The following is a 72,089-nucleotide window of genomic DNA, read 5'->3' as shown; positions in this document are numbered from 1 at the left end:
TGATGTTGGGCTAATTACTAAAATTGGGTAATTGGGCTTTGTACCATAATTGGGGTTTGGACAAAAGAACGACACTTGTGGAAATTAGACTATGGGCTATTAATGGGTTTTATATTAACTAAACAATACCTTGTTAATTTAATATACAAACTTATAATTCGACGTATTTATACATAACCACATACGCTTGACTGGGTACGGTGGGCGGGATATCTATAAATACCAATAATTATTCATTTTACCGGATACGGAACTGGATTAATAGTTAATAGACTTGTTGAAACAGGGGTGAACTACATTCAAGGGTAATTGGTGTAATTGTTAACAAAGTAGTAAAACCTTGGTTTACACGCAGTCGATAACCTGGTGTATTCATTAAACAAAGTATTAAAACCTTGTTACAATTCGAATCCCCAATTAGTTGGAATATTTAACTTCGGGAATAAGAATAATTTGACGAAGGCTTTCGCTCTTTATATTTATGACTGATGGACTATTATGGACAAATCCGTATGGACATATTAAATAATCCAGGACAAAGGACAATTAACCCATGGGCATAAAACTAAAATCAACACGTCAAACATCATGATTACGGAAGTTTAAATAAGCATAATTCTTTTATTTCATATTTAATTTCCTTTATTTTATATTTAATTGCACTTCTAATTATCGCATTTTTATTGTTATTGTATTTAATTGTACTTTTAATTATCGTACTTTTTAATTATCGCAAGTTTATTTTATCGCACTTTTATTATTCGCAATTTCATTATTGTTATTTACTTTAAGCTTTAATTTAAGTCTTGTATTTATATTTATTATTTTACATTTGGTTTTAACTGCGACTAAAGTTTTAGAAATCGACAAACCGGTCATTAAACGGTAAAAACCCCCCTTTATAATAATAATATTACTTATATATATATTTGTATTTTTATAAAAGTAAACTAATATAGCGTTAAGCTTTGTTTAAAAAGATTCCCTGTGGAACGAACCGGACTTACTAAAAACTACACTACTATACGATTAGGTACACTGCCTATAAGTGTTGTAGCAAGGTTTAAGTATATCCATTCTCTAAATAAATAAATATCTTGTGTAAAATTGTATCGTATTTAATAGTTTTTCCTGTAAAAATATAAGCTATTTTATATACACCTCGCGAAACATCAAGTTATTTTTGGCGCCGCTGCCGGGGAACTCTTTTTCGCCGGAAGCGCAACGCTAATATAAAAAAAAATAAAAAATTTAGTTTACTTTTATTAAAATTCGTTTTTATAAAAATACGTTTTTGTAAAAAAATTTACGTTTTTTTTTTAAATATTCGAAAATATAAAAAGAAAAACAAAAATATAAGTATTTTTAAGATTTTGATAAATATTTAAGTTTTATAAAGTTTCTTTAGTTGTAAAAATATAAGTTTTATTTAATTTATTTTATAAATATATTTCATAAATATAAAAAAACCGAAAAAAAAAATATTTTTATATATATAAATCTATTTTTAAGATATTTTTAAATTTATAAAGAAGTTCTATTTTTATTTAAGTTTTTAAATATAAGTTTTTTTTTTATACAAATATTTTGATATAAACATAAATTATAAAACAGAAAATTATAAATAAAAAAAAAACGCGTCAAATTTTTAACCTGTCAGTTGAATTTTGAAACCCCGCGACTCGCGGGGTTTGCTGCTTTAAATACCGCAACTCGCGGAGCTTTTCTGACACGCGACAGAACCCTAATTCAGCATTAATTACGGGTATTTATTAATTATTATTATTATAAACCCTAATTATCTATTATTATTATAATTAAGTTTTATTTTAAAGTTTCTTTTTATTTAATTTGTTTTATTTAGTTAAATTAGTTTAATTAAATTGTAAAATTAATAGTTTTATTAAATAAATAATATAAAAATAATATTTTTATAAAAATTGTACTTTTTACAACGTTTTGTATATTTTTATATTTTGTCCCTTTTTAATTGTTTTAGCGTAATATTTGTATTTTTCGCTCATATTTAGTTTTAAACTTAGTTTTTGCCATAGTTATTGTTATTTCTAGATTTTTAGGCTTTGCCGTAAAATCCCTTAAGTGCTTTTTCTTTAGACTAAGATTTAGGTACTTTAGAATTTTGCGACGCCTTTTTAAGTTTTAGTTTCTTTTTAAAGTTATTTCCATTTGGGATTTAGTTTTTTCTGTAAGCTTTAATATTTTTAGACGACTTTTACCTATGTATCAATTATCATTTAAATTAGTAATCTCAATTTGCGATTATAATTTTAAGTTAGTTGTAGTAATAAGGTTAGGTTAGTCAAGTGTTTTAAGTTTTATAAGTTTCTTTTATTTTTCCGTCACCTTTTATTTTTCAACCATTTTTCTTTTTCGACCTTTTTCGACACGCTCTTTTTCTTTCTTATTTCTCGCTATTCTAGTTTTTAGGACATAGATTTTTATTCTACTTCTTATCTAAATTTCTTAAAATTACGAAAATTTATTTTAAGTAGTTAAATTAATAGACATCAAAATTTTCTGGTTCGTAGTAATAGTTGGATTTGTACGTGGACCGGGTTATTGGAGCCAAACAGTCCTCAATTATATTGAGACCAAACGAATCCTGCCCCTCTGCTGCATCTTTTGGCTATTCGAAACGTGGGCAAAATCAAAAAAGTCTATTGATTGGATAACTTATTATAATTTTTCTTTCCTTTTTAAAACTAATAGGATATTCAGTGAATGCACCGAGCAAGACGTTCACCACCTTTTGTACGTTCACTACCTGTAACTAGATCAAGACATTTAGCAAATATTACTGCCGTTGAGTTTTCTTTAGAATCGTCATCCAGTCGACCAAGTACTTCAGTTCAAATTTCCGATAATCCATTTTTTGAACCCGACCTCACAATTGAGAATCCGGAGAATATTCAGGAACGATTCGTAGATCCTGAACCACTAAACTTTCCTCCGGAACCACCAATCATTCAAACAGAGATTGTTGAGGAACGAACCATAAAATCAGAATCCTCTAGTGATTCCGATTCAACAAGTTCAATTATGGAGAATCTGGAACCTTTAAGTATGGAAGACCGAATGAGAGCTAAACGCACTGGCCAAGGTCACGTAATTACTCATCCAGACATTAATGCGCCAGATTATGAAATCAAAGGACAAATTCTACACATGGTGACTAATCAATGCCAATTTAGTGGTGCGCCGAAGGAAGATCCAAATGAACATTTACGTACCTTTAATAGGATATGCACACTATTTAAAATCCGAGAAGTGGAGGATGAACAGATATATCTCATGTTATTTCCCTGGACTTTAAAGGGAGAAGCCAAAGATTGGTTGGAATCATTACCAGAAGGGGCGATTGAGACATGGGATGTTTTAGTTGAAAAATTTCTTAAACAATTCTTTCCTGCATCTAAAGCCGTAAGACTTCAAGCAGAAATTGTTACGTTTACACAGAAGCCGAATGAAACTCTATATGAGGCGTGGACTAGATATGGAAAGTTATTAAGAGGATGTCCGCAACATGGTTTAGACACCTGTCAAATAGTACAAATATTCTACCAAGGATGCGACATCACTACAAGGAAAGACATAGATATAGCAGCTGGTGGTTCTATTATGAAGAAAACCGAAACTGATGCTTACAAAATTATTGATAACACTGCTTCCCACTCACACGAGTGGCACCAAGAAAAAGATATCGTTATATCATCTAAAGCAGCTAGAGCCGATTCTAGCCATGACTTAGATTCCATTTCCGCAAAGATAAATGCTGTGGAGAGACGAATGGAAAAGATGACTAAAGATATTTACTCAATACGAATTAGTTGTGAGCAGTGTGGAGGACCACATTTGACAAAAGATTGTCTCAGTATTGAATTAACAATGGAACAAAGAGAGAATATTTCATACATAAACCAAAGGCCTGGAAATAATTATCAGAATAATTATCAACCGCCAAGACCGATTTACAATCAAAACCAGAATTATAACCGAAATATTCCATACAACAACCAACAAGGTCCTAGCAATCAACAAGTATCCAATAATACTTACAATCAGCAAAGACCTAATTTTCAAAACAAACCACCACAACAAACCGATGATAAAAAGCCGAATTTAGAAGATATGATGACGAAGCTAGTTGAAACTCAAACGCAGTTTTTCACATCTCAAAAACAAACCAATGAACAAAATGCTCAAGCATTTAGAAATCAACAAGCTTCCATTCAAAATCTGGAACAAGAAGTAAGTAACCTAGCAAGGTTAATAGGTGAAAGAAAACCGGGAAGTCTACCTAGTGATACAAATGTTAACCCCCGGAATGAAACAGCTAAAGCTATTACCACAAGAAGTGGTACAACACTTAAACCACCTGAAATACCTGTAACTTCTGATGAAGCTATTCCTACTCCACAAGAACCACAACCTGATCAAGATAAGGAAAAAGAACCGGTAGTTGAAAAGGTTAATGATGATAACACAGTTAAGGCTAAACCTTATGTTAAACCATACCAACCACCACTTCCTTACCCGAGTAAAATTAAGAAAGAGAAACTTGAAGCCGAGCAATCTAAATTTTTGGATATGTTTAAACAGATAAATGTAAATCTTCCTTTCATTGATGTGATTTTAGGAATGCGTAGATATGCTAAATTCTTGAAAGATCTAATTTCAAATAGAAAGAAAATGGAAGAACTCTCGGCTGTTACTATGAACGCTAATTGTTCAGCAGTTCTGTTGAATAAGATACCAGAAAAACTATCTGATCCAGGAAGTTTCACAATTCCATGTTTTCTGGGTAGTCTTAGTTCAATAGAAGCATTGGCAGACTTAGGTGCTAGTATAAATCTAATGCCGTATTCACTATACGCTAAACTAGACCTTGGAGAATTGAAACCAACCAGAATAAGCATACAACTAGCCGATAGATCAATAAAATATCCTAGAGGGATAATGGAGAACATGCTAGTTAAAGTTGGTACTTTAGTATTTCCAGTAGATTTTGTTGTTCTGGACATGGAAGAAGATTCTCAAGTTCCTCTCATATTAGGAAGACCATTCTTAAACACGGCTAAAGCAATGATAGACGTGTTCGGTAAGAAACTGACCCTAAGTATAGAGGATGAGAGTGTTACCTTTTCAGTTGATAGAGCAATGCAACAACCGCAATCTGCAGATGATACATGTTATTATATTCAAACTATAGATGCACATGCAGATTATTAGAAGAATTTCCAGAATTACAAGGAACAGGAGAATGTTTGTTAGGAGAAGGTAATGAACCAATTGATGAAGCTGAAATGTTAGCTACACTTATAGCTAATGGATATGAACCAACAACAGAAGAAATTCAAATGCTAAAAGAAGAAGACAGATATCGATACAAATCATTGATAGAAGAACCTCCGAAATTAGAGTTAAAGCCACTTTCAAACCATTTGGAATACGCTTATTTACATGGTGAATCTGAATTACCTGTAATAATATCGTCTTCTCTTACTGAAAATGAGAAATCACAACTCATTTCTGTGTTGAAAGCTCATAAACCAGCCATTGCATGGAAGATTCATGATATTAAAGGAATAAGTCCTTCGTATTGCACACATAAAATCCTTATGGAAGAAGGTCATAAAACGTATGTGCAACGCCAACGAAGACTAAATCCTAATATGCAAGATGTAGTTAAGAAAGAGATTATTAAACTGCTAGACGCAGGTCTAATTTATCCAATCTCTGATAGTCCATGGGTAAGCCCAGTTCAATGCGTGCCTAAGAAGGGTGGCATGACTGTCATTACAAATGAGAAAAATGAACTTATTCCTACTAGGACTGTAACAGGATGGCGTGTGTGTATTGATTATAGAAAATTAAATGACGCCACCAGAAAAGATCACTTTCCCTTACCTTTCATAGATCAAATGTTGGAAAGATTATCCGGAAATAGTTACTATTGTTTCCTAGATGGATTTTCCGGATATTTTCAAATTCCAATAGCACCCGAAGATCAAGAGAAAACCACATTCACGTGCCCTTATGGTACTTTTGCTTACAAACGCATGCCATTTGGACTTTGCAACGCCCCTGAAACCTTTCAAAGGTGTATGATGGCGATTTTTCACGACATGATAGAAGAATGCATGGAAGTTTTCATGGATGACTTTTTAGTCTTCGGTGATACATTTGAATCATGTCTAGTTAATCTTGAACGAATGCTTATTAAATGCGAACAATCAAATCTAGTACTTAATTGGGAGAAATGTCATTTCATGGTTAAAGAAGGCATCGTTCTTGGACATAAAATTTCAAAAGAAGGAATTCAAGTAGATAGAGCTAAAGTAGATGTAATTGCTAAACTTCCACATCCCACCAATGTTAGAGGAGTTAGGAGTTTTCTAGGGCATGCCGGTTTTTACCGACGTTTCATAAAAGATTTTTCTAAAATTGCCACTCCTATGAATAAACTCCTAGAAAAGGATGCTCCATTCATCTTTTCAGATGAATGTATCAAATCTTTTAATATTCTTAAAGAAAAACTCACTAATGCGCCGATCATGATAACACCAAATTAGAATCTACCATTTGAACTAATGTGCGATGCAAGTGATTTTGCAATGGGAACCGTTTTAGGACAAAGGATTGAAAAACGATTTCAACCTATATATTATGCTAGTAAGACATTACAAGGAGCACAAACGAACTATACAACTACTGAAAAAGAACTCCTTGCTATTGTCTTTGCTTTTGACAAATTTCAATCATATCTCGTTCTAGCAAAAACGGTGGTCTATACCGACCATTCTGCTCTTAGATACCTATTTTCAAAACAAGATGCTAAACCAAGATTAATCTGTTGGATCTTACTCTTACAAGAGTTTGATATTGAAATCCGAGATAAAAGAGGAGCAGAAAATCTCGCCGCTGATCATCTTTCTCGTCTTGAAAATCCCGAATTAGAAGTTCTAAATGAATCGGCCATACAAGACAACTTTCCTGATGAATATCTATTGAAGATAGATTATAATGAAATTCCATGGTTTGCAGACTATGCAAACTACTTAGTTTGTGGATTCCTTGAAAAAGGATTATCGTACCAAAGACGAAAGAAATTCTTCAGTGATATAAAACACTATTTTTGGGAAGATCCACATCTGTTTAAAAGTTGTCCCGATGGAATAATACGCCGATGTGTATTTGGAGATGAAGCTAGTAAAATATTAAACCATTGTCACACAGGACCAACAGGAGGGCATTATGGGCCTCAACTAACAGCAAGAAAAGTTTATGATGCTGGATTCTATTGGCCTACAATTTACAAAGACTCACACCTTCTTTGCAAATCCTGTGATGCTTGTTAAAGGGCCGGAAAAATAAGTCAACGTGATGAAATGCCACAAAATGTCATCTAAGTATGTGAAGTATTTGACATTTGGGGTATTGACTTTATGGGTCCATTTTCAAAATCTCATAATAATCTATATATACTCGTAGCCATTGATTATGTATCTAAATGGGCGGAAGCACAAGCTCTCCCAACTAACGATGCACGAGTTGTAGTCAACTTTTTAGAACGTCTTTTTGCAAGATTTGGAACACCGAAAGCTTTAATAAGTGATCGGGGTACTCATTTTTGTAATAATCAACTTGAGAAAGTTCTTAAAAGATATGGAGTAACTCATAAAATCTCCACCACATATCATCCACAAACAAGTGGACAAGTTGAAAATACCAACCGAGCTTTAAAACGTATTCTAGAGAAAACCGTAGGATCAAATCCGAAGGAATGGTCCATTAAATTGGAGGATGCACTCTGGGCTTTTAGAACAGCCTACAAAACTCCAATTGGAACCACACCTTTTAGACTTGTTTATGGAAAAGCATGTCATCTTCCAGTAGAAATTGAACACAAAGCATTTTGGGCTTTGAAGACATGTAATCTTGATTTACATGAAGCCGGACGTCTACGATTAAGTCAACTAAACGAATTAGAAGAATTAAGACATGAAGCATACGATAATTCGTTAATCTATAAAGAAAGAACGAAGAAATGGCATGATAAAAGAATCAGAAGTTCAAAAGAATTTAAAGAAGGAGACAAAGTTCTTCTTTTCAATTCACGATTCAAGCTATTTCCTGGAAAATTGAAATCAAGATGGTCTGGACCATTCATAGTCAAAAGAGTTTTCCCATACGGAACGATAGAATTAATAAATTCAAATGGGATTGAATTTAAAGTTAATGGTCACAGAGTTAAACACTACATACATAGTCCGATGGAAGTCGACAACGAAGTTAATCACAATTTCGACACCACAGCTAACTAAGTGTGGGGAGAATCAATGGGTTTATGTATTTCTGTTAGAGTTAGATTGTCTGTTTTCGTGTAGTTCTCGAAAATGGAACCCGAATGGTCTTTCCCTAGCAGACCCTAAAGAACTAGTCTTCTCCCCCCATTCTGAATTTTTATTTTTTTTTAGGTTTTTACAAAATGAAGACTGCCTGTGAACTAAACCATGGTCTAATGCTACACGCTTTGATCACTAAACGTAATAATGACACACTACTGAGTGAAATAGTATCAGTAATCAGAGAAAGAATGGACAGAGTTAGAAAAGAATCCAGATGCGAAGATAATAAGTTACAATTTGGTAAAGGAAAATCAAAATCCGCAGCGAAAAGAAGAGCACGACACCTAGAACGATGTCACAAATGCGGAAAATGGTCACATGGAGGTAAATGTTCAAATAATCAAACCTATTCAAACACCGAATTTGTTACTTTATGCAGAGACGGACCGTTCATATGTTTAGAAGAAAAGACACTGAATGCTCGAGGTTACGCCTATGTAGCTATGGAAAACCAATTAAACCGACTATCTTATGAATGGGATAGATCATATAACTAAGAAATCTATTTCACAGGTATGTCTGTACAGTTTTTATTTTATTTTTTCTTATTTTTAACCTTTTGATAATAAACGCTAATTTGTTCGCTATAAAGTATTAAATTGGTATTGAATAAAATTAGGTTTGGCGACCGAAATTATTGATATCATTCAAAAATTTATTACATCACTGCGAAATTTAACGTTTATTCTTAAGGTATAAATATCTTTAATCAATCAACCTAAAATATTTTAAAAATTCGTCATGAGTTAAATTAGGTCTTGGAACCGAAATTACTTTACCGAAAAGAGGGGCGCATATTTTTGATAATATTTGATTGATTAAAGTGGGATAAAAAGCCAAAAAGATTTTTAATTTTATTTTTACCATGTTTTTAAAATTAATATATAAATCTTAAATTAATATTGTAAACTTTGTAAAAACAATATATTTAAAATTGTAAATATTTGAAAAATTAATATAAGTTTGGTGTGAATTTATAATATGAATTTTTAAATTAAGTTTGATATGAATTTTTAATTTCTAAAATATGAATTTTTAATTTTATGCTTTTCAAATTTTAAGTTTGGTGTGAATTTTTAATATTAATTTTGAATTTTATATTTAAATTGTGTGAATTTAAAAATAAAAATTTACTTTATCTCATTAAGTTAAAAATATGATTTTTAAAATTCATCGTAAGTTGAAGACTAGGTCTTTGAACCGAAATTGCTTTACCCGAGGGAGGGACGAGAACTTTTATTATCATTATTTTTAATCTTATTGAATTAAAGTATGCCAAAAACATTAAAAAAACCCAAAAATCTTAGCTTTTAAAACAATCGCTACAAAAAGACAAATTTTAAAATTTTGTCGAAGGACGGAATAGGACATCGATCCGAAACGACCTCGTCCTAAATAACAAGGGAAACAAAATTTTAAAATTAATTACTTAATTGTTTTAATTAGTATAAGTTATATAAAAAAAAATACCAAACTCCGCGACTCGCGGAGTTTGAAGGGTAATTCACCGTGAGTCGCGGGAGGACCAAAATACAGGAAAAAAAAATAAAAACGCAGAACAGCTCAGTTCACAACCCACAACACAAAACACAGCGAAAAAACTGCCGAAAAAACCCACAAAAACACCCCCAAAATCACAATTTTTAACCGTTAATCATCAAATCTTTTACTAAAATCATGTTGAGAAGGATGCTATCAAGGAATTACTCAAGAAAAACGGTAAATTTCTATACCTAAACACCATTTAATCCGAAAATTAGTGTTCTTGAGCAAATTTGGGGCTTTTGATATAAACAGGTTATGGCCGATTTTTGTCATGAATTGTTGCTAAATTAAGTAGTGTAACATGTTTAGGTAGTTAAATGATCCAAACTTTGAGCCTAAACATGATTTTGAGAATTAAAGTGGACTTTTTCAAGTCTAAAATTCATGAACTTGATTTTTGAGAGATAATGCCATTTGAAACTTGTTTAATTGCTAGTAATGATTATTTTGACATGTTATTTGAGTTGAATGCTTATGAACTTGGCGAACATTTTCGTATATGCTTATTTGAAAAAGTGTAGATTTGATAAAAATGTGAAAATGAGCTTAAGTTTGATATAAATTGATCATGTCATTGTAATTATTTTGATTGATGATTTTGCTGACACTAATGCATATTTGGATGCACAAAAATTGTGTTTGATGTGTTTTGCAGACTGAAAGGGGTGAATCTTCATCCCAAGCCCGAAATGCTCCTGCTGAGAATGCGGAACAACAGGAGGTGGATAACTACTACAAGCAGGATATACCTCATCCAGTCATGACATTTTCTGATATGCACTTGGAAGATTTGCATCCGAACCTGAGATTTGACAGACTTTGGATAGATTATCCAAAGTATCAAAGGGGGTTACATACGCTTCATTCTAAAGTTGTTGAGGTACCTAGGGTCATAGAATGGGGACCATTAGAAGCTGTAGAATTGGCCGGGCCAATTAGGGAGTTACTTGTACAGAGGTATGGTAATTCTACTTTTAATGACTGGGTACGTTTATTCACCATGCGTAGACCTGTATATAAAGTATGGTGTGAAGAATTGTTGTGTAGTATAGAATTAAATGATCGGGTAGCTAGTTTAACCAATCGATCTTTTATTAGATTTTTGTTAGGAGGTTCGATGCGCCACATGTCTTTACTAGACATGGCTCAGGCTTTACGTATATATACGCCTGAGGAGTTAGCATCTGCTGATTGTAGAAGGTTGATACTAAACGGTAGAAAGATAGATGAAAATTTTGATACACACGGTGTGTGGAGTCAAATGACAAGCCATCACCGTTTCAAAGGGGGAAATTACTCTTATTTGGATATAGATAGAGCCGAATTAAGAGTGATTCATAGGTTTTTAGCTAATTCGATTACACAAAGAGGTAAGAACAAGGAAAAGGTAAATGAACAGGATTTGTTTTACCATTTGTGTATTCGAGACCCACAAAGCGCTGTAAGTATACCGTATTGTGTGGGTTATTATTTATCAGCTATGGTTAGGGGGATGAGACCGCATAGCATAATAGGAGGTGGTATTTTTATTACTTTGATTGCTGAATATCTCGGTGTGGATATAAGTCAGGGGGGATTATTAGTAGAAGAACCAGAACCCCGCGATACTATAGGTTTAAATGTATACCATGGTGCGAAAGTTTTGAAGAGGCGAAATAACGCCGCAGGTAGACATCCACAGGTTGAGAGAAACCAACAGCAAGGTAATGTAGGAGGGGGAAATGAAATGCAAGAAATGCAAAGGTTTATAGCTTCACAGGAGTACGAAAATGCTAGACAGGGAGCATTTGAAGATTGGCAAGTTCATCAGAACCAAATCATAGCTCATTGCCAACATATAGGTAGAAACTATATTCCTACACCAAAACCCATATTCCCTCCCTGGTCTATAGAGATGCAGCCACCGTATCCTACGTATAACCCTGCCGAAGCATTTTATAGCACCTATGGTTATGCTTGGAACCCCTATTGGTACCAGTATCATCCCTAGTCTACTTAGTTTTATTTATTTTGTAATTTGTAATATTGATACGTTTAAAACTTATGTTAATATTGTAATAGTTTTTATAATTTTCTAACTTTTATTCTTATATTTTAATAATTTTTGAATGTGGGGTAATATACCAAACTTCAAAAATATGTATATATGTTTGCAGTTTATCTTATGTACACAACAGGGTAAAACAACGCATTTTCAAAGACTGGCATTAAGTTCAGCAAAAGCAACTAATTTTGACGACAAGATGCAAAATATATGTGAAATAACAACAAAGACGGAATGAACAAATGATGTGCACCATTTATCATTCAGCAAACAAACGCCAATATGTTTGGAAATTTGGTAAAATTTAATCAATTTCACACAAATCACCCTCAATAATTTAAATTGTTACTGATTTGTTGCAAATGAGGGCATTGCAAGATCTTAAGTGTGGAAAAGGGTTAAATTCTTTCTGATTTTAAATTTTTTTTTACTTTATACACTTGATTACCAATAAAAATACTAGTAAAGCAGTAGTTGTATTAGAATCTAGTGCTCTCTGATAATAAAGAACAGCCCTAGTCTTATATACTGACTACCCAATTCTAGTAAAATTTTTAAAAAAAATTTCAATTAAATGAACTCAAAATCATGTTTATACATATTTATGAACGATAAAACTAGGTTTTAACACCGAAATTATTGTAACCTCGGAAAGGACATAAATTGAGAAACAAACCAAAATGTTAAAATTCATTTAAAATGGAATAGAGGACGATAAAAAGGAAAATAAAAGCCAAGTGTGGGAAAATTTACCAAGTTATCTTAAACATATGTCACATATATCTGTAACAAATAACTAAAAATACTTTTGCTTTGGACTAAACTAAACTGCTTTACCCGATGAAAGAAAAGAAGAGATGGATCTACACGATGAATCGATTCCATCATTAAAAGGAAGTAAAATCTTCCGAAAAAGACACGCGCTTCTTGATTTAGGTCATGAAGTTGTCGTCCAGACCAGCTGTAGGTTGACGAAAAATCTAGAAAAGTCATCACTAAAATCAGCAGGAAATCCACGGACCTCAGCATTAAACAGGGTCGCCAAGTGGTCAGATTTATCCTAACCATGAGAAGGATTTATCTCGTAAAATGGGGGGGCACCATGCAAATTAGCTGGATAAGACTAATGAATCAGATCCCCAGAAAGGATAATCTCCTTAAAAGATCAAAAATCAGCTTTTAAGCCTGATATTACTCAATCCTTGAGATTGACCTTAAAGATTGAGAATTACAAACTCATGGAATTCAATGATATCTAAACTCGAGCTTGAACGAGAAAATATTTTGATCAAAATTACAAACCGATTTGTTTTCTGAAAATCCTATTTTCAATGCGTTCATTACCATTGAGCGTAAAATCCTAGGAATTCACCTGGAATTCATTAGGTCACCTGAACTAAATCGGGTGTCAACCGTAAGAACGGTGGTTGCATAGCATGGTCAAAGACAGGACCTTGTGCCAGACCGAAAAATTATAAGGGTGAGCTTTACTATTGCTCCTACAAAGGATAGTAATTGCGTCCGACACGTTATAGACCATAATTAAAAGCATGTCAGGGGACATTGCCTTAACAGTTGCTTGTTCAACGCTTTCCTTTACAACCGGACGGTAGTTTACCAAAAGGTAATATACGGGACAAGTAAACTGGACGTGTTGCTTTCCAAATACAAGGTTAGCAAGTGGGTGACACAAAACCATAAGTTTTGAGCTAAAATTTTCAAATCTGAAACCCACCAAACCCACAAAAATATTTTGCAAACACCGGTAAAGGGTTATTCTGGAAAACTTATCTAGGGTAAAAACTAGATTTAATTTTCAAAAGATCAAATGTTTTCATAAAGATCCAATTTCCTTAATGGGTCTAAATTTTTATAGTCATGTGGGACTGTAAACCATATCGTTACTACCATTGTTTATACCGCCATATAGAAATCACTGATGTACAAAGTGTGAAGAATAAATAAGTGATTCTAGTATTTCAAGACGATATTGCTTGAGGACATGCAACGCTCAAGTGTGGGAATATTTGATAATGCTAAAAACGAACATATATTTCATAGCATTATTCCTCAAGAAAGACAAGCTTTTAGTTGCAATTGTTCTATTTACAAGTGATATTCATTTAAATAATAAAAGGTGAAGACAAAAGACAGATTCGACGAATTGAAGACGCAAACGACCAAAAAGCTCAAAAGTACAAAAGACAATCAAAAAGGTTCCAATTATTGATAAGAAACGTCTCGAAATTACAAGAGTACAAGATTCAAAACGCAAAGTACAAGATATTAAATTGTACGCATGGACGTTCGAAAATCCAGAACCGGGACATGAGTCAACTCTCAACGCTCGACGCAACGGACTAAAAATTACAAGTTAACTATGTATATAAATATAATATAATATATAATTAATTATATTAATTATATATATATTATATTTATAAATTAATCGTCGGCAAGAAAGACTCCAAAAGAATGTGAGCTGTATTTTCAATCTCCGCGACTCGCGGAGTTTGAAGGCAAAAATGCCGCGAGTCGCGGAGCCCCAAACTTTGAAACTTCCTATAAAGCCAACCGAATTCTGAGCATTTTTCATCATCCTTTTTCTTCTTCTCTCATAAACGTATTATATATATATATATATATATATATATATATATATATATATATATATATATATATATATATATATATATATATATATATATATATATATTATAATTTTTATTTTAATTTTAATTTTAATTCTAATAATAAGGGTATGTTAGCGAATGTTGTAAGGGTGTAAGTCGAAATTCTGTCCGTGTAACGCTACGCTATTTTTAATCATTGTAAGTTATGTTCAACCTTTTTAATTTAATGTCTCGTAGCTAAGTTATTATTATGCTTATTTAATCCGAAGTAATCATGATGTTGGGCTAATTACTAAAATTGGGTAATTGGGTTTTGTACCATAATTGGGGTTTGGACAAAAGAACGACACTTGTGAAAATTAGACTATGGGCTATTAATGGGTTTTATATTAACTAAACAATACCTTGTTAATTTAATATACAAACTTATAATTCGACGTATTTATATATAACCACATACGCTTGACTGGGTACGGTGGGCGGGATATCTATAAATACCAATAATTATTCATTTTACCGGATACGGAACTGGATTAATAGTTAATAGACTTGTTGAAACAGGGGTGAACTACATTCAAGGGTAATTGGTGTAATTGTTAACAAAGTAGTAAAACCTTGGTTTACACGCAGTCGATAACCTGGTGTATTCATTAAACAAAGTATTAAAACCCTGTTACAATTCGAATCCCCAATTAGTTGGAATATTTAACTTCGGGAATAAGAATAATTTGACGAAGGCTTTCGCTCTTTATATTTATGACTGATGGACTATTATGGACAAATCCGTATGGACATATTAAATAATCCAGGACAAAGGACAATTAACCCATGGGCATAAAACTAAAATCAACACGTCAAACATCATGATTACGGAAGTTTAAATAAGCATAATTCTTTTATTTCATATTTAATTTCCTTTATTTTATATTTAATTGCAGTTCTAATTATCGCATTTTTATTGTTATTGTATTTAATTGTACTTTTAATTATCGTACTTTTTAATTATCGCAAGTTTATTTTATCGCACTTTTATTATTCGCAATTTCATTATTGTTATTTACTTTACGCTTTAATTTAAGTCTTGTATTTATATTTATTATTTTACATTTGGTTTTAACTGCGACTAAAGTTTTAAAAATCGACAAACCGGTCATTAAACGGTAAAAACCCCCCTTTATAATAATAATATTACTTATATATATATTTGTATTTTTATAAAAGTAAACTAATATAGCGTTAAGCTTTGTTTAAAAAGATTCCCTGTGGAACGAACCGGACTTACTAAAAACTACACTACTGTACGATTAGGTACACTGCCTATAAGTGTTGTAGCAAGGTTTAAGTATATCCATTCTCTAAATAAATAAATATCTTGTGTAAAATTGTATCGTATTTAATAGTTTTTCCTGTAAAAATATAAGCTATTTTATATACACCTCGCGAAACATCACCTACAAAGAATTCACTGCCTGCAAACCTTTGGAATTTGATGGAACCGAAGGACCAACTGGATTGAAACGGTGGACCGAGAAAGTCGAATTGGTGTTTGCCATAAGTAAGTGTACTGAAGAAGACAAAGTTAAGTACGCTACGCAAACCTTCACAGGTACGGCATTAACATGGTGGAATACCTATCTCGAACAGGTAGGACAAGATGCTGCTTATGCACTACCATGGTCAGCATTCAAGCAATTGATGAACGGGCAGTATCGTCCCATAAACGAGGTCAATAAGCTCAAGGTAGAGCTTAGAGGATTACGAATGCAAGGTTTTGATATCACCACGTACGAACGACAATTCACAGAATTGTGCCTATTGTGTCCCAGAACGTTCGAAGACGAAGAAGTGAAGATCGACGCATTTGTAAAAGGGTTACCGGAAAGAATTCAAGAAGATGTGAGTTCACACGAGCCCTCCTCCATACAAAAGGCAAGTCTAATGGCTCACAAATTAGCGAACCAGATCGAAGGAAGGATTAAAGAGCAGGCGACCGAAGAGGCTAACATGAAACAAGTCAAGAGAAAGTAGGAAGAAACCAATGACAAGAGTCACCAATACAACAACAACAATCACAACCACAATCGCAATAACTATCCCAATAACCGCAACATTAATCGCAACAACAACTTCAACAAACGTCCCAACAACAACTACAATAACCGTCCCAACAACAATAACAACAACAACAACAACAGCAACAATAACAATCCCAATAACAACAATGGCAACAAAAACCAAAACAACCATGCCAAAGATGTGAAGAGCATCACCTAGGGTTCTGCACGACATTTTGCAACAGGTGTAAAATAATTGGTCATAGCGCGAAGAAGTGCGAAATCTACGGACCAATGCATGACAGAACTAAAGGAACAAATAATGTCGGAACCAATAACACCGCCATAGTTTGTTTTGGATGTGGAAAACCGGGCCACTTTAGTAGAAATTGCCCGAATCAGGGAAATACTAATGGACAGGGCCGCGGAAGATTTTTCATTATTAATACGGCAGAAGCGCTGGAAGACCCGGAGCTTGTTACGGGTACGTTTCTCATTGACAATAAATCTGCTTATGTTTTATTTGATTCGGGTGCAGATAGAAGCTATATGAGTAGAGATTTTTGTGCTAAACTAAGTTGTTCACCGACGCCCTTGGATAATAAATTTTTACTCGAATTAGAAAACGGTAAATTAATTACAGCAGATAATATATGTCGGAATCGAGAAATTAAACTGGTTAGCGAAACATTTAAGATTGACTTGATACCAGTAGAGTTAGGGAGTTTTGATGTGATAATCGGTATGGACTAGTTAAAAGAAGTGAAAGCAGAGATCGTTTGTTACAAAAATGCAATTCGCATTATACGAGAAAAAGGGAAACCCTTAATGGTGTACCGAGAAAAGAGCAACGCGAAGTTAAATCTTATTAGTAACCTGAAGGCACAAAAACTAATAAGAAAAGGTTGCTATGCTGTGCTAGCACACTTCGAGAAAATCAATTCCGAAGAAAAGAATATCAATGATGTTCTCGTCGCAAAAGAATTTCTCGATGTATTTCCGAAAGAATTATCGGGACTACCTCCACACCGATCCTTTGAATTTCAAATAGATCTTGTACCGGGAGCTGCACCAATAGCTCGTGCTCCATACAGACATGCACCCAGTGAAATGAAGGAACTTCAGAGCCAATTACAAGAACTTTTAGAGCGTGGTTTCATTCGACGAAGTACATCACCATGGGGAGCTCCTATTTTGTTTGTCAAGAAGAAAGATGGTACATTTAGGTTGTGTATCGACTACCGAGAGTTGAACAAACTTACCGTCAAGAACCGCTACCCACTACCGAGAATCGAAGACTTATTTGATCAACTACAAGGCTCGTCAGTTTATTCGAAGATTGATTTACGTTCTGGGTATCATCAATTGCGGGTGAAGGAGGATGATATTCCAAAGACTGCTTTTAGGACGCGTTATGGTCATTACGAGTTTATGGTTATGCCGTTTAGGTTGACTAACGCACCAGCTGTGTTCATGGACCTCATGAACCGAGTGTGTGGACCATACCTTGACAAGTTTGCCATTGTTTTCATCGATGACATACTTATTTACTCAAAGAATGACCAAGAGCATGAAGAACATTTGAGAAAAGTGCTAGAGTTATTAAGAAAGGAAAAACTGTACGCTAAATTTTCAAAGTGTGCATTTTGGTTGGAAGAAGTTCAATTCCTCGGTCACATAGTAAACAAAGAAGGTATTCAGGTGGATCCAGCAAAGATTGAAACCGTTGAAAAGTAGGAAACCCCAAAAACTCCGAAACACATACGCCAATTTTTAGGGCTAGCTGGTTATTACAGGAGATTCATCCAAGATTTTTTCAAAATAGCAAAACCCTTGACTGCATTAACGCATAAAGGGAGGAAATTTGAATGGAAGGATGAACAAGAAAAAGCATTTCAATTGTTGAAGAAAAAGTTAACTACGGCACCTATATTGTCATTACCTGAAGGGAATGATGATTTTGTGATATATTGTGACGCCTCAAAGCAAGGTCTCGGTTGTGTATTAATGCAATGAACAAAAGTAATTGCTTATGCATATAGACAATTGAAGATTCACGAGCAGAATTATACGACGCATGATTTGGAATTAGGCGCGGTTGTTTTTACATTAAAGACTTGGAGGCACTACTTATATGGGGTCAAAAGTATTATATATACCGACCACAAAAGTCTTCAACACATATTTAATCAGAAACAACTGAACATAAGGCAGCGCAGATGGATTGAATTGTTGAATGATTACGACTTTGAGATTCGTTATCACCCGGGGAAGGCAAATGTGGTAGCCGACGCCTTGAGGAGAAAGGACAGAGAACCCATTCGAGTAAAAGCTATGAATATAATGATTCACACTAACCTTACTACTCAAATAAAGGAGGCGCAACAAGGAGTTTTAAAAGAGGAAAATTTAAAGGATGAAATACCCAAAGGATCGGAGAAGCATCTTAATATTCGGGAAGACGGAACCCGGTATAGGGCTGAAAGGATTTGGGTACCAAAATTTGGAGATATGAGAGAAATGATACTTAGAGAAGCTCATAAAACCAGATACTCAATACATCCTGGAACGGGGAAGATGTACAAGGATCTCAAAAAACATTTTTGGTGGCCCGGTATGAAAGCCGATATTGCTAAATACGTAGGAGAATGTTTGACGTGTTCTAAGGTCAAAGTTGAGCATCAGAAACTGATGTGGTAGCATGGGGGTACGTGATAGTACTATATTTTACTACGAAATACGTTACAAATTACACAAGTTTTAATTATTTATTTACAAATGGGATATACCTAAACCTTGCTACAACACTATAGGCAGTGTACCTAATCGTACAGTAGTATAGTTTTTAGTAAGTCCGGTTCGTTCCACAGGGAGCTGGCTTATTTCACACTATATTTTAATTAACTATATTTGTACAAAATATATATAATTATATATAATAATATATAAAAGGGGGGTTTACCGTTTAATGACCGGTTTGTCGATTTTATATTTTAAGATAAGCGTAAAGTAAATGACGATATTTAACTAACAATATAAAATAAATAACAATAATTAAAATGACAATAAATAAAAGTACGAGGAAATATGAAATAAAATATATTATGCTTATTTAAACTTCCGTAACCATGATGTTTGACGTTTTGATTTTAATTTATTGTCCTGGGTTAATTGTCCTTTGTCCTGGATGTATTTGAAACCTATCTGGTTTTTGTCCATAATAGTTCATCGGTCATAATTATAAACTGCTCGGCAAATTTAACCTTATACCCGAAGTCAAATATTCCAACTAACTGGGGATTCGAACTGTAACAAGGTCTTAATACTTTGTTTAATGAATACACCAGGTTATCGACTGTGTGTAATCCAAGGTTTTAATACTTTGTTAACAATTACACCAATTACCCTTGAATGTAATCCACCCCTGTTTTAATGAGTCCATTGACTATTAATCCATCCCCGTGTCCGGTCAAATGAACAATAATTTGTACTTATAAATATCCCGCCCATCGTGTCCGATTAAGCGTATGTGGTTATATATAGATACGTCAAATCATAACCTTTATATTAAATTAACGATGTATCGTTAATTTAATATAAAGCCCATTAATAGCCCATAGTCTAATTTCCACAAGTGTCGTTCTTTTGTCCAAACCCCAATTATGGTACAAAACCCAATAACCCAATTTTAATATTTTTAGCCCAACATCATGATTACTTCGGTATTAAATAAGCATAATAATAACTTAGTTACGAGACATTAATTTAAAAAGGAGAACATAACTTACATTGAGTATTTATCGCGTAGTGTTACACGGACAGAATTTCGACTTCAAAAACCCGTAAAATAACCTTTACATAACCCGAATTAATCTAATATAAAACTACCCTATACTATATATATTATATATATATATATATATCTATTTATTTATTACAGAGTATTATTATTATTATTTATATATATTTATTTATATATATATATATATATATATATATATATATATATATATATATATATATATATTTTTAAAACTGCTGAAGCTCGTAGCCTTTTATAGGCATTTTGGAATCTGGCTGCTCCGCGAGTCGTGGAGTTTTTGGCCTTCAAACTCTGCGAGTCGTGGAGTTTGATTTTTCAGCTCACAATTTTTTGGATCTTAGCTTGTCGACATAATTTATATATAAATATAAAATATAAATAATTAATATAATTATTTATATATTATATTATATTCTTGTGCATAGTAGACTTGTAATTTTTAGTCCGTTGCGTCGGGCGTTGATAGTTGACTCATGTCCCGGTTCCGGATTTTCGAACGTCCTTTCGTATAATTTAATATCTTGTACTTTGCGTTCCGTAACTTGTACTTTTGTCATTTTTAGACGTTTCTTATCAATAAATTGAACCACTTGGATTGTATCTTGTACATTTGAGCTTTTTGGTCATTTGCGTCTTCAAATCGTCGTTTTCGCCTTTTGTCTTCGCGCTTATTTAATATAAACGATTACAACTTAAAATAGGACAATTACAACTAAATAATTTACATGTTGGGAGGATATTGCTACTAAATATATGTTCATTTGGAGCACTATCAAATATCCCCACACTTGAACGTTGCTTGTCCTCAAGCAATACAGAACTTGAAATATAATACATCACACGAATCACTTCTTTATTCTTCACACTTTATACATTAGTGATTTTGAGATGGCGGTATGAACAATGGTAGTAACGATAGAACCATGGTTAAAGGTGGGTGTGTCATCCACAGTTGCCTCGGGTTTAGGTCAACGACACTTGCAATCAAATAGCCGATTTACTTTCGGTTTCCAAAGCAAAGTGCACATTTGAAAGGTGGTTTACAGTCCCACATGACTATGAAAATTTAGATCCGTTAGGAAATTGGATCTTTATGAAAACATTTGATCTTTTGAAAATTCAAGCTAGATTTTATCCTAGACAAGTTTTCCGGAATAACCCTTCACCGGTGTTTGCAAAATATTTTTGTGGGTTTTGTGGGTTTCAGATTTGAAAATTTTAGCTCAAAACTTATGGTTTTGTGTCACCCACTTGCTAACCTTGTATTAGGAAAACAACACGTCCAGTTTACTTGTCCCGTATATTACCTTTCGGCAAACTACCGTCCGGTTGTAAAGAAAAGCGTTGAACAAGCAACTGTTAAGGCAATGTCCCATGACATGCTTATGATTATGGTCTATAACGTGTCGGATGCTAGTACTATCCTTTGTAGGAGCAATAGTAAAGATCATCCTATGATTTTTCGGTCTGGCACAAGGTCCTGTCTCTGACCATGCTATGCAACCACCGTTCTTACGGTTGACACCCGATTTGGTTCAGGTGACCTAATGAATTCTAGGTGAATTCCTAGGATTTTACGTTCAATGGTAATGAACGCATTGAAAATAGGTTTTCAGAAAACAAATCGGTTTGTAATTTTTGATCAAAATATTTTCTCGTTCAAGCTCGAGTTTAGATATCATCAAATTTCATGAGTTTGTAATTCTCAATCTTTAAAGTCAATCTCAAGGATTGAGTAATATCAGGCTTAAATGCTGATTTTTAATCTTTAAGGAGATTATCCTTTCTGGGGTCTGATTCATTAGTCTTATCAAGCTAATTTTCACGGCGCCCTCCCCATTTTACGAGATAGATCCTCTCATGGTTAGGATAAGTCTGACCACTTGGCGACCCTATTTTATGCTGAGGTCCGTGGATTTCCTGTTGATTTTAGTGTTGACTTTTCTAGATTTTTCGTCAACCTACAGCTGGTCTGGACGTCAACTTCTTGACCTAAATCAATAAGCGCGTTTCTTTTTTTGGAAGACTTTACTTCCTTTAAATGATGGAATTGATTCATCGTGTAGATCCATCTTTCATTACAGTAAATCGGGTAAAACAGTTAATTTAGTCCAAAACAAAAGCACCTGCAATAAACTTTACAGAAACATGTGATAGATAGTTTTTAATTGAATAACTTGGTACATTCTCCCCACACTTAGTTTCTTTCTTTGCCTTTTTATTCTCATTTATTCCATTTTAAATGAATTCAAGCGTTTTAGGGTGTTTCTCAATTTATGTCCTTTCCGAGGTAACGATAATTTCGGTATTAACACCTAGTTTTTACCGTTCATAAATATATATAAACATGATTTTAAATTCATTTAGTTGAAAATTTTTCAAATTTTCATAAAATTTGGCAAATAAACCAAGTATAAACCCGAGAGAATTTATAACCCTTCCCCACACTTGAGATCATGCAATGCCCTCATTTACATGAAATCAGACTATAATTATAAATTCATGAGGGTGATTAGTGTAGAAAAGTAATTAAAAATACCCAGTTTGTAATTACAAAGCTCGTCGAATGATAGATGGCGCGCCTCATCGTTCATTCCTTCTTTTGTTATTTCACACATGTTTTTCTTCAAAAACGGTTGCTTTTCTGAACTGTTTGCTAATATTTGAAAATGCGTCTTTTACCCTAATTGTGCATTTTTATTAACGAGTTATGCACTAACCCGAACCCCTAATTTAACGTTAAGTGGTTTAGACTTCCCCACACTTAGCTGACGACATGTGAAGTCGGTAGAATAAGTTTCACGAATTAAAATAGTGATCCACTTATTTACATCTCGGGTGGTATAAAATATATCAATGGGTTTAAAGTTTAGACCCACCCGAATATCACTACTTAATTCTTTTTTAAGTGTAGCTTTTAGTAAATGGATATGTCTCTTTTCTGGTTCTTGGTCAAATGGATCGATATACACCGACATACATATTTCTATAGGGTGGATAATTCCTAACATTTCCTTTCGTTTATTCTTGGGATCAAAGTTTTCACCTCTATTACCCAATTGGGTGAAATCTGAGGTGTCATTATCTATTACAGCTCGTAGTTCATCTTTGGTAGATGACTCGTCTATTGAGAATATTGGGTTGGAAGGTTGTGGAATGGTGAATTTTGGGATCAAAGCAAATTCTTCTTCATTAATCGGTCCCACCATTTTGGTCTCGGGGGTAAAATTTTCAACGTTATCGTTTTTCCAAGAGTACCAATTCGTCACCCTTACTTCTTCTTCATTCACTGATTGGTCGATGATTTCGTCGGTAGAGGCTAATGTGTCGATATGTTGTGAAATTGGTAAAGCTGAATAAAAAGTATCATTGGGATAATTGGTGATTTCGGAGCTCTCGAATTCATCAAAATTCGATGATATGAGATTTTCTTGCACGCGACTCCTCAGATCAACAGGTGTGTAATCTGATAGAGTTTCAGCTTGCCTATTTACAAACTCTCTCATTTGTTCATTTTGAGCATCAAGTTCTTCGAGTTTGATTTTCATATTGTCTAATAAATTTTTAGACACGTAATTTTCCTCGTCTTCTGGTTGTTGAGTTTGGATATATTCTTGGGAATAATTCCAATTAGAATTGTGTTCCTCATAATCATTCCATTCAGGTTCTATGGGTTCATAATTTTCATAGGAACGTAATAATAACATTCCCATGTTGAGTGATAATCTCTACAGATTTCACAATCAGTTATTGTTTCGTCATTCGTGATCCAAGATTGACTGAACGAATTACCATCAAAACCCGTTTGAGAGTATTGATGAAATTGATTTCGGATGTCATAAAGAGTTTCCAAAATATTCTCGAGATTTTCCATAATGCGCTTATTACCAAATTTTAGCTACAATGTGGTGCATTTACTTAATTATCCTATTAGTTATAAAAATAAAAATTATATAAGTTATCAAATTAATAGACTTTTATGCTTTTGCCCACGTTTCGAATAGCCAAAAGATGCAGCAGGAAGCCAGAACCCTTTAAATCGGAAGCTCACAACTCAGCCACTAACAAATCCAACTATTACTACGAAGCAGAAAATTATCAACGTCCATTAATTTAACCACTTAAATAATTTTTCTTTCCGTTTGAGATATTAGATAAGAAATAGAGAAAATTTCTAAGTCCTAAAAACTAAAGCGTTGAGAAATAAGAAAGAAAAAGAATGCGCGTCGAAAAACGTCGAAAGATAAAAATAAGAAAGAAAAATGTCAAAACTTAAAAGTTTAAAAATTATATCTAAAAAGTTGTGCCTAAAGGTCTAAAGGTAAATGCAATTTTATTCATAAAACGGCAATTACTTAAAGGCACTAAAATCTATTTAAAACTAAAGCGAAAAACGGCGTCGCAAAATTCCAAAGCGCCTAAATCTTAATCTAAAGAAAAAGCACTTAAGGGATTTTACGGCAAATCCTAAAAATATAGAAATAAAAATAAGCTACGGCAAAATACTAAATTTAAAACTAGCTACGAACAATAAAAATACAAATATTATGCTAAAAATAAATAAAAATAAACAAAAAAATAAAAATAAACTTAAAGTTGTAAAAAGTACAATTTTTATAAAAATATTATTTTTATCTTTATTATTTTATAAAAGTATTAATTTTTATTTATAATAAAACTAATTAAAATACAAAATACAAATTAATTTAAAAATTAAAACTAAATATTAATAATAATGAATTAAATAGGGTTTATAAATAATAATAATTAATAATATTCCGTAATTAATGCGAAATAGGGTTTCTGGTCTGGCTGGTCAGGGCGGCTCCGCGAGTCGTGGAGTTTTAAGCCTGCAAACTCCGCGAGTCGTGGAGTTTGAAAAACATTTTTTTTTAATTTTATATTGTTTTTCTAAAATGATATATAAATATATTTATACAAAAATAAATTAAAAATATAGCGTTTCGTCGAGTCTCCGGCAGCGGCGCCAAAAACTTGATGTGGTAGCGTGGGGGTACGTGATAGTACTATATTTTACTACGAAATACGTTACAAATTACACAAGTTTTAATTATTTATTTACAAATGGGATATACCTAAACCTTGCTACAACACTATAGGCAGTGTACCTAATCGTACAGTAGTGTAGTTTTTAGTAAGTCCGGTTCGTTCCACAGGGAGCTGGCTTATTTCACACTATATTTTAATTAACTATATTTGTACAAAATATATATAATTATATATAATAATATATAAAAGGGGGGTTTACCGTTTAATGACCGGTTTGTCGATTTTATATTTTAAGCGAAGCGTAAAGTAAATGACGATATTTAACTAACAATATAAAATAAATAACAATAATTAAAATGACAATAAATAAAAGTACGAGGAAATATGAAATAAAATATATTATGCTTATTTAAACTTCCATAACCATGATGTTTGACGTTTTGATTTTAATTTATTGTCCTGGGTTAATTGTCCTTTGTCCTGGATGTATTTGAAACCTATCTGGTTTTTGTCCATAATAGTTCATCGATCATAATTATAAACTGCTCGGCAAATTTAACCTTATACCCGAAGTCAAATATTCCAACTAACTGGGGATTCGAACTGTAACAAGGTCTTAATACTTTGTTTAATGAATACACAAGGTTATCGACTGTGTGTAATCCAGGGTTTTAATACTTTGTTAACAATTACACCAATTACCCTTGAATGTAATCCACCCCTGTTTTAATGAGTCCATTGACTATTAATCCATCCCCGTGTCCGGTCAAATGAACAATAATTTGTACTTATAAATATCCCGCCCATCGTGTCCGATTAAGCGTATGTGGTTATATATAGATACGTCAAATCATAACCTTTATATTAAATTAACGATGTATCGTTAATTTAATATAAAGCCCATTAATAGCCCATAGTCTAATTTCCACAAGTGTCGTTCTTTTATCCAAACCCCAATTATGGTACAAAACCCAATAACCCAATTTTAATATTTTTAGCCCAACATCATGATTACTTCGGTATTAAATAAGCATAATAATAACTTAGTTACGAGACATTAATTTAAAAAGGAGAACATAACTTACATTGAGTATTTATCGCGTAGTGTTACACGGACAGAATTTCGACTTCAAAAACCCGTAAAATAACCTTTACATAACCCGAACTAATCTAATATAAAACTACCCTATACTATATATATTATATATATATTTATTTATTTATTTATTACAGAGTATTATTATTATTATTTATATATATATATATATATATATATATATATATATATATATATATATATATATATATATATATATATATATATATATATATATATATATATTTTAAAACTGCAGAAGCTCGTAGCCTTTTATAGGCATTTTGGAATCTGGCTGCTCCGCGAGTCGTGGAGTTTTTGGCCTTCAAACTCCGCGAGTCGTGGAGTTTGATTTTTCAGCTCACAATTTTTTGGATCTTAGCTTGTCGACATAATTTATATATAAATATAAAATATAAATAATTAATATAATTATTTATATATTATATTATATTCTTGTGCATAGTAGACTTGTAATTTTTAGTCCGTTGCGTCGGGCGTTGATGGTTGACTCATGTCCCGGTTCCGAATTTTCGAACGTCCTTTCGTATAATTTAATATCTTGTACTTTGCGTTCCGTAACTTGTACTTTTGTCATTTTTAGACGTTTCTTATCAATAAATTGAACCACTTGGATTGTATCTTGTACATTTGAGCTTTTTGGTCATTTGCGTCTTCAAATCGTCGTTTTCGCCTTTTGTCTTCGCGCTTATTTAATATAAACGATTACAACTTAAAATAGGACAATTACAACTAAATAATTTACATGTTGGGAGGATATTGCTACTAAATATATGTTCATTTGGAGCACTATCAGAAACCATCAGGTCTACTTCAACAACCCGAAATCCCAGAATGGAAATGGGAAAACATTACTATGGATTTCATCTCTAAATTGCCAAGGACTACAAGTGGTTTTGATACTATTTGGGTAATAGTTGATCATCTCACCAAATCAGCACACTTCCTGCCAATAAGAGAAGATGACAAGATGGAGAAGTTAGCACGACTGTATTTGAAGGAAGTAGTCTCCAGACATGGAATACCAATCTCTATTATCTCTGATAGGGATGGCAGATTTATTTCAAGATTCTGGCAGACATTATAGCAAGCATTAGGAACTCGTCTAGACATGAGTACTGCTTATCATCAACAAACCGATGGACAGAGCGAAAGAACAATAAAAACGCTTGAAGACATGATACGAGCATGTGTTATTGATTTCCGAAACAGTTGGGATCGACACCTTCCGTCAGCAGAATTTTCCTACAACAACAGCTACCATTCAAGCATTGAGATGGCGCCATTTGAAGCACTTTATGGTAGAAAGTGCAGATCTCCAATTTGTTGGAGTGAAGTAGGGGATAGAAAGATTACGGGTCCGGAGATAATACAAAAAACTACCGAGAAGATCATCCAAATTCAACAACAATTGAAAACCGCCCAAAGTCGACAAAAGAGCTACGCTGACATTAAAAGAAAAGATATAGAATTTGAAATTGGAGAGATGGTCATGCTTAAAGTTACACCTTGGAAAGGCGTTGTTCGATTTGGTAAATGGGGAAAATTAAATCCAAGGTATATTGGACCATTCAAAATTATTGATCGTGTCGGACCAGTTGCTTACCGACTTGAATTACCACAACAACTCGCGGCTGTACATAACACTTTCCACGTCTCAAATTTAAAGAAATTTTTTGCTAAAGAAGATCTCACTATTCTGTTAGACGAAATCCAAATCAACGAAAAACTTTAATTCATCGAAGAACCCGTCGAAATAATGGATCGTGAGGTTAAAAGACTTAAGCAAAACAAGATACCAATTGTTAAGGTTCGATGGAATGCTCGTAGAGGACCCGAGTTCACCTGGGAACGAGAAGATCAGATGAAGAAGAAGTACCCACACTTATTTCCAGAAGATACGTCAACACCTCCAACTGCTTAAAATTTCGGGACGAAATTTATTTAACGAGTAGGTACTGTAGTGACCCGAACTTTTCCATGTTTATATATATTAAATGAAATTGATATTTACATAATTAAGTGTTTCCAACATGTTAAGCAATCAAACTTGTTAAGACTTGATTAATTGAAATAGGTTTCATATAGACAATTGACCACCCAAGTTGACCGGTGATTCACGAACGTTAAAACTTGTAAGAACTATATGATGACATATATATGGATATATATATATATATATATATATATATATATATATATATATATATATATATATATATATATATATATATATATATATATATATATAGTTAACATGATATTATGATAAGTATGTATCTCATTAAGTATTTTAACAATGAGTTATATGCATAAAAATGAGACTATTGAGGTAAGAAACTCGAAAACGATATATATAACGATTATCGCTATATCAACGTCTTAATAATTACATATGTATCATTTTAAGATATTGATACACTATATATAAACATGATAAATGATAAGTAAACATATCATTAAGTATATTAACAATGAACTACATATGTAAAAATAAGACTACTAACTTAAGGATTTCGAAACGAGACATATATGTAACGATTATCGTTGTAACAACATTTAACTGTATATATATCATACTAAGATATATTAATATATCATAATGTCATGATAATGTAATAATTTAACATCTCTTTAGATATAATAAATAATGGGTTAACAACATTTAAGAAGATCGTTAACCTAAAGGTTTCAAAACAACATTTACATGTAACGACTAACGATGACTTAACGACTCAGTTAAAATGTATATACATGTAGTGTTTTAATATGTATTCATACACTTTTGAAAGACTTCAAGACACTTATCAAAATACTTCTACTTAACAAAAATGCTTACAATTACATCCTCGTTCAGTTTCATCAACAATTCTACTCGTATGCACCCATATTCGTACTCGTACAATACACCGCTTTTAGATGTATGTATTATTGGTATATACACTCCAATGATCAGCTCTTAGTAGCCCATATGAGTCACCTAACACATGTGGGAACCATCATTTGGCAACTAGCATGAAATATCTCATAAAATTATAAAAATATTAGTAATCATTCATGACTTATTTACATGTAAACAAAATTACACATCCTTTATATCTAATCCATATACCAACGACCAAAAACACCTACAAACACTTTCATTCTTCAATTTTCTTCATCTAATTGATCTCTCTCAAGTTCTATCTTCAAGTTCTAAGTGTTCTTCATAAATTCTATAAGTTCTAGTTTCATAAAATCAAGAATACTTCCAAGTTTGCTAGCTTACTTCCAATCTTGTAAAGTGATCATACAACCTCAAAAAATCTTTCTTATTTACAGTAAGATATATTTCTAATACAAGGTAATACTCATATTCAAACTTTGATTCAATTTCTATAACTATAACAATCTTATTTCGAGTGGAAATCTTACTTGAACTTGTTTTCGTGTCATGATTCTGCTTTAAGAACTTTCAAGCCATCCAAGGATCCTTTGAAGCTAGATCTATTTTTTTCATTTCTAGTAGGTTTATCCACAAAACCTGAGGTAGTAATGATGTTCATAACATCATTCGATTCATATATATAAAACTACCTTATTCGAAGGTTTAAACTTGAAATCACTAGAACATAGTTTAGTTAATTCTAAACTTGTTCGCAAACAAAAGTTAATCCTTCTAACTTGACTTTTAAAATCAACTAAACACATGTTCTATATCTATATGATATGCTAACTTAATGATTTAAAACCTGAAAACACGAAAAACACCGTAAAACCGGACATACGCCGTCGTAGTAACACCGCGGGCTGTTTTGGGTTAGTTGATTAAAAACTATGATAAACTTTGATTTAAAAATTTTTCTTCTGAGAAAATGATTTTTATTATGAACATGAAACTATATCCAAAAATCTTGGTTAAACTCAAAGTGGAAGTATGTTTTCCAAAATGGTCATCTAGACGTCGTTCTTTCGACTGAAATGACTACCTTTACAAAAACAACTTGTAATCTGTATTTCCGACTATAAACTTATATTTTTCCTGTTTAGATTCATAAACTTAAGTTCAATATGAAACCATAGCAACTTGAATCACTCAAAACGAATTTAAAACGAATAAGTTATGGGTAAAACAACATTGGATATTTTTACTTGTTGTAGCTACGTGAAAATTGGTAACAAATCTATATTAATCATATCCTAGCTAACTTATATTGTATTATACATGTATTCTAATATATTATGTAATCTTGGGATACCATAGACACGTATGCAAATGTTTTGACATATCATATCTACCCATCTATATATATTATTTGGAACAACCATAGACACTCTATATGCAGTAATGTTGGAGTTAGCTATACAGGGTTGAGGTTGATTCTAAAAATATATATACTTTGAGTTGTGATCTAGCCTGAGACGTGTATACACTGGGTCGTGGATTGGGTCAAGATAATATATATCAATTTATTTTTTGTACATCTAACTATGGACAATTAGTTGTAGGTTACTAACGAGAACAGCTGACTTAATAAACTTAAATCATTAAGACGTATTAAAAATGTTGTAAATATATTTTGAACATACTTTGATATATATGTACATATTTGTTATAGGTTCGTGAATAGACCAGTGGCCAAGTCTTACTTCCCGACGAAGTAAAAATCTGTGAAAGTGAGTTATAGTCCCACTTTTAAAAACTAATATTTTTGGGATGAGAATACATGCAGTTTTATAAATGTTTTACAAAATAGACACAAGTACATGAAACTACTTTCTATGGTTGAACGATCGAAGCCGAATATGCCCCTTTTACTTGGTAACCTAAGAATTAGTAAACCAGTCTACTAATTGACGCGAATCCTAAAGATAGATCTATTGGGCCCAACAAACCCCATCCGTTGTAGCGGATGCTTTAGTACTTCGATGTTGTTTTATCATGTCCGATGGATATCCTGGAATGATAGGGGATATTCTTATATGCATCTTGTTAATGTCGGTTACCAGGTGTTCAAACCATATGAATGAATTTTATCTCTATGTATGGGATGTATATTGAAATATGAAATCTTGTGGTCTATTATTATGATTTGATAATATATAGGTTAAACCTATAACTCACCAATATTTTTGTTGACGTTTTAAGCATGTTTATTCTCAGGTGATTATTAAGAGCTTCCGTTGTTGCATACTAAAATAAGAACAAGATTTGGAGTCCATGCTTGTATGATATTGTGTAAAAACTGCATTCAAGAAACTTTTTTTTATGTAATATATTCTTATTGTAAACCATTATGTAATGGTCATGTGTAAACGGTATATTTTAGATTATCATTATTTGATAATCTACGTAATGCTTTTAAACCTTTATCGATAAAATAAAGGTTATGGTTGTTTTAAAAATGAATGCAATCTTTGAAAAATAAATATTTTTCGTGCAAGCAAAATAAATATTTTTCGTGCACCAAAATTGATAGTCATATATTCGATATGTATTCGGTTAAAAGGCTTTCTCTTTTGTATCGTTACTCTGCTAACAATCTATTAAACCATTTTCTGCCATATTAAACAAGTTGGATGAAGCACTTCAATTGTCCGATGAAATTATTCAGACATGACAACGATCATTAATTTTAAAATTTAACAAATTAATCTGTGTGATTGTGAAAATGAGGCATTATTCTACTTCTTTTTCACTTTACATGCAAGTGTTTCTTAAGGGATATTACTCGATATACATATACATATACATACAATATACATATGAATTGTTATTCCCATTTCAAACAAATGAAATATGTCTTTGCACTATTAGGCACTACATTCAAGCAAGGTCTTCCAACAGATTTGACCAACTATAACACCTTTTAGACGGGTTTGTTGTGGATGACAAAGTTCCTGAAGATGTTGATACATTTTGGAAGATGATTAAGTATAAAATTGAGCTTGGTCTGTTTATTTTTGGTACGTTGATAGATGGGCTGTGTAGAATTGGTGGCATTGAAAACACTATCTTTGATCGACTACTTAGAAGCAAAAAGCTTAAGTAAACCCACAACGGAAATATACAATTCAATCATTGATAGTTTATGCAAAGACCACATGGTTGATCGGGTATTATAAGTTTTTACCAGCATAAACCGAAAAAATGTTCCTCCTAATATCATCTTTTGGCATTGCCTTGATTCATGGTCTATGTAACTTTGGTGCGGTCTTTGGTTGGTAAGAGATGATGCTAGCCTTTTTGGTTTATGTTGGTAAAAACTTGTAATGCCCGAATAATTTTGCAGTCTTTGCACAACTATCAATTATTGGATTGTATATTTCTGCCATGGGTCTACATAAGCTTTTTGCTTTCATGTAGTCGATCAAAGAGTGTTTTCAACGCCACAGATTCTGCGCAACCCATTTATCAATGTACCAAAAGTAAACCAGATGGGATCAATTTTGTGCTCGAGTATCTTTCAGAATGTATCAACATATTCAGGAACTTTGTCATCCACAACAAGCCCGTTTAAAAAGGTGTTATAGGTAGTCAAATTTATTGTGGAAGACCTTGCTTGAATGTAGTGCCTAACAGTGTAAAGGCATGCTTCATTTATTTCAGGTGGCAATAACAATTCATTCATATGTATATGTATTTGGAGTAATACCCCTAAGAAACACATGCTTGTAAATAGAGTTGGAATAATGTCTCATCTTCACAATTACACTGATTAATTTGTTAATTTCTAAAATTGATGGTCGTCGTTGTCTTTGAATCATTTCATCGAACATTTGGAGTGTTTTATCCAACTTGGTCATTTTGGCTGAAAATGGTTTGGTTGAGGATTGCCTCAGTAACGATACAAGAAAGGAAATCTTTTTACCGAATACATATTGAATATACGACTGACTATCAATTCTGGCATAGGAAAATATTTATTTGACGAAGGAGGAAACTTAATTTGCTTGAATGATAGGTTTTGAGAATGTGAATATGAATGATCAGTTTTTTTTTTCATAGGGTACCTAATAAATTGAACAATAAGAAATAGATGGTGAGATTTGTATGTAGTTAGCTGAATATTTTTAGAAGATATTAACTAATTTTAGTTTTTCTTAATACAAATAAATAATAAATATATAGTTTGAGACCTGCAAATTTGCGGGTTTATTACATGAGTCATCTCAAATTTTTTATTCTGACATTAATTAGTTGATAAGAATTATTTGTAAGAGTCGGTTACTTTATTTCACATATTCTCGAGTTTGATGGTGTTGCAAAAGGAAACCCGGGACCCTCGTGTGCGTGAAGGTCCGAGAGTTTCAACTGGCAATGTTGCTGAATATCGGAGCTGTGATATTAGGATTATGTTATGTTCTTAAACTAGGATTTAGGCATATTCTTGTACATGGTGACTCTAAAATTATTTGTATGGGTTGTCAAAGGTTACATACATACTCGTGTTTTGATTATATTGACGTGTCAGACACAATTTTGACATATTAGGTGGATGGTTTGTGCAAAGCCAATACTCAGAACTTGATTGATTTGTACGAAGTTGCAAAGGAGCTTATGGAGAAGTTTTGGTCTTATCAGATGTCAGTCTTATCAGATGTCATGTTGAAAGGGTACGTATTATGTCTATCATTTCGTCCTTAAATAATCTACAAAATCTCTTTGTTTGATAGTTTCTGCGTTCCTAAAATTTGGAAGTCTTTTTTTATTTGAGCTTAAGTTAACTTGAAAATGAAGATTTTAGGTCGCATTTGAATCAATATTTGGGTGAAATTAATCAACAGTTTATGCAGCTGTTTGGGTTACAATCTCCTTTTGAGTTTCTTAAAATAAAATCATCTTACCACCTAGTTCATGAGATCATTTTCAGTACCCTCTTTTATCACATCCATGCTCACCAATTGCGCCATTGTCTCTCCTTTTTATGGACTTGTTTCTTTGTTTTCCCTCTTATTATTACAACACTGATGGATTCACAACATTCAGGCCCGCTAGTAATATTTTGGAAACATAGATAACCATCTGCTAAAAGTTCCTTAACTCTGATTTTGGGATCCTGCCGACAATATCACAAACGCTGTGCTGTTATCCTATATACTAAAACATAACCCTGTTCATCTACAGTGATTTTCCCCTTAGTCTTTTTATCATTTTTTCCCCCCAATTTCGTTCTCCCCAGGTTCCTCTTCTCCTTCAGTAGATTCGTCTTCTTCACTTCGTTTCATTTTGGCCAATCTTTGCAGTTTTTTCTTTTACTATGTGATCATTTATACTGCAAGTATTGATTGATTGTTTATTTATCCGGGCTTAAAATATTGTTGAATTCTTTGTTGCCCTAGATATTGGTATTTGTTCTACGTCAATCGAAACTGTTTGTAGACTTTTGCTTGTGTTTAAAGCTAATAATAATATTGCTTTAGTAATTAAATAGAGTAAGCAAGCAACAAAATGATCTATTGAATATTTGTGTGTGTAGATGCTTGATATGTATACAATTAAGCAAATATGTTAGAGAAAACGTTAGCTTTACTATTAACATTTTTTTTTTTTCTTTTTTTTTTTTTTTTTTTTTTGTATCTAATTAAAATTTATCTATAGCAATTTGTGCACTATAGTCTAGATTTGTTGTTTGTTCTCTGGAAACAGCTTGACATCTTTTCCCTGGTTCTAATGTTTCTCCTTTTGTCTGTATGTTGCTGCTGTGGGTTTCAATCACTGCGCGGTTGCTTTGCTTTTATGGCTATTTGACACGATACTGCTGCATTGTCTTTTGTTTATTGTGTTCTTTTTTCCCCTTTTGTTTTGTATGATGTTGCTGTAAAAACTTCGTTTCCATTTGTGGGATTGTGAAAGTACAAATACAGATACTTGTCATTGTCAAATTTTACTGTCTTCAACTAGTCTCTTTTTTTTTTTTTTTTTTTTACTCGCGTGTGTTATTGTTGATCCTATAATATATCTTGTTTTAATGGCTACATAAGGTGCAGGTCTGCAGGTAGATGACAATTAGGACTAGCGTCTAAATAAACATGTTAAGAATTGGGAGGGATAGAAGAACTCAACAATGTCATATGTTTTATTTAAATTGTAATTCTTCAAACTTAAGCAATAGCTCTCTCCAAATGGATCTAACCAAACCCGATGAAGGATATAATGTTTTCCATCTCGAAACTTAACAATTCAAAGTACAAGTATTGCATTAGTATTATAGGATTATTCGTACACCCCTACCTTTTAGTCATTCACAACAAAATACTATACAGCACCTTGACCTTGAAGCACATTTAGCGGTATACGAGTGTTTGACTAAAATAGTGGTGCACCTCCAATATTTGAAACTCAAGACAAATCGTGCGCACCGGCTTTGCCCACTAGTTTAGTTGTGTATGTAATGTGGTTATTTTGACTCTTACTAGGACCATTTTCTTAAAATTAGAGAAAGTTGAATTACAAAGCATAAAATTAAAATCATATATTATAAAGTATTGTGTATTTTTTTAGAAATATTGTTTCTTGTTTTTCTTTTTTTGACAAAAACAATATAAATAGTAATGTACTACTAATTGAATTCGAATTTTAAATGAAGTTTCCATGTTTCCAAACGCCAGTACAATTGGTGAACATGGAGACCAAATATGCATATGCTAAAAGAGGAGACTGAAAACTGGTCTTATTAACTTGGTGGTAAGATAATACTGAATTTTAAAATCTCAAAAGGAGATTGTAAGACGATTTTATAAACAAATCACGTGTGTTTTACAGAAGAGAATTTAATGGCAACCCACAGAGTTGCATAAACTCCTGGTTAATTTCGCCCAAAAGCTGATTCAGATACAACCTAAAATCTTCATTCATGAGTCAATTTAACCTAAAATCAAAAGGGCAGTGATGTGATACTGTTAGTCAAATTACCACATGTTTTATCAAAATGCATTCTAAAGACCCAAAAGGATGATTTTACTGACAAGCAAAACGAGAGTTGCCAGTCAGTTACTACTAAGGCGTATGAAGCTTAAACTATCTCCTATCAACTTCCTCTTGAACTTCACCATCTGCACCAATATAGAATCATTTCAGAAAAATACGTTAAAACAAACATTTATATATATACGTCGTGTAAATAAAGAAAACAGTCTCAAGTATGTCTTACCTTGAAGACGTACACCTAGGTTGGCTTGAGCATCAGCTTCAGAGTTATACTCCTTCCCAAATTTTAAACAGTAGCACACATCCAAATGTTAGCAATGCATCATATAATAAAATGCATAAAAACAGAGTCAACCAAAACATATTTTAGTGTTTCCAATCTCTCCTAATTTATTTAATTTAAGATAACCGTAGCTTTAATAAGTTTTAGTAGTCATGGTAAATTTTAAAATACTTTTGTAATAATAAAAAATGCATTGCCAGATTAAGCCACATTCCTGAAAATCCACCCATTTGATTTGGAAACCATAATCTATTTGCATGAACATTCATTTTAGCATTGATAACTTGCATAAGATGAGTCATGTATAAGATTTTGTGACTATACATGTTGATACGCTAGAAACTAACTATCAACAAAGAAATTTTGTACATTTTAAGGACAAAATGATAGATATAATACATACATACCCTTTCAACATGACAAATCTCAAAAGACAGAAACTGCTCCTTAAGCTCCTTTGCAACTTTACACAAATCACTCATGTTCTGATTTTTGGTTTTCCACAAACCATTAACCTAATACGTCATAATTATGTCCGACACGTCAATATAATCAAAGCACGCGTATATATGTAACAACTAAGAGCATAAGTAGCTAAATGGATACCTGCATACAAACAAGTTTGGAGTCCCCTTGCACGCGAACATACGTAAAACCTAATTTAAGAGCATAACGCAACCCTAATATCACAGCTCGGTATTCAGCAACATTGTTGGTTGCAATTCCCAGACCTTCACGCACACGATAAACCTACAAAATTTTCATAATTATAAAAAAACCTAAATTTCATGATATACACAACAATGAGTTCATGAGTTTTGAGTTGAGTAATTCATACAATACTTCCATCTACTGCACGTAGCACAACTCCAGCACCTGCGGGTCCCGGGTTTCCTTTTGCAGCACCATCAAACTCAATAATACATGAGCACTGATAATATAATAAAGTAAGAGTTTTTTAATGAATGAATGAATGAAAGAGATAGAGACTCGATGGTCTGAAAACTCACACAATGGGCAGAAACAGGCAGTGCCTCAATAAAGCTTTCAGTCTCAGGCAATTTTCTTTGAGAAGCTTCGGATAAAGAAGACGATCCAATATCTTTCTGCAGATAAATCAAAATACATAAACAACAAATTATATCAAGTAACTTCAATTTGTCATATTGTAGCTCCCTTCATGTTTTCTTATAAAATTTGTAACTCAGTGTTATGAGGTGAAAACAGATCAAAACAAGCAATGATGTATTTGCATCTTCCTTGATTTTACCCAAAATGAACACAAGCAATAATAATGTTAAAAATTCAAATAATATCGGCTAGAAAGACATTGTAATACAGTACAACCTGTTCAAGAACGTTACCTTTTCCTTCTCATTACTGAAACTGGGTTGCTGAAAAATGATGAAATGAAGATATTGGTAAAACATCTCCCCCCATATGTCATAGAAGAGTTGAGAAACTAACGACATAAAATAAAATATAAAAAGGATTCATATATAAATGAAGTAATCAAACCTGAAAAGGACAGGGAATAAGTTGGCCAAAAATATCAGCTTGTACGTTTGAAACACCAACAGAATAAATTGCATTACTAAGCCCACTTGTAGCCAGGTACTTCTCAGTAACCTTTGAAAACCCATAGCCTTTATACACAGCAACATCTGGACCAGGCAGCTAATGAATACCTCACAATTAGAACATAAATTACAATTATTAGCATAGCTGAGTAAGCAAAATCATAAATTATCAAGTGAATAACTAAAGATACATTAAATAACACAACTGACATAGGTTATAAATTACCCGGTGAACTTCTACAAATATATATAATAAAAATACAAATTTATAAATTAGGGTTCATGTAAACGCAACATAGCCGGACTGAGGAAAAGTGAAATTGCAGCAAATCTTCAGATATGTTGGAGTGTTGCAAAAATCAGATTAAATGTTAAGTGAAGTTGAGAATTTCATAACATTAACTAATGATGATTTATAAAGCTTACAAGAGATTGGCAGTCATTTAAGCTTTTGTAAACACCAACAATGTCTCCTTTCCTAACCACGTAATAAGCGTCTTTCTCATCTTCCATTGATAAAATTAACAATTCTGCCCTAGCTATCAACAGATACCAAGTGCTTAACCTGAAAACATGATTTATTTAGTAAAATAGTAAGCTATTTAACAGACAAATAGTGAAGTATTAGTATTAACAACATTTCAGACGGAACCCTAATCGTTCCCCTTCATATCCATTACCGAATTTATTGTGCAAAAGTTAAAGAAAAATGTGAAAATGCCGAAAGGTAATAGCGAAGATGATCAGAAACATGTATGTACCTTTAATTCAACAAATTGCAACAATGCTTTAGTGAGCAGGAAGAAATGTCCGGATGATGATCGGATTGTAAATAAGGGTTTTGTGTTTATTGGCGCCGGACTTGTCAACTTTTTAGTCTTTTGGAGTATATTGTATCTGTTATAATATATAAATATAAATATAAATATAAATATATATAAATATATATATAAATGGATAGTCAATTATTGATACACAAAAGTAATATTATTGTATTAACTAAACTTGTGATATTTTTGCTATAAATAGCCATGAATGCAAGCATTAAACTTGCACCATTTTCTCACACTTACAAAGTGTTTCTTTCTTTCTCTCCATTATCATCTTTGTTCTTACACTTCATTATTAGCATTCTTAATCAAGAATCAAACCACTAAAGGTAGTTATAAGCCTACTGAATTATAACATCAAGAATCAAACCACTAAAGGTAGTTATAAGCCTACTGAATTATAACACGTTATCAGCACGATAATCTTAATACTAATTATGGTTGGCTCTGCCACCTAAATGATATATGGTCGGTTATACCACCTGAATACTATACGGTCGACACTGTCGCCTAATTATCATTTATGTTACTAACATTTATATTTCTATTATCTAACATTTATATGGTCGACACTGTCACCTAATTATCATTTATGTTATATAACATTTATTTATGATTGCTTACATATGGTCGACACTGTCGCCTACTTATCATTTATGTTATATTAAATTTATGTTTAATGTTTATATACTTATGAATATAAATTGACTCTAATTTATCATGTTGTTTGTTTTAATTTTTGATAATAGAAAATGTCGAATCTGGAAAAGCTTAAATTTACTCCTTTAGAATCAACGGGAAACAACTACATGCCATGGGTTATAAAAGTAAAAATGCATCTTAAATCAATGGGCATTCTTGAAACCATAAATGAAAACAACACTTGTTCTGAAAAAGAACAAGCAACGGCATGTTGCTTTATTCATCAACATATTGATGAATGCTTACAAAATAATTATGTGACTGTAGAAGATCCCCATGTTTTATGGGAAGGTCTCAAAAGCAGATTCAATAATCAAAGAGAAATTTTACTTCCAGCTGCTATGGATCAATGGAGAACATTAAGGTTCCAAGACTTTAAGAAAGTAAATGAATACAGCTCAGCTCTGTATAATACAGTCTCACAACTTAAATTCTGTGGACATGAAATAAGTGATGCAGACATGTTGGAGAAAACTTTCTCCACAATGAATGCTGCCAACATCACAGTGCAAAGAAATTTGAGAATGCTAAAGTTCAACACATATCCTGAACTTAATTCATATCTCTTGGTTGCAGAGCAAAATAATGAGCTATTAATGAAAAATCAGCAATCCCGTCCTACTGGTACACTTGCAATCCCTGAAACAAATACTGCAAATAATTATAAACAGGGACAAGGACGCGGGCAAGGTCGTGGTTATAATAACCATCGCCATCATCATGCCAAAAACCATAGCTATGGTAGAAACCATCCTTATGGTAATAGGAATGGGCGTAGACGTGGCCGTGGTCGTCAAAGAAATAATAATCTACGAAAATATAAATATCAACCACAAAACAAGCCCACTAAACAAGATGTTGAAGAAAATTCTTCTAAAAATTCTGAAGAATCTTGTTACAGATGTGGTAGAATGGGCCACTGGGCTAATACTTGCCGAACATCTAAACATCTTGTTAAGATGTATCAGGATTCGCTGAAAGGTAAAGAAAAGGAAGTAAATTTTGTGGATAATATTGATCCAACAGTCACTAAGCAACCATCTGATTTATATGAAGATTTCTTGAATTAAATTAATATGTTTCTTTTATAAATAAAACGATTTAACCTTTGTCATCATGTTTTCTCAAATGTTTCAGTTCTATATGTTTTATCAAATGTTCCAGTTCTATGTTTGATGTTTCAATTCTATGTATGTCAAATGTTTCAGTTTTATCTATTTATGTGTAATAAACATTTTGTGTAAAATTTATATACTTACTGTTTGTTTCTTATATATGAAGTTTAATATGAATTCTGCTGGAACACAACATCAATCAAGTAGTGAAGATCTCTGTATAGCAGATAGTGGTACTACACACACTATACTTAAATCTGAAAAATATTTCATTGATTTGAAACCAACGGAAGGAACTATACATACAATATCAGGTGCTGCTAACTTGATAAAAGGGATAGGAAAGACAAAATTCATATTACCAAACGGTACAACATTTTTAATTAATAATGCCTTATTCTCTCCTAAGTCAAGCAGAAATTTATTGAGTTTTTCTGACATATACCTTAATGGATATGATTATCAGTCAGTAACGGCAGAAAATGAGAAATATTTAAGTATCACTAACAAGAATCACGTGATTGAAAAACTGCCAAGACTTAATTCTGGATTACATTATACACATATAAATGTACCAGAAACACATATGGTGATTAAAGAAAAGTATATTGATCCTGGTGTATTTAATTTATGGCATAACAGATTGGGCCATCCAGGATCAACCATGATGAAAAGAATTATTGAATGTACACATGGACATCCACTGAAGGATAGAAAAATCCTTCATGATACAATAGTTCCATGTATATCTTGCTCTCTTGGAAAATTGATAACTAGACCCTCACCACTTAAGGTTGAGAAAGAATCACCAATGTTTCTTGAAAGAATTCAAGGTGATATTTGTGGACCAATTCATCCACCATGTGGACCATTTAGATATTTCATGGTCCTAATAGACGCATCTAGTAGATGGTCTCATGTTTGTCTGTTATCAAGCCGTAATGTGGCATTTGCAAAATTTCTTGCCGAAATTATTAAATTGAGAGCACATTTTCCTGATTACATCATTAAAAAAGTGAGACTTGATAATGCTGGTGAGTTTACATCTCAAGCATTTAATGACTATTGCATGTCTATAGGAATTGTTGTTGAACATTCTGTTGCTCATGTGCATACACAACATGGTTTAGCCGAGTCATTGATTAAACGTTTACAGTTAATCGCTAGACCATTGATAATGAGAACAAAACTCCCTGTATCTATATGGGGTCATGCAATTTTACATGCTGCTGCATTGATTCGCATCAGACCAAGTGCAAGTCATAAATATTCCCCCCTACAACTTGCTTTTGGTCAAGAGCCAAATATTTCCCACCTTAGAACATTTGGTTGTGCAGTATATGTTCCAATTGCGCCACCACGACGTACAAAAATGGGTCCTCAAAGGAGGTTGGGAATATATGTTGGATATGAAACATCTTCAATCATAAGGTATATTGAACCTATGACAGGTGATGTTTTTACAACACGTTTTGTTGATTGTCATTTTAATGAAACATTGTTTCCTAGATTAGGGGGAGAAATAAAAAATAAAGAAAATGATGTTTCATGGTGTGAACCTCAATTAAAGTATCTTGATCCTCGCACAAAAGAATGCGAGATAGAAGTTCAAAAGATAATGCATATACAAGAACTTGCAAATCAATTGCCTGATGCATTCACAGATACAAAAAGGGTGACTAAATCATATATACCAGCAGTTAATACTCCAGCTCGAGTTGAGATTCCAAATCGGAAAACTGATAATGTAGTCACTCAAGAATCTATGCCACGTCTGAAACGTGGGAGACCAGTTGGTTCCAAAGATAAAAATCTTCGAAAAAGAAAATCAGCTGATAATAAGGTAAAAGAAAGTGTTCAAGAAGAACCACAAATCAGTACTCCTACTGCAGAGGAGATTGATGATGTCAATACAGAAATTGCAATCAATTATGCACATTCAAAAATATTATGGAACCAAAATGAAATGAAAAATCTTGATGAGAAATTTTCATTTAATGTTGCATATGACATCTTGAATAATGATGATGATCCAGAACCAACATCTATGGTTGAATGTCAAAATAGACATGATTGGGCTCAATGGAAAGAAGCAATACGAGCTGAATTAGAATCACTCAATAAAAGAAAAGTTTTTGGATCCATCATTCTCACTCCTAAAGATGTGAAACCTGTAGGATACAGATGGATTTTTGTCCGAAAAAGAAATGAGAAAAATGAAGTTACAAGGTATAAAGCTAGACTTGTAGCTCAAGGTTTTTCTCAAAGACCGGGAATTGATTATGAAGAAACTTATTCCCCTGTTATGGATGCAATTACTTTTAGATACTTAATCAGCCTGGCAGTTTCTAAAAATTTAGAAATGCATCTCATGGATGTTGTGACTGCTTATCTATATCGATCACTTGATAGTGATATATATATGAAGATACCTGAAGGATTTAAGGTACCAGAAGCATTAAATGCAAAACCCAAAGAAATGTATTCGATTAAATTACAAAGATCTTTATATGGGTTAAAACAATCGGGACGTATGTGGTATAACCGATTAAGTGATTACTTGATAAGCAAAGGGTATACAAATAACCTTACTTGTCCTTGTGTTTTCATTAAGAAAACAACATCCGGATATGTGATCATAGCTGTTTATGTTGATGATCTTAACATCATAGGTACAAATAAAGAGATCCATGAAGCCATTCAACTTCTAAAGAAAGAATTTGAAATGAAAGATCTCGGAAAAACCAAGTATTGCCTTGGTCTACAAATTGAGCATATGCCTAATGGTTTACTTGTACATCAAACAACATATACTGAAAAGATTCTGAAATGTTTCAATATGGACAAGGCAAAACCATTAAGTACTCCTATGGTTGTTAGATCACTCAATGTTGAAACTGATCCATTTCGTCCATGTGAAGATCATGAAGATATTCTTGGACCAGAAGTACCATATCTTAGTGCAATTGGAGCTCTTATGTATCTTACAAATTGTACAAGACCTGACATTTCTTTTACAGTTAATTTGTTGGCAAGGTTCAGCTCTGCTCCTACCAAAAGAAACTGAAATGGGATCAAACACATATTTCGATACCTTCGAGGAACTACTGATTTAGGATTATTTTATTCTAATGAATCAAAACAAGATTTGGTTGGTTATGCTGATGCAGGTTATTTATCTGATCCACATAAAGCTAAATCTCAAACTGGATATGTATTCCTAAATGGAGGTACTGCAATATCATGGCGTTCTCAAAAACAAACACTTGTTGCTACATCATCAAATCATGCCGAAGTGATTGCATTACATGAAGCTACTCGGGAATGTTTTTGGTTGAGATCAATGACACAAATCATTACTGATTCTTGTGGACTAGAACGCGATAAAAGTCCAACAATTATCTATGAAGATAATGCAGCTTGCATAGCACAGATGAAAGAAGGGTATATCAAAAGTGACCGAACCAAACACATACCTCCTAGATTCTTCTCATACACTCAAAATCTCATTAAGGACAACTGATGTTAAAGCTAAGGGGTATAAAATACTATTAAATTTTAGAAGAAAACACTATTAAATACGATACAATTTTACACAAGATATTTATTTATTTATAGAATGGATATACTTAAACCTTGCTACAACACTTATAAGCAGTGTACCTAATCGTATAGTAGTGTAGTTTTTAGTAAGTCCGGTTCGTTCCACAGGGAAATCTTTAAACAAAGCTCAACGCTATATTAGTTTACTTTTATAAAAATACAAATATATATATAAGTAATATTATTATTATAAAGGGGGGTTTTTACCGTTTAATGACCGGTTTGTCGATTTTAAAACTTTAGTCGCAGTTAAAACCTAATGTAAAATATAAAATAAATACAAGACTTAAATTAAAGCATAAAGTAAATAACGATAATGAAATTGCGATAATTAAAAGTGCGATTAAATAACAATAAATAAAAGTGCGATAATTAGAAGTGCAATTAAATATAAAATAAAGGAAATTAAATATGAAATAAAAGAATTATGCTTATTTAAACTTCCGTAATCATGATGTTTGACGTGTTGATTTTAGTTTTATGCCCATGGGTTAATTGTCCTTTGTCCTGGATTATTTAATATGTCCATCTGGTTTTTGTCCATAACAGTCCATCAGTCATAAATATAAATTGCAAGTATCCTTGTCAAATTATTATTATACCCGAAGTTAAATATTCCAACTAATTGGGGATTCGAATTGTAACAAGGTTTTAATACTTTGTTTAATGAATACACCAGGTTATCGACTGCGTGTAAACCAAGGTTTTACTACTTTGTTAACAATTACACCAATTACCCTTGAATGTAATTTCACCCCTGTTTTAATTATTCTAGTGGCTATTAATCCATTCCCGTGTCCGGTTAAATGAACGATTATTCGTACATATAAATACCCCGCCCATCGTGTCCGATCGAGTGTATATGGTAATTTATAGGGACGCCCAATTGTAATTCTTTATATTAACATTAACAAACTTTCATTTAGTTAAACAAATATAAAGCCCATTAATAGCCCATAGTCTAATTTCCACAAGTGTCGTTCTTTTGTCCAAACCCCAATTATGGTACAAAGCCCAATTACCCAATTTTAGTAATTAGCCCAACATCATGATTACTTCGTTTTAAATAAGCATAATAATAACTTAGCTACGAGACATTAATGTAAAAAGGTTGAACATAACTTACAATGATTAAAAATAGCGTAGCGTTACACGGACAGAATTTCGACTTACACCCTTACAACATTCGCTAACATACCCTTATTATTAGAATTAAAATTAAAATTAAAATATAAATTATATATATATATATATCGTATGATAAGAAGAAAAAAAGATGATGAATTTTGATCAGAATTCGGGTTGCTTTATAGCCAGAGTAGAATTTTGGGGCTCCGCGACTCGCGGCAAAAACCCCTTCAAACTCCGCGAGTCGCGGAGATAGTATTTACAGCTCAGTCCTTGGAGTTTTCTCTGCCGACGGTTTTTTAATATATATATATAATATATATATAATTAATATAATTAATTATATATTATATTATATTTATATACATAGTTAACTTGTAATTTTTAGTCCGTTGCGTCGAGCGTTAAGAGTTGACTCTGGTCCCGGTTCCGGATTTTCGAACGTCCTCGCGTACAATTTAATATCTTGTACTTTGCGTTTTGAATCTTGTACTTTTGTAATTTCGAGACGTTTCTTATCAATAATTGGAACCTCTTTGATTGTCTTTTGTTCTTTTGAGCTTTTTGGTCGTTTGCGTCTTCAAATCGTCGAATCTGTCTTTGGTCTTCACCTTTTATTATTTAAACGAATATCACTTGTAAATAGAACAATTGCAACTAAAAGCTTGTCTTTCTTGAGGAATAATGCTATGAAATATATGTTCGTTTTTAGCATTATCAAATATTCCCACACTTGAGTGTTGCTTGTCCTCAAGCAATATTGTCTTGAAATACTATAATCACTTCTTTATTCTTCACACTTTGTACATCAGTGATTTCTATACGGCGGTATAAACAATGGTAGTAACGATATGGTTTACAGTCCCACATGACTATAAAAATTTAGATCCATTAAGGAAATTGGATCTTTATGAAAACATTTGATCTTTTGAAATCTAGTTTTTACCCTAGATAAGTTTTCCGAAATAACCCTTTACCGGTGTTTGCAAAATATTTTTGTGGGTTTGGTGAGTTTCAGATTTGAAAATTTTAGCTCAAAACTTGCGGTTTTGTGTCACCCACTTGCTAACCTTGTATTTGGAAAGCAACACGTCCAGTTTACTTGTCCCGTATATTACCTTTCGGTAAACTACCGTTCGGTTGAAAGGAAAGCGTTGAACAAGCAACTGTTAAGGCAATGTCCCGTGACATGCTTTTGATTATGGTCTATAACGTGTCGGACGCAATTACTATCCTTGGTAGGAGCAATAGTAAAGCTCACCCTTATAATTTTTCGGTCTGGCACAAGGTCCTGTCTTTGACCACTATGCAACCACCGTTCTTACGGTTGACACCCGATTTAGTTCAGGTGACCTAATGAATTCCAGGTGAATTCCTAGGATTTTACGTTCAATGGTAATGAACGTATTGAAAATAGGGTTTTCAGAAAACAAATCGGTTTATAATTTTTGATCAAAATATTTTCTCGTTTAAGCTCGAGTTTAGATATCATTGAATTCCATGAGTTTGTAATTCTCAATATTTAAGGTCAATCTCTAGGATTGAGTAATATCAGTCTTAAAAGCTGATTTTTAATCTTTAAGGAGATTATCCTTTCTGGGGATCTGATTCATTAGTCTTATCCAGCTAATTTGCATGGTGCCCCCCCATTGTACGAGATAAATCCTTCTCATGGTTAGGATAAATCTGACCACTTGGCGACCCTGTTTAATGCTGAGGTCCGTGGATTTCCTGCTGATTTTAGTGATGACTTTTCTAGATTTTTCGTCAACCTACAGCTGGTCTGGACGACAACTTCATGACCTAAATCAAGAAGCGCGTGTCTTTTTCGGAAGACTTTACTTCCTTTTAATGATGGAATTGATTCATCGTGTAGATCCATCTCTTCTTTTCTTTCATCGGGTAAAACAGTTTAGTTTAGTCCAAAGCAAAAGTATTTTCAGTTATTTGTTACAGATATATGTGACATATGTTTAAAATAACTTGGTAAATTTTCCCACACTTGGCTTTTTATTTTTCTTTTTATCGTCCTCTATTCCATTTTAAATGAATTTTAACATTTTAGTTTGTTTCTCAATTTATGTCCTTTCCGAGGTAACAATAATTTCGGTGTTAAAACCTAGTTTTATCGTTCATAAATATGTATAAACATGATTTTGAATTCATTTAATTGAAAATTTTGAAAAATTTTACTAGAATTGGGTAGTCAGTATATAAGACTAGGGCTGTTCTTTTTTATCAGAGAGCACTAGATTCTAATACAACTACTGCTTTACTAGTATTTTTAATGGTAACCAAGTGTATAAAGTAAAAAATTTTTAAAATCCGAAAGAATTTAACCCCTTCCCACAGTTAAGATCTTGCAATGCCCTCATTTGCAAGAAATCAGTAACTATTTAAATTATTGAGGGTGATTTGTGTGAAAATGATTAAATTTTACCAAAGTTTCCAAATATATTGGCGTTTGTTTGCTGAATGATAAATGGTGCACATCATTTGTTCATTCCGTCTTGTTGTTATTTCACGTATATTTTGCATCTTGTCGTCAAAATTAGTTGCTTTTGCTGAACTTAATGCCAGTCTTTGAAAATGCGTTGTTTTACCCTGTTGTGTACATAAGATAAACTGCAAACATATATACATATTTTTGAAGTTTGGTATATTACCTCACATTCAAAAATTATTAAAATCTAAGAATAAAAGTTAGATAATTATAAAAATGATTACAATATTAACAAAAATATTAAATGTATCAATAATTACAAATTACAAAATAAAAAAAAATAAAAATAAGTAAACTAAGGATGATATTGGTACCAATAGGGGTTCCAGGCATAACCATAAGTGCTATAGAATGCTTCGGCAGGGTCATACGTAGGATATGGTGGCTGCATCTCTATAGACCAAGGAGGGAAGACGGGTTTCGGTGTAGGAATATAGTTTCTACCTATGTGTTGGCAATGAGCTATGATCTGGTTCTGATGAACTTGCCAATCTTCAAATGCTCTCTGTCTAGCATTTTCGTATTCCTGAGAAGCTATAAACCTATGCATTTCTTGCATCTCATTCCCCCCTCCTACATTACCTTGCTGCTGGTTTCTCTCCACCTGTGGATGTCTACCATGGTATCGTACTGCGGCGTTATTTCGCCTCTTCAAAACTTTCGCACCATGGTATACATTTAAACCTATAGTGTCGCGGGGTTCCGGCTCTTCTTTTCGCTGCGGATTTTGATTTTCCTTTACCAAATTGTAACTTATTATCTTCGCATCTGGATCCTTTTCTAACTCCGTCCATTCTTTCTCTGATTACTGATACTAATTCACTCGGTAGTATGTCATTATTTCTTTTAGTGATCAAAGCGTGTAGCATTAGACCATGGTTTAGTTCACAGGCAGTCTTCATTTCGTAAAAACCTAAAAAAAATAAAAATTCAGAATGGGGGGAGAAGACTAGTTCTTTAGGGTCTGCTAGGGAAAGACCATACGTGTTCCATTTTCGAGAACTACACGAAAACAGACAATCTAACTCTAACAGAAATACATATTATCCTATAAAGACTTGATTCTCCCCACACTTAGTTAGCTGTGGTGTCGAAATTGTGATTAACTTCGTTGTCGACTTCCATCGGACCATGTATGTAATGTTTAACTCTGTGACCATTAACTTTAAATTCAATCCCATTTGAATTTATTAATTCTATCGTTCCGTATGGGAAAACTCTTTTGACTATGAATGGTCCAGACCATCTTGATTTCAATTTTCCAGGAAATAGCTTGAATCGTGAATTCAAAAGAAGAACTCTGTCTCCTTCTTTAAATTCTTTTGAACTTCTGATTCTTTTATCATGCCATTTCTTCGTTCTTTCTTTATAGATTAACGAATTTTCGTATGCTTCATGTCTTAATTCTTCTAATTCATTTAGTTGACTTAATCGTAGACGTCCGGCTTCATGTAAATCAAGATTACATGTCTTCAAAGCCCAAAATGCTTTGTGTTCAATTTCTACTGGAAGATGACATGCTTTTCCATAAACAAGTCTAAAAGGTGTGGTTCCAATTGGAGTTTTGTAGGCTGTTCTAAAAGCCCAGAGTGCATCCTCCAATTTAATGGACCATTCCTTTGGATTTGATCCTACGGTTTTCTCTAGAATACGTTTTAAAGCTCGGTTGGTATTTTCAACTTGTCCACTTGTTTGTGGATGATATGCGGTAGAGATTTTATGAGTTACTCCATATCTTTTAAGAACTTTCTCAAGTTGATTATTACAGAAATGAGTACCCCGATCACTTATTAAAGCTTTCGGTGTTCCAAACCTTGCAAAAAGACGTTTTAAAAAGTTGACTACAACTCGTGCATCGTTAGTTGAGAGAGCTTGTGCTTCCGCCCATTTAGATACATAATCAATGGCTACGAGTATATATAGATTATTATGAGATTTTGGAAATGGACCCATAAAGTCAATACCCCAAATGTCAAATACTTCACATACTTGGATGACATTTTGTGGCATTTCATCACGTTGACTTATTTTTCCGGCCCTTTGACAAGCATCACAGGATTTGCAAAGAAGGTGTGCGTCTTTGTAAATTGTAGGCCAATAGAATCCAACATCATAAACTTTTCTTGCTGTTAGTTGAGGCCCATAATGCCCTCCTGTTGGTCCTGTGTGACAATGGTTTAATATTTTACTGGCTTCATCTCCGAATACACATCGGCGTATTATTCCATCGGGACAACTTTTAAACAGATGTGGATCTTCCCAGAAATAGTGTTTTATATCACTGAAGAATTTCTTTCGTCTTTGGTACGATAATCCTTTTTCAAGGAATCCACAAACTAAGTAGTTTGCATAGTCTGCAAACCATGGAATTTCTTTATAATCTATCTTCAATAGATATTCATCAGGAAAGTTGTCTTGTATGGCTGATTCATTTAGAACTTCTAATTCGGGATTTTCAAGACGAGAAAGATGATCAGCGGCGAGATTTTCTGCTCCTCTTTTATCTCGGATTTCAATATCAAACTCTTGTAAGAGTAAGATCCAGCGGATTAATCTTGGTTTAGCATCTTGTTTTGAAAATAGGTATCTAAGAGCAGAATGGTCGGTATAGACCACCGTTTTTGCTAGAACGAGATATGATCGAAATTTGTCAAAAGCAAAGACAATAGCAAGGAGTTCTTTTTCAGTAGTTGTATAGTTCGTTTGTGCTCCTTGTAACGTCTTACTAGCATAATATATAGGTTGAAATCGTTTTTCAATCCTTTGTTCTAAAACGGCTCCCATTGCAAAATCACTTGCATCGCACATTAGTTCAAATGGTAGATTCCAATTTGGTGTTATCATGATCGGTGCATTAGTGAGTTTTTCTTTAAGAATATTAAAAGATTTGATACATTCATCTGAAAAGATGAATGGCGCATCCTTTTCTAGGAGTTTATTCATAGGAGTGGCAATTTTAGAAAAATCTTTTATGAAACGTCGGTAAAAACCGGCATGCCCTAGAAAACTCCTAACTCCTCTAACATTGGTGGGATGTGGAAGTTTAGCAATTACATCTACTTTAGCTCTATCCACTTCGATTCCTTCTTTTGAAATTTTATGTCCAAGAACGATGCCTTCTTTAACCATGAAATGGCATTTCTCCCAATTAAGTACTAGATTTGATTTTTCGCATCTAATTAGCATTCGTTCCAGATTAACTAGACATGATTTAAATGTATCACCGAAGACTGAAAAGTCATCCATGAATACTTCCATGCATTCTTCTATCATGTCATGAAAAATCGCCATCATGCACCTTTGAAAGGTTGCAGGGGCGTTACAAAGTCCAAATGGCATGCGTTTGTAAGCAAAAGTACCATAAGGGCACGTGAATGTGGTTTTCTCTTGATCTTCGGGTGCTATTGGAATTTGAAAATATCCGGAAAATCCATCTAGAAAACAATAGTAACTATTTCCGGCTAATCTTTCCAACATTTGATCTATGAAAGGTAAGGGAAAGTGATCTTTTCTGGTGGCGTCATTTAATTTTCTATAATCAATACATACACGCCATCCTGTTACAGTCCTAGTAGGAATAAGCTCATTTTTCTCATTTGTAATGACAGTCATGCCACCCTTCTTAGGCACGCATTGAACTGGGCTTACCCATGGACTATCAGAAATTGGATATATCAAACCTGCATCTAGCAGTTTAATAATCTCTTTCTTAACTACATCTTGCATATTAGGATTTAGTCTTCGTTGGCGTTGCACATACGTTTTATGACCTTCTTCCATAAGGATTTTATGTGTGCAATACGAAGGACTTATTCCTTTAATATCATGAATCTTCCATGCAATGGCTGGTTTATGAGCTTTCAACACAGAAATGAGTTGTGATTTCTCATTTTCAGTAAGAGAAGACGATATTATTACAGGTAATTCAGATTCACCATGTAAATAAGCGTATTCCAAATGGTTTGGAAGTGGCTTTAACTCTAATTTCGGAGGTTCTTCTATCGATGATTTGTATCGATATCTGTCTTCTTCTTTTAGCATTTGAATTTCTTCTGTTGTTGGTTCATATCCATTAGCTATTAGTGTAGCTAACATTTCAGCTTCATCAATTGGTTCATTACCTTCTCCTAAAGAACATTCTCCTGTTCCTTGTAATTCTGGAAATTCTTCTAATAATTCTGCATGTGCATCTATAGTTTGAATATAATAACATGTATCATCTGCAGATTGTGGTTGTTGCATTGCTCTATCAACTGAAAAGGTAACACTCTCGTCCTCTATACTTAGGGTCAGTTTCTTACCGAACACGTCTATCATTGCTTTAGCCGTGTTTAAGAATGGTCTTCCTAATATGAGAGGAACTTGAGAATCTTCTTCCATGTCCAAAACAACAAAATCTACTGGAAATACTAAAGTACCAACTTTAACTAGCATGTTCTCCATTATCCCTCTAGGATATTTTATTGATCTATCGGCTAGTTGTATGCTTATTCTGGTTGGTTTCAATTCTCCAAGGTCTAGTTTAGCGTATAGTGAATACGGCATTAGATTTATACTAGCACCTAAGTCTGCCAATGCTTCTATTGAACTAAGACTACCCAGAAAACATGGAATTGTGAAACTTCCTGGATCAGATAGTTTTTCTGGTATCTTATTCAACAGCACTGCTGAACAATTAGCATTCATAGTAACAGCCGAGAGTTCTTCCATTTTCTTTCTATTTGAGATTAGATCTTTCAAGAATTTAGCATATCTAGGCATTCCTGAAATCACATCAATGAAAGGAAGATTTACATTTATCTGTTTAAACATATCCAAAAATTTGGATTGCTCTGCTTCAAGTTTTTCCTTCTTCATTTTACTCGGATAAGGAAGTGGTGGTTGGTATGGTTTAACATAAGGTTTATCCTTAACTGTGTTATCTTCATTAACCTTTTCAACTACCGGTTCTTTTTCCTTATCTTGATCAAGTTGTGGTTCTTGTGGAGTATGAATAGTTTCATCAGAAGTTACAGGTTTTTCAGGTGGTTTAAGTGTTGTACCACTTCTTGTGGTAATAGCTTTAGCTGTTTCATTTCGTGGGTTAGCATTTGTATCACTAGGTAGGCTTCCCGGTTTTCTTTCACCTATTAACCTTGCTAGGTTACTTACTTCTTGTTCCAGATTTTGAATAGAAGCTTGTTGATTTCTAAATGCTTGAGCATTTTGTTCATTAGTTTGTTTCTGAGATGTGAAAAACTGCGTTTGAGTTTCAACTAGCTTTGTCATCATATCTTCTAAATTCGGCTTTTTATCATCAGTTTGTTGTGGTGGTTTGTTTTGAAAATTCGGTCTTTGCTGGTTGTAAGTATTATTGGATACTTGTTGATTACTAGGACCTTGTTGGTTGTTGTATGGAACATTTCGGTTATAGTTCTGATTTTGATTGTAAATAGGTCTTGGCGGTTGATAATTATTCTGATAATTATTTCCAGGCCTTTGGTTTATGTATGAAATATTCTCTCTTTGTTCCATTGTTAATTCAATACTGAGACAATCTTTTGTCAAATGTGGTCCTCCACACTGCTCACAACTAATTCGTATTGAGTGAATATCTTTAGTCATCTTTTCCATTCGTCTCTCCACAGCATCTATCTTTGCGGAAATGGAATCTAAGTCATGGCTAGAATCGGCTCTAGCTGCTTTAGATGATCTAACGATGTCTTTTTCTTGGTGCCACTCATGTGAGTGGGAAGCAGTATTATCAATAATTTTGTAAGCATCAGTTTCGGTTTTCTTCATAATAGAACCACCAGCTGCTATATCTATGTCTTTCCTTGTAGTGATGTCGCATCCTTGGTAGAATATTTGTACTATTTGACAGGTGTCTAAACCATGTTGCGGACATCCTCTTAATAACTTTCCATATCTTGTCCACGCCTCATATAGAGTTTCATTTGGTTTCTGTGTGAACGTAACAATTTCTGCTTGAAGTCTTACGGCTTTAGATGCAGGAAAGAATTGCTTAAGAAATTTGTCAATTAAAACATCCCATGTATCGATCGCCCCTTCAGGTAACGATTCCAACCAATCTTTGGCTTCTCCCTTTAAAGTCCAGGGAAATAACATGAGATATATCTGTTCATCCTCCACTTCTCGGATTTTAAATAGTGTGCAGATCCTATTAAAGGTACGTAGATGTTCATTTGGATCTTCCTTCGGCGCACCACTAAACTGGCATTGATTAGTCACCATGTGTAGAATTTGTCCTTTGATTTCATAATCTGGCGCATTAATGTCTGGATGAGTAATTGCGTGACCTTGGCCAGTGCGTTTAGCTCTCATTCGATCTTCCATACTTAAAGGTTCCAGATTCTCCATAATTGAATTTGTTGAATCGGTATCACTAGATGATTCTGTTTTAATGGTTCGTTCCTCAACAATCTCTGTTTGAATGATTGGTGGTTCCGGAGGAAAGTTTAATGGTTCAGGATCTACGAACCGTTCCTGAATATTCTCTGGATTCTCAATTGTGAGGTTGGGTTCAAAAAATGGATTATCGGAAATTTGAACTGAAGTACTTGGTTGACTGGATGATGATTCTAAAGAAAAATCAATGGCGGTTATATTTGTTAAACGATGTCTTGATCGAGTTACAGGTGGTGAACGTACAAAAGGTGATGAACGTCTTGCTCGGTGCATTCACAGAATATCCTATTAGTTTTTAAAAGGAAAGAAAAATTATAATAAGTTATCCAATCAATAGACTTTTCTGATTTTGCCCACGTTTCGAATAGCCAAAAGATGCAGCAGAGGGGCAGGATTCGTTTGGTCTCAATATAATTGAGGACTGTTTGGCTCCAATAACCCGGTCCACGTACAAATCCAACTATTACTACGAACCAGAAAATTTTGATGTCTATTAATTTAACCACTTAAAATAAATTTTCGTAATTTTAAGAAATTTAGATAAGAAGTAGAAAAAATTCTAAGTCCTAAAAACTAGAATAGCGAGAAATAAGAGAGAAAAAAAATTCGTCGCAAAAGGTCGAAAAAGAAAAATGGTTGAAAAATAAAAGGTGACGGAAAAATAAAAGAAACTTATAAAAACTTAAAAATACTTAACTAACCTAACCTTATTACTACAACTAACTTAAAATTATAATCGCAAATTGAAATTACTAATTGGAATGATAATTGATACATAGTAAAAGGTCTAAAAATATTAAAGCTTACAGGAAAAACTAAATCCCAAATGGAAATAACTTAAAAAGAAACTAAAACTTAAAAAGGCGTCGCAAAATTCTAAAGCACCTAAATCTTAGTCTAAAGAAAAAGCACTTAAGGAATTCTACGGCAAAGCCTAAAAATCTAGGAGTAAAAATAACTATAGCAAAAACTAAGTTTAAAATTAAATATGAGCTAAAAAAAATACAAATTTTACGCTACAACGATTAAAAAGGGACAAAATATAAAAATATACAAAAAGTTGTAAAAAGTACAATTTTTATAAAAATATTATTTTTATATTATTTATTTTATTAAACTATTAATTTTACAAATTTTAATAAAACTAATTAAACAAAATACATAAATTAAATAAAAAGTAAAAATAAAACTAAAACTAAAACTAATAATAATAATAATAATAATTAGGTAATAATAATAATAATAATTAATTAAAATAACCCGTAATTAATGCAGTTTTAGGGTTTCTGTTCGCGTGTCAGATGGTCTCCGCGAGTTGCGGTGATTAATGAGGAAAACCCCGCGAGTCGCGGGGTTCAGAAATTCTGTTGACAGCTTTCAATTTTTTTACGCGTTTTTCTTTATTTTTTTTTTTTTTTTATTTTATGTTTTCTGTTTTTTTTAAAATAAATAAAAGATTTTAAAATAAAACTTATATTTTTATAAACTAAAATAGAAATAAAGAAACTTATAAAACTTAAATATTTAACAAAATCTTAAAAATGCTTATATTTTTGTTTTTTTTCTTTTTTTATATTTTTGAATAATTAAAACGTATTTTTACAAAAGCGAATTTTAATAAAAGTAAACTAAATTTTTTTTTTTTTTCTATATTAGCGTTACGCTTCCGGCTTTTAAGATGTTCCCCGGCAGCGGCGCCAAAAATACTTGATGTTAAAGCTAAGGGGTATAAAATACTATTAAATTTTAGAAGAAAACACTATTAAATACGATACAATTTTACACAAGATATTTATTTATTTATAGAATGGATATACTTAAACCTTGCTACAACACTTATAGGCAGTGTACCTAATCGTATAGTAGTGTAGTTTTTAGTAAGTCCGGTTCGTTCCACAGGGAAATCTTTAAACAAAGCTCAACGCTATATTAGTTTACTTTTATAAAAATACAAATATATATATAAGTAATATTATTATTATAAAGGGGGGTTTTTACCGTTTAATGACCGGTTTGTCGATTTTAAAACTTTAGTCGCAGTTAAAACCTAATGTAAAATATAAAATAAATACAAGACTTAAATTAAAGCATAAAGTAAATAACGATAATGAAATTGCGATAATTAAAAGTGCGATTAAATAACAATAAATAAAAGTGCGATAATTAGAAGTGCAATTAAATATAAAATAAAGGAAATTAAATATGAAATAAAAGAATTATGCTTATTTAAACTTCCGTAATCATGATGTTTGACGTGTTGATTTTAGTTTTATGCCCATGGGTTAATTGTCCTTTGTCCTGGATTATTTAATATGTCCATCTGGTTTTTGTCCATAACAGTCCATCAGTCATAAATATAAATTGCAAGTATCCTTGTCAAATTATTATTATACCCGAAGTTAAATATTCCAACTAATTGGGGATTCGAATTGTAACAAGGTTTTAATACTTTGTTTAATGAATACACCAGGTTATCGACTGCGTGTAAACCAAGGTTTTACTACTTTGTTAACAATTACACCAATTACCCTTGAATGTAATTTCACCCCTGTTTTAATTATTCTAGTGGCTATTAATCCATTCCCGTGTCCGGTTAAATGAACGATTATTCGTACATATAAATACCCCGCCCATCGTGTCCGATCGAGTGTATATGGTAATTTATAGGGACGCCCAATTGTAATTCTTTATATTAACATTAACAAACTTTCATTTAGTTAAACAAATATAAAGCCCATTAATAGCCCATAGTCTAATTTCCACAAGTGTCGTTCTTTTGTCCAAACCCCAATTATGGTACAAAGCCCAATTACCCAATTTTAGTAATTAGCCCAACATCATGATTACTTCGTTTTAAATAAGCATAATAATAACTTAGCTACGAGACATTAATGTAAAAAGGTTGAACATAACTTACAATGATTAAAAATAGCGTAGCGTTACACGGACAGAATTTCGACTTACACCCTTACAACATTCGCTAACATACCCTTATTATTAGAATTAAAATTAAAATTAAAATATAAATTATATATATATATATCGTATGATAAGAAGAAAAAAAGATGATGAATTTTGATCAGAATTCGGGTTGCTTTATAGCCAGAGTAGAATTTTGGGGCTCCGCGACTCGCGGCAAAAACCCCTTCAAACTCCGCGAGTCGCGGAGATAGTATTTACAGCTCAGTCCTTGGAGTTTTCTCTGCCGACGGTTTTTTAATATATATATATATAATATATATATAATTAATATAATTAATTATATATTATATTATATTTATATACATAGTTAACTTGTAATTTTTAGTCCGTTGCGTCGAGCGTTAAGAGTTGACTCTGGTCCCGGTTCCGGATTTTCGAACGTCCTCGCGTACAATTTAATATCTTGTACTTTGCGTTTTGAATCTTGTACTTTTGTAATTTCGAGACGTTTCTTATCAATAATTGGAACCTCTTTGATTGTCTTTTGTTCTTTTGAGCTTTTTGGTCGTTTGCGTCTTCAAATCGTCGAATCTGTCTTTGGTCTTCACCTTTTATTATTTAAACGAATATCACTTGTAAATAGAACAATTGCAACTAAAAGCTTGTCTTTCTTGAGGAATAATGCTATGAAATATATGTTCGTTTTTAGCATTATCAACAACGAGATTGAAATGAGATATGTTCAATCCAGCAAAAACTCTGCTGATCTTTTCACGAAAGCACTTCCAATTGCTATTTTCAGAACACACGTTCATAACATTGGTATGAGACATGTTCAAAAGATGTAACAACTGAAGCGATGTCTACTTGAGAGGGAGTCAACTCCATGCTGCACTCTTTTTCCCTTAGCTAAAGTTTTTTTTCCCACCGGGTTTTCTTTAGCAAGATTTTTAACGAGGCAGTAACTTACAGTTGATCTTCAACAAACAAAATTGATATCCAAGGGGGAGTGTTATAATATATAAATATATATATAAATATATATATAAATGGATAGTCAATTATTGATACACAAAAGTAATATTATTGTATTACCTAAACTTGTGATATTTTTGCTATAAATAGCCATGAATGCAAGCATTAAACTTGCACCATTTTCTCACACTTACAAAGTGTTTCTTTCTTTCTCTCCATTATCATCTTTGTTCTTACACTTCATTATTAGCATTCTTAATCAAGAATCAAACCACTAAAGGTAGTTATAAGCCTACTGAATTATAACATCAAGAATCAAACCACTAAAGGTAGTTATAAGCCTACTGAATTATAACAGTATCTTTAATTAAATTAGAATTTAATTTGAACTTTGCTGCGCTGTTTTGCAAATTATTTTGTACAACAGGAACCATGTCGTTGTGCGGCACCTTTTTTTACAAAATCATACACATACAAACGTGAATGTTGTTGCATATTAGACCATTTCTAGTGGTGACGCTACAGACAATTTTTGGGCTTTTTGCCTAAAAAGCGTAAACTGACTGTGAGTCAGCAAGATCAGTTTCTGACCTTTTCTAACAGTCAGGGTCAGTTTTTTGTGTCAGTTTTCAGTTGGGTCCACCAGTTTATTATTTTTTAGATTTCTTTATTTCTAACATATTATTTAATAAAAATTAAAATAGAAAGTTCATTAAATAAAAAAAAATTACAAACTACAAAGGAAAAGAAAAAATACAAAGGAATTAAAAATACTTAAAAAAAGATAACATAAGGAAAAACTAATTCGTAGTTCGAAAAGAAGCCGGAAGATTCCATATATGCTCGACTAAATCATCGGTAAGTTGGTTGTGCACATCTCTATCCCTTATTTCTCTTCGGATAATGTCTTGATCTCGTCCTCTGTTCCTTACTCGTTGTGCACGATTCGCCATTGGCTCAGTTATAAATCGTTCTTCCCATTTACATAGCGCAAAATCATTGTCTTCTAATATCATATTATGTAAAATGAGACAACATTCCATTACTCTGCGCATATTGTTTACTTGCATTACGCGTGCAGGTATACTTAAAATATAAAACCGGCCTTGAAGAACCCTAAAAGCCCGTTCTATGTCCTTTCGGTCACTAGCTTGAAATCTTGTGAACTTAATCCTTGGATCATCTGTGGGACACGACATTCCTTTGATAAGTGTCGTCCACTCGGGATATATACCATCGGCAAGGTAGTAACCTTTGGTGTATTGATGACCATTTACCTCAAATGGTGCGGGTGGAGCTCTTCCCGTCTTTAATACATCAAATAGAGGAGATTGATTCAAAACATTTATGTCATTGTTGGAACCTGCCATCCCGAAAAAAGCATGACATATCCACAAATCATATGAAGCCACAGCTTCAAGCATAATTGTGGGTTTCTTGTGATCACCCCTAGTATATTGACCTTTATGTGCTACGGGACAGTTCTTCCACTCCCAATGCATACAATCGATACTACCGAGCATACCCCTGAACCCATGCTTCTCTTTGTGTACACTATATAAGCGTGCAACATCGGTTGCTGTGGGAGATCTCATGTATCGACTTTTATATAAATCGATAATACATTTACAAAAGTTGTCTAAACACAATATTGATGTTTGCTCACTCATATGTAAATATTCATCGAACAAATCGGGGGCGGTTCCATACGCCAATTGACATAAAGCCGACGTACATTTTTGTAAAATAGTAAACGACGGTCTACCGGCAGCATCTCGACGTTCTATAAAATAATCAAAATGCTCGGGAACATTATTCATAGAGTTAGCAAATGATGATATACCTTGCGCAATTCGGAGGAATAAATTTATTCTCATACGAAAACGACGTTTAAATTTCTTCGCCTGAAAAATTGGTGGCTCGGAAGAGTAGTCATTAAACAATCGTTCCGTAGCTGACTCACGATCTCTGGGAATGTAACTTCGATGTCTAGGAATACGAGGCACGAACTCGACTTCAGATTCTTCATCCATTTCTTGAATAAGTTGGATAATTCGAAGATCCTCCGAATTAGAATCGGAACCAAGTAAAAAGGATGCCATAAATATTTAGATTATATTGTATAAAAGTTGAGAGAAAATGTTGATTTGGTGTGTATAAAATGGGTGGGAGTTGGGGTATTTATATATATAAATTATATATTAAAAAAAAAGGTTAACGGCATTATAGCTATTGGAATCCGGCTAGAAACGTGGCCCAATAAAAATCAAACACCAATTTTTCAACTAACGACCGTTTTTAACGGAAATTGACGCCCCGTTAACGGCCGTCAGTTTCCGTCAGAAATGCCAAGTGAACTAACGATGGGGATCTGACGGACCGTTAGGCATGGTCTTACAATCTACTACATACTCTTTCCGTCACAAATTAAGTGTTCACATTTGACTTTCAAAGTCTTTTATTGTCCACTTTAACCGTAAATATTTTTATTTGTGTTATTGATTTGGGAGGTGTTTAATTTTAGAGGAGATATATTTGAGAGGGTGGTTTGGCAAAAGAGTAAAGTAAAGGTGTTTATTGGAGTAGGTATGAGGGCATTTTTGTCAGTTCCAACAATATAGATCCATCTGTATTTATTTGATTGGTTTATTAGAAAAAGAAAAAAAAAAGAATTTGAAAAAGAAATGTGTGTACGATCGCTATAGTAATCTCACAGCATGCAGTAGTAACTTTTTGAATTAGTATATTTATATAATTTAGACAAAATTGTTAAAACGTGTCGTTGTTTGTTCATTTTTGTCTTTTTTATTCTTGTATTTTAAAAAGTGCAATATTCATCTTTAATAGTGTAAATGTGTTCCAATTTAATCCATGCCTTAACGCATGGTTAAATTTCCCGTTTGTGTAGGCTTGTACATATCACGTGATTATAAACCGTTTCATATTCTAATGTATAATGTATTCTTCATACTAAACCCATACGTGATACAATTACAATGGTCGAGCATCATGGTTGGATTTCGAAAAAAAAAATATTAATGGAAGCTTACACCTCGAGCACAACAATAGAACCTTCGACCTGGATTCTTTGATAGGTATAGAACGAAGACAAACTTTATACTGTGTATATATTAGATTGGGGTTTATAATCACGTGATATGCACAAGCCTACACTAACGGAAAATTTAACCATCCGTTAACGCATGGACTAAATTGGGACACATTTACGCTATTAAGGATGAAAATTGCAGTTTTCAAAAGACAAGGATGAAAATGGCAAAAATGCACAAACACATGGACCATTTTGACAATTTTTTCTTAAATTTATAATCTCTACGTCCAAACTAAGCGTCACCTTATTATTTACAGTATAATATAACTCTCTAAAATAAAATTAAAATATACGATAATAATTGTATTATTTAACATCACTAAACTCTTCAATTTACCTTCATTTATTATTTTCAATCATTCATATTTTAAATAGATTCATCTAAACTTACCTTAAGTATAAGAGCCAAACTAACATTTATCATACATAACTTAAATCGAACAAAAATTTCTCCATACACTTCTTTTGGCACGAATGTAGCATTAGACTAGATTAGGCGAGCTGCTCGAAACTATTTGAGCTTGACTTGTTAAAAGTTCTATTTAAGTCAAAACGTCGAACTTAAACGAGCTCGGGCTTGAACATATTGTGAATACAAACGGCCCAAGATTTTTATATCAGCATTCGAGCTCAAACAAACTTTCATTTACATTATTTATTATTTTTATAACAATATAACTCTAATAGAGTTATATATAATATAGGATTTTGCTAACATCACCCTCTTAGGGTTGTTAATGTGCATAATTTCATTATATATTTGCATAACTATCAAAAAGTAATCTCAACCGTAATGTACAATATAATTATGCACGTTAACGACATCTCTAAATGTCGTCGATAGCAAAATCCTATGATTATACTCCATTCATCTCTATCATATTACAATTTTGTAGAAGCTTGTTAAGAGTTCATCATATAACGCGACAGAGCTTTAATCAAATCCTTCTTGATTCATGTATATAAATATATTAATTTAATAAAATTATACAACTTCTGGTATTCAAACTGAGATTTATAGAAATTCTAATTTTCAAAACAGCACAATCAGTCATTCAGTTGCAACATATCACTTGCAAGAAGAAATAAATTGAAAAACAAAACTATAATAAAGGAAAAAACAACTTTCAATAATAATCATTCATGCATACATACTCCACTTAGAAACAGACTTAAAATTTCATATGGTACTATGATTGAAAACAGAACCATAAACAAAAGTGGCTTTATAAAGTTTAACCACGCACAATGACTCCCAATATATCTTAATCACTAAGCCCTACCTCAAGTCTGCAGAACCTGTGAGCACGCACTAGAAGGTCCTCTAAAGAAGAGGGACGGTTTTCTTTAAAATCTTCCAAACACGGGCACGGTTTAAGCTTGTTGATAAAAATGTTTATCATTAATTCATCAAAATCTTTGGGTTGGCTCCCAGCCTTAGTCATGAGCACTTCGTCATTGAATCGTTCAAAAAAATCTTTAAATGACTCGTTACTTAACCGTGGTAGCATTTTCATGATCAAATCATTTGTGGATTGTTTCAACTTCACCTTATGAATGAACCTCGTTCGGAAAATTTCTCCCAGCTGGTTAAAGTTGCATATGCTTTTAAGTGTTAGTGTCTCGAACCACATCCGAGCTTTTCCCCGTAACGTAATGACAAAACATCTGACCCACATAAGTTCAGATAAACAACTGAACATACTCATTGTATTTCTAAATACAAAAAGATGATTCTCTGGATCTGTCGTACCATCATAAGTTAAGTTATTGCAGGGAATCACAAATTTAAGCATTAAACTGGAGTCAAACGTTTTCGAAGTACTTGAAAAATAAGATGCATCTAAACAGTCTAGCAGTAGCTTATCAGATGACATCCCAAAACAAAGCTAGATACCTATTAATGCTGTCAGTAAACATTGACAAATAACAAACTGTATCATTATATCATTATCATTCGTAACAAGGTGATACTAATTATAAATCGATATTAGAACTAAAAACCAAATAACAAAAAATTCATTGTAGGTTAACGAAATGATAAAAGATGTAACAAAAAAATTGTTGTTAAATATATATGAAATTTGAACATAATTGATTACCTGATAATTGGCAGTTAACGAGGGTGATATATGAACAAAAACAAGGTGTTCGAAGCTGCTTTATAGAAAAGTATCTGCTTGCGAATTTATATAATTTTATTTTGAAATTAGGGTGATACCAAACGACTTAAACTATTCACATTCTCAATCCTCCTGACTTTCCACCTTTCTATTTTAGAAGTTAAAGTTTAATTTAATTTAATGTTTAATGATGTGATTACTTAATATTAATATTGATATCCATTTCCATTTACTATTACAAAAACTAACCCTTCGTTAGTTGTTGATGTTAAAAGGACTGTCAACATAATATTTTTTATAAAACCGTGATTGGAAAAAGATAATATGGGAATTTTACCTAGTTAGAACTCAAGTCGCTAGCTCTTTACAGTTTACATTTACACTACCAAATTAAAACGAAGCTAATATGCGTCTAAATAAAATGAAACACGAGATGAAAGTTTAAAAAGTCTGGCGTTGATAAACCCAAAACCCTTCGTACCATATATTACAATCCAAACGGCACATGTTAGAGTGCATCAGTATATGATAACGGCGATAAATATTAAACACTCCAAGTCTACAAATTACCCATTTCTGCGTTTCAAGGTATGTACTCAAATACATGAATTTTCTTAATTTATGGTTTAAGTACTTGTTATTTTACCAGTAGGGTGTGTTACAAAGATTGCATATGATATTAGCTTGCCGAAGTTATGTCCTCACTAATGTTTTTTAAGCAAAGTAAGATTCTTGTGGATGCAATTGAGTCTGGGTTGTGTATTCCAATGAGTGTATAAAGTGTTTGATGAAATGCCCCTGAGATTTAGTCTTGTTATGTCTTTTCCTGTTAAAGAAGGTTGCTTTCTTTTGTTAGTCTCTATATTACCTGATACCCCTAATGTATTGATTGCTGTACAAGTTGTGCTCTCACTGGTTGAATTAGTAATTGCTATCGTTGTTTAAGGTACAAAAAATATGTAATTAGCTAAGATTTAATGGTCTGTCACTTCTTAAATTCGAGTTTCACGGATGGTGAACATAAATTTGGTTTAGTGCAATTCTTTGTGCTCTTGAATATTACTTTGCTTTAGTGCATCTATGTACCATGTATTGCTATTATAAGATATCGTTACCTTTTCATGCAGCTGAGCTGCATAATAATGGTGCTACTACCTTGCTCAACATCACATTCTTCAACACGATTGGTATTATATTGTCCTTCTGTTAATACAAGTCCAGCTCTATGTATCTGCAGTAGCATCAGTTTTAGTCAAATGATCAGTCATCCTTTATTAAATTCAAAAACTTGTAGGTTTTCTTCTGTAGCTAGGAGAAATATATATACAAAATAGAACGTCTTCTTCCACTACCCACATTGGAAACTGGGAAGATCCTGATGGTAGTGATAGTGAAGACGAGCAAGAGTTAGAGGGCGAAGAAAACGATCGGGACTTTGAAAGTGATTGGGAGGAAGAAACCGATGCTTCAGAGACCTCAAATAATATGCAAAATTTGTCTACAAGCTTGATCGAGGAGCATCTGATTAGATGTTATTGTTCTTTATTTCTTTGTTGTTGTTTTATATCTATAGTTGGAACTATAATGTTAACAAGTGATGTGTTTTATGGGGTGTACGAAACGGTTATCAGTTTTATATTATTTACTACAGGAAATCACCTAAATTAAACTAAAACACAATAGGCAAGTATACCTATCGTATAGTAATATAGCTAAGGTAAAGTCCGGGAGGTGGATCCGTGGACACTATTATCGGGTGCTTTACTAGGTTATCTAGCTAAATTAAGTAACTAAGTTAGATTTAGTAATATATAGTAATTTTAGTAACTTTAAAGGATTTACCGTTTAACGACCGGTTTGTCTTTTTAGCTTTTCTTTTTAATTTAAACAACAAGATGATAAATTTAAACTAGATTATAGCAGTGAAGTAAATAAAAATAACTGCGGTAAATAAATATTACTTTAACTAAACGAGATGAAAATACAATAAAAAGAGTATTATGCTTATTTAACTTCCGTAGTTACGATGTTTGACTTTTACTTTTTACTTTTTTACCCTGGGTTAATTTTCCTTTGTACCCGTAGAATATTTAATATGTCCACCTAGAGTTATCCAGCGCAGTCCTATAATTACAAGAATCAAATGCGAGTGTCCTCGTCATTTTATCTTGTAACCACAGTTAAATATTCTAACTAATTACTATTTAGATGGTTTGACGCGGTTGTCACGTATGTCAATAATTACACCAGTTGTCACTGTATGTAACCCACCTTAATTTTAACTAGTCTTTTAACCGTTAATCCATTCACGTGTCCGTTTCAATGAATAATTTACCGTATATATATATATATATATATATATATATATATATATATATATATATATATATATATATATATATATATATATATATATATATATATATATATATATATATATATATAACCCGTCTTCCGTGTCCGGTCAACGTATGTGGTTATTTATGCATATAGTAAATTATAAGGACCCGTCTTCCATTTCCGCAAAGATAGATGCTGTCGAGAGACGAATGGAAAAGATGACTAAGGATATTCACTCAATACGAATTAGTTGTGAGCAGTGTGGAGGACCACATTTGATAAAAGATTGTCTCAGTATTGAATTAACAATGGAACAAAGAGAGAATATTTCATACATAAACCAAAGGCCTGGAAATAATTATCAGAATAATTATCAACCGCCAAGACCGATTTACAATCAAAACCAGAACTATAACCGAAATATTCCATACAACAACCAACAAGGTCCTAGCAATCAACAAGTATCCAACAATACTTACAATCAGCAAAGACCTAATTTTCAAAACAAACCACCACAACAAACTGATGATAAAAAGCCAAATTTAGAAGATATGATGACGAAGCTAGTTGAAACTCAAACGCAGTTTTTCACATCTCAGAAACAAACTAATGAACAAAATGCTCAAGCATTTAGAAATCAACAAGCTTCTATTCAAAACTTGGAACAAGAAGTAAGTAACCTAGCAAGGTTAATAGGTGAAAGAAAACCGGGAAGTCTACCTAGTGATACAAATGCTAACCCCCGGAATGAAACAGCTAAAGCCATTACCACAAGAAGTGGTACAACACCTAAACCACCTGAAATACCTGTAACTTCTGATGAAGCTATTCCTACTCCACAAGAACCACAACCTGAACAAGATAAGGAAAAAGAACCGGTAGTTGAGAAGGTTAATGAAGATAACACAGTTAAGGCTAAACCTTATGTTAAACCATACCAACCACCACTTCCTTACCCGAGTAAAATGAAAAAAGAGAAACTTGAAGCCGAGCAATCCAAATTCTTGGATATGTTTAAACAGATAAATGTAAATCTTCCTTTCATTGATGTAATTTCAGGAATGCCTAGATATGCTAAATTTCTGAAAGATCTAATCTCGAATAGAAAGAAAATGGAAGAACTCTCGGCCGTTACTATGAATGCTAATTGTTCAGCAGTGCTGTTGAATAAGATACCAGAAAAACTATCTGATCCAGGAAGTTTCACAATTCCATGTTTTCTGGGTAGTCTTAGTTCAATAGAAGCATTGGCAGACTTAGGTGCTAGTATAAATTTAATGCCGTATTCACTATACGCTAAACTAGACCTTGGAGAATTGAAACCAACAAGAATAAGCATACAACTAGCCGATAGATCAATAAAATATCCTAGAGGGATAATGGAGAATATGCTAGTTAAAGTTGGTACTTTAGTATTTCCAGTAGATTTTGTTGTTCTGGACATGGAAGAAGATTCTCAAGTTCCTCTCATATTAGGAAGACCATTCTTAAACACGGCTAAAGCAATGATAGACGTGTTTGGTAAAAAACTGACCCTAAGTATAGAGGATGAGAGTGTTACCTTTTTAGTTGATAGATCAATGCAACAACCGCAATCTGCAGATGATACATGTTATTATATTCAAACTATAGACTCACATGCAGAATTGTTAGAAGAATTTCCAGAATTACAAGGAACAGGAGAATGTTCTTTAGGAGAAGGTAATGAACCAATTGATGAAGCTGAAATGTTAGCTACACTTATAGCTAATGGATATGAACCAACAACAGAAGAAATTCAAATGCTAAAAGAAGAAGACAGATATCGATATAAATCATCGATAGAAGAACCTCCAAAATTAGAGTTAAAGCCACTTTCAAACCATTTGGAATACGCTTATTTACATGGTGAATCTGAATTACCTGTAATAATATCGTCTTCTCTTAATGAAAATGAGAAATCACAACTCATTTCTGTGTTGAAAGCTCATAAACCAGCCATTGCATGGAAGATTCATGATATTAAAGGAATAAGTCCTTCGTATTGCACACATAAAATCCTTATGGAAGAAGGTCATAAAACATATGTGCAACGCCAACGAAGACTAAATCCTAATATGCAAGATGTAGTTAAGAAAGAAATTATTAAACTGCTAGATGCAGGTTTAATATATCCAATTTCTGATAGTCCATGGGTAAGCCCAGTTCAATGCGTGCCTAAGAAGGGTGGCATGACTGTCATTACAAATGAGAAAAATGAGCTTATTCCTACTAGGACTGTAACAGGATGGCGTGTATGTATTGATTATAGAAAATTAAATGACGCCACTAGAAAAGATCACTTTCCCTTACCTTTCATTGATCAAATGTTGGAAAGATTAGCCGGAAATAGTTACTATTGTTTTCTAGATGGATTTTTCGGATATTTTCAAATTCCAATAGCACCCGAGGACCAAGAGAAAACCACGTTCACGTGCCCTTATGGTACTTTTGCTTACAAACGCATGCCATTTGGACTTTGCAACGCCCCTGCAACCTTTCAAAGGTGTATGATGGCGATTTTTCATGACATGATAGAAGAATGCATGGAAGTTTTCATGGATGACTTTTCAGTCTTCGGTGATACATTTGAATCATGTCTAGTTAATCTGGAACGAATGCTTATTAGATGCGAACAATCAAATCTAGTACTTAATTGGGAGAAATGCCATTTCATGGTTAAAGAAGGCATCGTTCTTGGTCATAAAATTTCAAAGGAAGGAATTGAAGTGGATAGAGCTAAAGTAGATGTAATTGCTAAACTTCCACATCCAACCAATGTTAGAGGAGTTAGGAGTTTTCTAGGGCATGCCGGTTTTTACCGACGTTTCATAAAAGATTTTTCTAAAATTGCCACTCCTATGAATAAACTCCTAGAAAAGGATGCTCCATTCATCTTTTCAGATGAATGTATCAAATCTTTTAATATTCTTAAAGAAAAACTCACTAATGCACCGATCATGATAACACCAAATTGGAATCTACCGTTTGAACTAATGTGCGATGCAAGTGATTTTGCAATGGGAGCCGTTTTAGGACAAAGGATTGAAAAACGATTTCAACCTATATATTATGCTAGTAAGACGTTACAAGGAGCACAAACAAATTATACAACTACTGAAAAAGAACTCCTTGCTATTGTCTTTGCTTTTGACAAATTTCGATCATATCTCGTTCTAGCTAAAACGGTGGTCTATACCGACCATTCTGCTCTTAGATACCTATTTTCGAAACAAGATGCTAAACCAAGATTAATCCGTTGGATCTTACTCTTACAAGAGTTCAATATTGAAATCCGAGATAAAAAAGGAGCAGAAAATCTTGAAAATCCCGAATTAGAAGTTCTAAATGAATCGACCATACAAGACAACTTTCCTGATGAATATCTATTGAAGATAGATTATAATGAAATCCCATGGTTTGCAGACTATGCAAACTACTTAGTTTGTGGATACCTTGAAAAAGGATTATCATACCAAAAACGAAAGAAATTCTTCAGTGATATAAAACACTATTTCTGGGAAGATCCACATTTGTTTAAAAGTTGTCCCGATGGAAGAATACGCCGATGTGTATTTGGAAATGAAGCTAGTAAAATCTTAAACCATTGTCACACAGGACCAACAAGAGGGCATTATGGGCCTCAATTAACAGAAAGAAAAGTTTATGAAGCTGGATTCTATTGGCCTACAATTTACAAAGACGCACACCTTCTTTGCAAATCCTGTGATGCTTGTCAAAGGGCCGGAAAAATAAGTCAACGTGATGAAATGCCACAAAATGTCATTCAAGTATGTGAAGTATTTGACATTTGGGGTATTGACTTTATGGGTCCATTTTCAAAATCTCATAATAATCTCTACATTCTCGTTGCCATTGATTATGTATCTAAATGGGCGAAAGCACAAGCTCTCCCAACTAATGATGCACGAGTTGTAGTCAACTTTTTAAAACATCTTTTTGCAAGGTTTGGAACACCGAAAGCTTTAATAAGTGATCGGGGTACTCATTTCTGTAATAATCAACTTGAGAAAGTTCTTAAAAGATATGGAGTAACTCATAAAATCTCCACTGCTTATCATCCACAAACAAGTAGACAAGTTGAAAATACCAACCGAGCTTTAAAACGTATTCTAGAGAAAACCGTAGGATCAAATCCGAAGGAATGGTCCATTAAATTGGAGGATGCACTCTGGGCTTTTAGAACAGCCTACAAAACTCTAATTGGAACCACACCTTTTAGACTCGTTTAAGGAAAAGCATGTCATCTTCCAGTAGAAATTGAACACAAAGCATTTTGGGCTTTGAAGACATGTAATCTTGATTTACATGAAGCCGGACGTCTACGATTAAGTCAACTAAATGAATTAGAAGAATTAAGACATGAAGCATACGAAAATTCGTTAATCTATAAGGAAAGAACAAAGAAATGGCATGATAAAAGAATCAGAAGTTCAAAAGAATTTAAAGAAGAAGACAGAGTTCTTCTTTTCAATTCACGATTCAAGCTATTTCCTGGAAAATTGAAATCAAGATGGTCTGGACCATTCATAGTCAAAAGAGTTTTCCCATACGGAACGATAGAATTAATAAATTCAAATGGGATTGAATTTAAAGTTAATGGTCACAGAGTTAAACATTACATAGATAGTCCGATGGAAGTCAACAACGAAGTTAATCACAATTTTGAAACCACAACTAACTAAGTGTGGGGAGAATCAAGTCTTTTAAGGATTTTATGTATTTCTGTTAGAGTTAGATTTTCCATTTTCGTGTAGTTCTCGAAAATGGAACCCGAATGGTCTTTCCCTAGCAGACCCTAAAGAACTAGTCTTCTCCCCCCATTCTGAATTTTTATTTTTTTTTAGGAAATGAAGACTGCCTGTGAACTAAACCATGGTCTAATGCTACACGCTTTGATCACTAAACGTAATAATGACACACTACCGAGTGAAATAGTACCAGTAATCAAAGAAAGATTGGACGGAGTAAGAAAAGAATCCAGATGCGAAGATAATAAGTTATAATTTGGTAAAGGAAAATCAAAATCCGCAGCGAAAAGAAGAGCACGACACCTAGAAAGATGTCACAAATGCGGAAAATGGTCACATGGAGGTAAATATTCAAATAATCAAACCTATTCAAATACCGAATTTGTTACTTTATGCAGAGACGGACCGTTCATATGTTTAGAAGAAAAAACACTAAATGCTCGAGGTTACGCCTATGTAGCCATGGAAAACCAATTAAACCGACTATCTTATGAATGGGATAGATCGTATAACTAAGAATACTATCTCACAGGTAAGTCTGTACAGTTTTTTGTTTTTATTTTTATTTTTAACCTTTTGATAATAAACACTAATTTGTTCGCTATAAAGTATTAAATTGGTATTGAATAAAATTAGGTTTGGCGACCGAAATTATTGATATCATACAAAAATTTATTACATCACTGCGAAATTTAACGTTTATTCTTAAGGTATAAATATCTTTAATCAATCAACTTAAAATATTTCAAAAATTCGTCATGAGTTAAATTAGGTCATGGAACCAAAATTACTTTACCGAAAAGAGGGGCGCATGTTTTTGATAATATTTGATTGATTAAAGTGGGATAAAAGCCAAAAAGATTTTTAATTTTATTTTTACAATGTTTTAAAATTAATATATAAAAATTAAAATAATATTGTAAACTTTTTAAAATTAATATATTTAAAATTGTAAATATTTGAAAAATTAATCTTTTCAATATAAGTTTGTATGTTTAAAAACAAAAATATAATATAAGTTTGGTGTGAATTTTTAATTTTTATTATATGAATTTTGAATTTTATGCATTTTAAATTTAAGTTTGGTGTGAATTTAAAAACAAAAATTTA

The 72,089-nt window shown here is 32.9% G+C and overlaps 2 protein-coding genes across 2 annotated transcripts; both read right to left on the bottom strand.

Annotated features, from left to right (window-relative positions):
* Positions 1 to 36,525: 36,525 nt before the first annotated feature.
* On the bottom strand, positions 36,526 to 38,640 carry LOC139868621 (uncharacterized). Its single transcript, XM_071856954.1, has 9 exons — positions 38,620 to 38,640; positions 38,367 to 38,525; positions 38,213 to 38,242; positions 37,859 to 37,954; positions 37,687 to 37,779; positions 37,455 to 37,598; positions 37,256 to 37,363; positions 36,789 to 36,840; positions 36,526 to 36,690 (listed from the first exon to the last, which is right to left on the bottom strand). The coding sequence occupies exons 1-9, from the start codon at positions 38,638 to 38,640 to the stop codon at positions 36,656 to 36,658; spliced, it is 738 nt and encodes a 245-aa protein (XP_071713055.1). The 3' UTR covers positions 36,526 to 36,655.
* A 20,774-nt stretch (positions 38,641 to 59,414) lies between these two features.
* On the bottom strand, positions 59,415 to 60,716 carry LOC139868619 (protein ALP1-like). Its single transcript, XM_071856953.1, has one exon. It carries the CDS (start codon positions 60,714 to 60,716, stop codon positions 59,415 to 59,417), a length of 1,302 nt encoding a protein of 433 aa, XP_071713054.1.
* Positions 60,717 to 72,089: the final 11,373 nt, after the last annotated feature.

This window comes from Rutidosis leptorrhynchoides, chromosome 9 (assembly GCF_046630445.1).
Source record: "Rutidosis leptorrhynchoides isolate AG116_Rl617_1_P2 chromosome 9, CSIRO_AGI_Rlap_v1, whole genome shotgun sequence".
NCBI classification, from domain to species: domain Eukaryota; kingdom Viridiplantae; phylum Streptophyta; class Magnoliopsida; order Asterales; family Asteraceae; genus Rutidosis; species Rutidosis leptorrhynchoides.
Note: the sequence above shows the minus strand (reverse complement) of the source record. Positions and strands in the feature narration are given on the sequence as shown.

Bases quoted from the DNA above. Each gene is read 5' to 3' on its own strand.
- LOC139868619 (XM_071856953.1), bottom strand. From the start codon at position 60,716: ATGGCATCCTTTTTACTTGGTTCCGATTCTAATTCGGAGGATCTTCGA.
- LOC139868621 (XM_071856954.1), bottom strand. From the start codon at position 38,640: ATGTCAGTTGTGTTATTTAAT. The intron at 38,526-38,619 runs GTATCTTTAGTT...GGTATTCATTAG, and splicing joins TGTCAGTTGTGTTATTTAAT to CTGCCTGGTCCAGATGTTGC. The intron at 37,364-37,454 runs GTATCCATTTAG...ATGACGTATTAG, and splicing joins CCAAACTTGTTTGTATGCAG to GTTAATGGTTTGTGGAAAAC.